This window comes from Bombina bombina, chromosome 6 (assembly GCF_027579735.1).
Source record: "Bombina bombina isolate aBomBom1 chromosome 6, aBomBom1.pri, whole genome shotgun sequence".
Classification (NCBI taxonomy): Eukaryota; Metazoa; Chordata; class Amphibia; order Anura; family Bombinatoridae; genus Bombina; species Bombina bombina.
In genome coordinates this window covers 35,163,446-35,235,534 of record NC_069504.1, presented here as the reverse complement: position 1 = coordinate 35,235,534, position 72,089 = coordinate 35,163,446, and positions in this window count along the sequence as shown.

Sequence of the window (72,089 nt, the reverse complement as noted above, 5' to 3'; positions counted from 1 at the left end):
CCCTCTACCCATTTGATCCCTGTAATGGTTTTTTATATACCAAGTATGTCCATAGCGCTGCAGAACCTGTTAGCACTCTACAAATAACTGATAATAATAATACTAATAAGATAGTAATCTAAATTTAAACAAAAAAGATGGCTAAAATCAAAGATTTAATATCAGTTAAAATGACATAAAATAGAGCATCATAAATTAAATGATTCATCAGCATGTTGAAATTAAAGGAACAATGCTTAGACAAATCAAGATCTGATAACTAAACTATCCAACCAAAAAGTTGAAACAGCAGCAACATTAGCCATAGAAATGGCAGGTTAAAAAATATGGCCAATATGTAAATATTCTTCTCTTAAGATAGGAAACAAGCTTCCTATCCAAAGGATCCCTAAAAGAAGAAATATCTTCCATAGGATAGAAGTAAATTCGGCAAGAGAAGAAATAGCCCAAACTTAAAGGGACACTGAACCCAAATTTTTTCTTTTGTGATTCAGATAGAGCATGCCATTTTAAGCAACTTTCTAATTTACTCCTATTATCAAATTTTCTTCATTCTCTTGTTATCTTTATTTGAAATGCAAGAATGTAAGTTTAGATGCCGGCCCATTTTTGGTGAACAACCTGGGTTGTTCTTGCTGATTGGTGGATAAATTCATCCACCAATAAAAAAAGTGCTGTCCAGAGTGCTGAACCCAAAAAAGCTTAGATGCCTTCTTTCTCAAATAAAGATAGCAAGAGAACGAACAAAAATTGAAAATAGGAGTAAATTAGAAAGTTGCTTAAAATTGCATGCTCTATCTGAATCACGAAAGAAAAAATTTGGGTTCAGTGTCCCTTTAAGGGACTTTACCTAAAAGCACTAATTTAGCCATAGGTAAAGGATATAGCTTTTTAAACCTAGAGAAAAGTAAAAAGAAGCACTAAACATATGATAGATAGCATCTGGAAAAAGAAAAAACTTCAAGAGTTACCTCAGAAGCTTAAAAAAACAGAATTTAAACATTTGCTATTCTTGTTATCAAGAGGACTAGATGCCTCAATACTCAAAGTAAACAATACTTCCTTAACCTCAATACTCAAAGTAAACAATACTTCCTTAACCTTAATACTCAAAGTAAACAATACTTCCTTAACCTCAATACTCAAAGTAAACAATACTTCCTTAACCTCAATACTCAAAGTAAACAATACTTCCTTAACCTCAATACTCAAAGTAAACAATACTTCCTTAACCTCAATACTCAAAGTAAACAATACTTCCTTAAAGGGACACTAAACCCAAAATCTTTCTTTCATTATTCAGATAGGGAATAGAAATTTAAACAACATTACAATTTAATTCCATAATTTATTTTGCTTCATTTTTTAAATATTTTTATTTGAAGAAAAAGCAATGCACATGGTGAGCCAATCACATGATGCTTCTATGTGCAGCAACCAATCAGCAGCTAGTGAGCATATCTAGATATGCTTTTCATCAAAGAATATCAAGAAAATAAAACAAATTAGATAATATAAGTAAATTAGAAAGATGTTTAAAATTGCATTCTCTTTCTAAATCATAAAAGAAAAAATGTGGGTGGCAAGTCCCTTTAACCTCAATACTCAAAGTAAACAATACTTCCTTAACCCCTTAACGACCGAGGACGTGCAGGGTACGTCCTCAAAAAAAAGGCAGTTAATGCCTGAGAACGTACCCTGCACGTCCTCGGTTTGGAAAGCAGCTGGAAGCGATCCTGCTCGCTTCCAGCTGCTTTCCGGTTATTGCAGTGATGCCTCGATATGGAGGCATCCTGCAATAACTTTTTTAAGCCATCCGGTGCAGAGAGAGCCACTCTGTGGCCCTCTCTGCACCGGAGATCGGTGGCTCCCTGCGTTGGTGGGTGGGAGCCGGACCGGGAGGCGGGTGGCGGCCATCGATGGCCCTGGTTATCTGCAGGGGGGGCGGGATCGTGGGCGGGGATGAGCGGGGGCGCGCACGGACGCGTGCGCGTGCACGGGAGGGCGGGGGCGGGCGCGTGCACGGGGAGGGAGCAGGTGGGAACCGCTACACTACAGAAAATATCTTAAAAAAAAGTTTGTAAATGCCTTTTTATTAAAAAAAAAAAAAAGATCAGCAAGGTGGTGGGTGTTTGTCTGTGTGTGGGGGGAAGCTACACTACAGAAAAAATCCAAATAAATATAAAAAAACCACTTTTTTTTTGCAAACTGGGTACTGGCAGACAGCTGCCAGTACCCAAGATGGCCCCCAATGAGGCAGAGGGGATGGTCAGAGAGCGGTTTTGGGGGGGATCAGGGAGGTTTGGGGCTAATGGGGGGATCCTACACCCTAGCATATGTAAATATGCTAAATTTTTTTTTTTTTTTTTTAAAAAACCCTTTTATTTTAGTACTGGCAGACTTTCTGCCAGTACTTAAGATGGCGGGGACAATTGTGGGGTGGGGGAGGGAAGGGAGCTGTTTGGGAGGGATCAGGGGGTGGGATGTGTCAGGTGGGAGGCTGATCTCTACACTAAAGCTAAAATTAACCCTGCAAGCTCCCTACAAACTCCCTAATTAACCCCTTCACTGCTAGCCATAATACACGTGTGAGGTGCAGCAGGATTTAGCGGCCTTCTAATTACCAGAAAGCAACGCCAAAGTCATATATGTCTGCTATTTCTGAACAAAGGGGATCCCAGACAAGTATTTACAACCATTTGTGCCATAATTGCACAAGCTGTTTGTAAATTATTTCAGTGAGAAACCTAAAATTGTGAAAAATTTAACTTTTTTTTCAATTTGATCGCATTTGGCGGTGAAATGGTGGCATGAAATATACCAAAATGTGCCTAGATCAATACTTGGGGTTGTCTACTATACTACACTAAAGCTAAAATTAACCCTACAAGCTCCCTAAAAGCTCCCTAATTAACCCCTTAACTGCTGGGCATAATACACTTGTGGTGCGCAGTGGCATTTAGCGGCCTTCTAATTACCAAAAAGCAACGCCAAAGCCATATATGTCTGCTATTTCTGAACAAAGGGGATCCCAGAGAAGAATTTACAACCATTTATGCCATAATTGCACAAGTTGTTTGTAAATAATTTCAGTGAGAAACCAAAAGTTTGTGAAAAAATTTGTGAAAAAGTGAACGATTTTTTGTATTTGATCGCATTTGGCGGTGAAATGGTGGTATGAAATATACCAAAATTGTCCTAGATCAATACTTTGGGATGTCTACTAAAAAAAAATATATACATGTCAAGGGATATTCAGGGATTCCTGAAAGATATTAGTGTTCTAATGTAACTAGCGCTAATTTTGGAAAAAAGTGGTTTGGAAATAGCAAAGTGCTACTTGTATTTATGGCCCTATAACTTGCAAAAAAAGCAAAGAACATGTAAACATTGGGTATTTCTAAACTCAGGACAAAATTTTGAAACTATTTAGCATGGGTGTTTTTTGGTGGTTGTAGATATGTAACAGATTTTGGGGGTCAAAGTTAGAAAAAGTGTGTTTTTTTCAATTTTTCCTCATATTTTATATTTTTTTTTATAGTAAATTATAAGATATGATGAAAATAATGGTATCTTTAGAAAGTCCATTTAGTGGCGAGAAAAACGGTATATAATATGTGTGGGTACAGTAAATGAGTAAGAAGAAAATTACAGCTAAACACAAACACCGCAAAAATGTAAAAATAGCCTTGGTCCCAAACGGACAGAAAATGGAAAAGTGCTGTGGTCATTAAGGGGTTAACCTCAATACTCAAGGTAAACAATACTTCCTTAACCTCAATACTCAAGGTAAACAATACTTCCTTAACCTCAATACTCAAGGTAAACAATACTTCCTTAACCTCAATACTCAAAGTAAACAATACTTCCTTAACCTCAATACTCAAAGTAAACAATACTTCCTTAACCTCAATACTCAAGGTAAACAATACTTCCTTAACCTCAATACTCAAAGTAAACAATACTTCCTTAATAAAGAATGAATACATTCAATTAAAAGTTTGATTTATCAAAATCAGTCTCTGAAATAGGATCCTCTGAGTCAGAGAAAACCACATCAGCAGAAATACTACAGTATGCTGTAGATCAATACACACTTCATGGGGCCTATCTATCAAGCTCTGATTGGAGCTTGACGGCCCCTGTTTCTGTGTCACAAAGACCGCTGCTCTATAACGCTGTCCGCCTGCTCTGAGCAGGCGGACAGACATCGCGGGAAATCAACCCGATCGAGTACGATCAGGTTGATTGACATATTAGAGAAGAAAATTCGCTAGGCACCTCAAACTTAAATAAAAGTAAACTTTATTGTGACAAAATTAAAACACATAGAGAGAGGGGATAAGACACCCCTATTGTTAAACAGACTGACATGTTTCGGCCCAGAGCGCCGTAATCATAGTCCTTAAAACCTTTAAAATCAAATAACTTATAAACCCAGTGCTCCAATGCTATTGGTGGGTCATTAATTGAAATTTAAAGACACAGGGGATGGAGCATGTACTGTGATACCTATACATTGATCAATTTGCATGGCATATATATATCTAAAATACTTGAAAGGAGCGCTAACTTTTAGTCCCAAATACAAGACACAAATACAACTGGAATACTATATATATATACTATGGTCAATAACTTGACATATATATCCGAAGTACCTAAAAGGAGCATTTACTTTAATCTCCACATACAATTAGATCACATGTTATAAACATCCTATTGTGTATATGTATAACTGAAAATATATATATTTTAAATAAGGGGACAATGGAGCATATAAAAATCACACATTAAAGAAACAAGAAGCCCTTTCATTCTTGGTATCCATATATAGATGTATATATATATGTATACAGACCATAAGTGTGTACCAAAGATTACAAACTTCCAAAAATCTCTTTAGTTTTGGTGTTTCAATTTAATTTTAGATTTTCAGATTAATATATAAATTGAAACCTTTATACCAGAGGTAACCAAAATCTAATTCCAATGATTAATAAAATCATACTCAGAGTTTAGGCCCAGAGGTCTTTTAGTCTGGAGCCTAAAAATCCAATACATTTCCTGTCTGGATAAGATCTTAAATTGGTCACCCCCTCTCTTCTGTGGTTGAACCTTTTCTACAATCATCCATCTCAAGGAGCGACAGTCTTTATCATGTCGCTGAACAAAATGGGACACCAAAGGTGTACTGCTCTTCCCCACCCGTATGGTGGACAGGTGTTCCCTGATCCTAGATCTAACATCCCTGGTGGTCAAACCTATGTACTGCAGTTCACAGGCTGAGCACCAGAGAAGGTAGATGCAATAAGATGATCTACAATTTAAACAGGATGTAATGTCAAAGGTTTCACTGGTTACTACCGAAGAGAAAGTGGTCCCCACTTGGACATACTCACAGGCCTTGCACTGTGAGTAGCCACACCTGTAGGTACCTCTATGTCTGAGCCAGGAAGATGATGATGCCATTGCAGAGTCTGGTTTCCTAAGCATGGATGGCGACACTGAGTTCCCAATGGTCTTATTTCTCCTATAGGAGAATCTGCAGCCATTCCTAGCAGTCACTGCAAGGGCATCATCTGCTACTAACAGACGAAAGTGGTTTCTGACTATGTCACAGATTTCACCATACTTTTTAATGATCTTTCTATTATAGCCTCTCTGTAGTAGGCGTTGTTCCAATTCATCCGCATGTTTGTTATAGCTAAGGGGCAAAGTGCAATTGCGTTTCAGCCGTACAAATTGTCCCTTAGCTACTGAATACGGCATTTGCTTTGGATGACAGCTCCTAGCATGTAGGAGACTGTTACCTGATATTGGTTTTCTGTAGACTTCTGAGTTGACTCTACCTGTTGGCCACCCCTTCAATTCCAAATCTAAGTAATGTACTGTGTTCTTACTAAACTCGAGTGTAAAACGTAAGTTCACGTCATTTGTCCTCAAATAATCCACAAAGCATTCTGCCTGTTCCTTTTCGCCCCGCCAGACAAACAGCAAGTCGTCTATATAGCGTAGGTACAACATGATGGCAGGCCTGAAGGGGTTTCCATCTGCATAGATGCTGGACCGCTCCCACCAACCCATGAACAGGTTGGCGTAGGTTGACGCAAACTTTGCACCCATAGCGGTCCCGCATCTCTGCAGATAGAACTCCCCCTCAAACTGAAAATAATTGTGTGACAGTAAAAACTGAGTCACCTCCAGTACAAAATTTCTGAAAGGCTCACTGTGCGTAGTCCCACTCTCCAGAAAATATGCCACTGCTTTTAGGCCCCAAATATGGGGTATAGAGGAGTACAGTGAGACCACATCCACAGTGAGCCATCCACAATCCGGTAACCATCTCATGTTTTCAACCTTATTCAACACCTGTTTAGAGTCCCTAGTATAACTAGGGAGGGATTTAACCAAGGGCTGTAGTATCCCATCTAGCCACTCGGAAAGATGTTCCAACATTGAGCCTATACCATTGACTATAGGTCTGCCCTATACATTCTCTAGGGTCTTGTGCACCTTCGGTAGATGGCGAAACAGTGGGATCACTGGATGTTCCACATAAAGATACTTGGATGTTTCTAAGTCAATTAGACCATCCTCCACTGCTCCATCCAGAAGGTGCACTAACTCATGTTGAAACTTATTTGTGGGATTTTGTCTAAGGTGTTCATAGTTGTCCGTGTCCTGCAACTGTCTCAGGGCTTCTCTGATGTAATCAGCCCTGTCCATTACGACCACTTTAATTTGCCAATGTTATTTGACGATATGGAGCATTTATTGATAAAAGAAAAGAAGCTCAAATGGGACATTTGGACTTTAGAGAAATATTTAGCACAAAATATGATACCAAGGGGTCTCAGAATGAGCAAATTCCCGACTTTTGAGACAGAGGATCAGGAATTTATAGAAATGTGGAACAATGTACTAAGTGACTGTTCAATAAGGTTGATGAAGCTTTTGATTACTTTTAAAACAAACCTTTTGGTCATGATTAGATCTGAGATTGATGAGGTGCAGTTACTTTTGAATAATTTTTGCAATGATGTTGACTATCCAAATTTTGACAATGTACTACAACGTACCCTTTTAGAGGTTAAGAATGAGTTAGTAGGCATTAAACACAATAAGTTCATTAGGGATAAAGCTGATTATGATAATAACAAGGTTTACATTTGGAACAAGAGTCAGAGGTCACAAGCCAGGAGATTTCAGAATCAGTCCAGAGGAGGTAGACGTGGGAGAGGCAGAAGACGTAGAGGGAACAAAACTGTGTCCTTTTCTGAAAGTGAGGCAGACTCAGGAGGTGATAGCTCCCAGTCAGAGAATGAAGGGACCTTTTCCCATGATTTAGTGGAAATGAATACCAACTATAACAGGACAGGGGGCTATAACCTCCCCCCACGAGGAAGGGGTAATAGGCCAGGCTTTGGTAGAGCATGGGCCTTACAGCACACAGTACAAACTAGGGGTAAGCAGAATCAGTACAATAGGTATCAGACATCTACTAATTATTCTAATTACTCTTATCCCTCTACACAGCAGGGTGCTGGCAACCATTCCTATGTAAATAAAAAGAGAGAAGCGCTCAACCTGGGAACGAACAATAGCATAATAGCTTGTTCTATGGCAAGTTACCACCCTAGAAGCAGCCTCTTTTTGCTCAATATGTGCCTTTCACAGAAAAGAACTTTCCTGTAGCATATCAGTCTGATCCTGACTTCACAGTACAGTCCAGCCCCGAAATACCAGGCAATCCCTCTCTGAACAAGAGAAACAGCAAAACCCCAGACGTACGTTTCGGCCTATTGTGGGCCTCGTCAGTGAGGTGCAGCCATATCCCTCTAGGCACACTGAGCAACGGGTCCACGTCTGGATTCCCGCATCACACTTAGGGAGACTTCCCCAAGTGTCATAACTTGCATAAATAAAAAGAGAGAAGCGCTCAACCTGGGAACGAACAATAGCATAATAGCTTGTTCTATGGCAAGTTACCACCCTAGAAGCAGCCTCTTTTTGCTCAATATGTGCCTTTCACAGAAAAGAACTTTCCTGTAGCATATCAGTCTGATCCTGACTTCACAGTACAGTCCAGCCCCGAAATACCAGGCAATCCCTCTCTGAACAAGAGAAACAGCAAAACCCCAGACGTACGTTTCGGCCTATTGTGGGCCTCGTCAGTGAGGTGCAGCCATATCCCTCTAGGCACACTGAGCAACGGGTCCACGTCTGGATTCCCGCATCACACTTAGGGAGACTTCCCCAAGTGTCATAACTTGCATAAATAAAAAGAGAGAAGCGCTCAACCTGGGAACGAACAATAGCATAATAGCTTGTTCTATGGCAAGTTACCACCCTAGAAGCAGCCTCTTTTTGCTCAATATGTGCCTTTCACAGAAAAGAACTTTCCTGTGGCATATCAGTCTGATCCTGACTTCACAGTACAGTCCAGCCCCGAAATACCAGGCAATCCCTCTCTGAACAAGAGAAACAGCAAAACCCCAGACGTACGTTTCGGCCTATTGTGGGCCTCGTCAGTGAGGTGCAGCCATATCCCTCTAGGCACACTGAGCAACGGGTCCACGTCTGGATTCCCGCATCACACTTAGGGAGACTTCCCCAAGTGTCATAACTTGCATAAATAAAAAGAGAGAAGCGCTCAACCTGGGAACGAACAATAGCATAATAGCTTGTTCTATGGCAAGTTACCACCCTAGAAGCAGCCTCTTTTTGCTCAATATGTGCCTTTCACAGAAAAGAACTTTCCTGTAGCATATCAGTCTGATCCTGACTTCACAGTACAGTCCAGCCCCGAAATACCAGGCAATCCCTCTCTGAACAAGAGAAACAGCAAAACCCCAGACGTACGTTTCGGCCTATTGTGGGCCTCGTCAGTGAGGTGCAGCCATATCCCTCTAGGCACACTGAGCAACGGGTCCACGTCTGGATTCCCGCATCACACTTAGGGAGACTTCCCCAAGTGTCATAACTTGCATAAATAAAAAGAGAGAAGCGCTCAACCTGGGAACGAACAATAGCATAATAGCTTGTTCTATGGCAAGTTACCACCCTAGAAGCAGCCTCTTGGCTGCTTCTTGGGTGGTAACTAGCCATAGAACAAGCTATTATGCTATTGTTCGTTTCCAGGTTGAGCGCTTCTCTCTTTTAATTTATGCAAATTATGACATTTTGGGAAGTCTCCCTAAGTGTGATGCGGGAATCCAGACGTGGACCCGTTGCTCAGTGTGCCTAGAGGGATATGGCTGCACCTCACTGACGAGGCCCACAATAGGCCGAAACGTACGTCTGGGGTTTTGCTGTTTCTCTCGTTCAGAGAAGAATTGCCTGGTATTTCGGGGCTGGACTGCACTGTGAAGTCAGGATCAGACTGATATGCTTCAGGAAAGTTTTTCTCTGTGAAAGGCACATGTTGAGCAAAAAGAGGCTGCTTCTTGGGTGGTAACTAGCCATAGAACAAGCTATTATGCTATTGTTCGTTTCCAGGTTGAGCGCTTCTCTCTTTTTATTTATGCAAATTATGACATTTTGGGAAGTCTCCCTAAGTGTGATGCGGGAATCCAGACGTGGACCCGTTGCTCAGTGTGCCTAGAGGGATATGGCTGCACCTCACTGACGAGGCCCACAATAGGCCGAAACGTACGTCTGGGGTTTTGCTGTTTCTCTCGTTCAGAGAAGAATTGCCTGGTATTTCGGGGCTGGACTGCACTGTGAAGTCAGGATCAGACTGATATGCTTCAGGAAAGTTTTTCTCTGTGAAAGGCACATGTTGAGCAAAAAGAGGCTGCTTCTTGGGTGGTAACTAGCCATAGAACAAGCTATTATGCTATTGTTCGTTTCCAGGTTGAGCGCTTCTCTCTTTTTATTTATGCAAATTTTGACATTTTGGGAAGTCTCCCTAAGTGTGATGCGGGAATCCAGACGTGGACCCGTTGCTCAGTGTGCCTAGAGGGATATGGCTGCACCTCACTGACGAGGCCCACAATAGGCCGAAACGTACGTCTGGGGTTTTGCTGATTCTCTCGTTCAGAGAAGAATTGCCTGGTATTTCGGGGCTGGACTGCACTGTGAAGTCAGGATCAGACTGATATGCTTCAGGAAAGTTTTTCTCTGTGAAAGGCACATGTTGAGCAAAAAGAGGCTGCTTCTTGGGTGGTAACTAGCCATAGAACAAGCTATTATGCTATTGTTCGTTTCCAGGTTGAGCGCTTCTCTCTTTTTATTTATGCAAATTATGACATTTTGGGAAGTCTCCCTAAGTGTGATGCGGGAATCCAGACGTGGACCCGTTGCTCAGTGTGCCTAGAGGGATATGGCTGCACCTCACTGACGAGGCCCACAATAGGCCGAAACGTACGTCTGGGGTTTTGCTGTTTCTCTCGTTCAGAGAAGAATTGCCTGGTATTTCGGGGCTGGACTGCACTGTGAAGTCAGGATCAGACTGATATGCTTCAGGAAAGTTTTTCTCTGTGAAAGGCAAATGTTGAGCAAAAAGAGGCTGCTTCTTGGGTGGTAACTAGCCATAGAACAAGCTATTATGCTATTGTTCGTTTCCAGGTTGAGCGCTTCTCTCTTTTTATTTATGCAAACCATTCCTATGTATCAACACACTATGGTACCAGCAACCGCCATCATCCATCTACACAGCAGGAGGCTAGTAATTATTCCTATCCATCCACTCAGCAGGGCACTAAAAGTGGACAGGTTAGGGATGAGGAATTGCTACAGCTGGAACAGGTTTCTCGGATAGGCCAACATCCGAGAGATGGGGGGGGGGCACGAGCACACAGATACCCCAGCAAGGAAGATATCCGCTGAGGCAGACTCATGCCCCGTCCAAATATGTACCGTCCTAAACCTGTCCAGCCACAATTTGACCACTGAGGAAAGGAAAGTGTTGTCTTATGGCCTTGGTTTTGTACCCACAGTGAACTTTAATCTGTTTAAGACTATGCTTGATCTTAACAAATTCGTTCGCAATATTACTTTGCGCAAACACTTTGGGGACACTAACCAGGACCAGACGTTAACAACACCTGGACATGGTGTCCATAATACATGGCCCAATGAGTTGGGGTTCATGGAAACATGTGACCTAATTGCCCTGGAAGAGCTGGAAGGAGAGGGGTCTACATCAATTGATGAGACAAATAAGGATATTATTAAAAGATATCGTAACCCCTCTACCTTCTACCCTATACAGAGCAGAGGTAACATCATTGAAACCTTTTATAAACGAGTGGAAAATGACTTAAGACAATTATCCTTAACCAGGATGACAGGTTTTAATAACCTAACTAAGAACGAACGCCTGGCCCTCAAGTCATTAGAACAGAATCCTAGCTTGGTGATCAAGCAGGCAGATAAGGGGGGCTCAGTGGTCGTAATGGACAGGGCTGATTACATCAGAGAAGCCCTGAGACAGTTGCAGGACACGGACATCTATGAACACCTTAGACAAAATCCCACAAATAAGTTTCAACATGAGTTAGTGCACCTTCTGGATGGAGCAGTGGAGGACGGTCTAATTGACTTAGAAACATCCAAGTATCTTTATGTGGAACATCCAGTGATCCCACTGTTTCAACATCTACCGAAGGTGCACAAGACCCTAGAGAATGTACAGGGCAGACCTATAGTCAATGGTATAGGCTCAATGTTGGAACATCTTTCCGAGTGGCTAGATGGGATACTACAGCCCTTGGTTAAATCCCTCCCTAGTTATACTAGGGACTCTAAACAGGTGTTGAATAAGGTTGAAAACATGAGATGGTTACCGGATTGTGGATGGCTCACTGTGGATGTGGTCTCACTGTACTCCTCTATACCCCATATTTGGGGCCTAAAAGCAGTGGCATATTTTCTGGAGAGTGGGACTACGCACAGTGAGCCTTTCAGAAATTTTGTACTGGAGGTGACTCAGTTTTTACTGTCACACAATTATTTTCAGTTTGAGGGGGAGTTTTATCTGCAGAGATGCGGGACCGCTATGGGTGCAAAGTTTGCGCCAACCTACGCCAACCTGTTCATGGGTTGGTGGGAGCGGTCCAGCATCTATGCAGATGGAAACCCCTTCAGGCCTGCCATCATGTTGTACCTACGCTATATAGACGACTTGCTGTTTGTCTTGTGGGGCGAAAAGGAACAGGCAGAATGCTTTGTGGATTATTTGAGGACAAATGACGTGAACTTACGTTTTACACTCGAGTTTAGTAAGAACACAGTACATTACTTAGATTTGGAATTGAAGGGGTGGCCAACAGGTAGAGTCAACTCAGAAGTCTACAGAAAACCAATATCAGGTAACAGTCTCCTACATGCTAGGAGCTGTCATCCAAAGCAAATGCCGTATTCAGTAGCTAAGGGACAATTTGTACGGCTGAAACGCAATTGCACTTTGCCCCTTAGCTATAACAAACATGCGGATGAATTGGAACAACGCCTACTACAGAGAGGCTATAATAGAAAGATCATTAAAAAGGCTAGATATGAGATCAATTCCCTATCTAGGGAACAACTTCTAAGGGATAAGTTACCCACCAGAGAGAATCAAGGGAATAAATTGACCTTTGTCACAGACTATTCGGCTCAGTATGGTGAAATCTGTGACATAGTCAGAAACCACTTTCGTCTGTTAGTAGCAGATGATGCCCTTGCAGTGACTGCTAGGAATGGCTGCAGATTCTCCTATAGGAGAAATAAGACCATTGGGAACTCAGTGTCGCCATCCATGCTTAGGAAACCAGACTCTGCAATGGCATCATCATCTTCCTGGCTCAGACATAGAGGTACCTACAGGTGTGGCTACTCACAGTGCAAGGCCTGTGAGTATGTCCAAGTGGGGACCACTTTCTCTTCGGTAGTAACCAGTGAAACCTTTGACATTACATCCTGTTTAAATTGTAGATCATCTTATTGCATCTACCTTCTCTGGTGCTCAGCCTGTGAACTGCAGTACATAGGTTTGACCACCAGGGATGTTAGATCTAGGATCAGGGAACACCTGTCCACCATACGGGTGGGGAAGAGCAGTACACCTTTGGTCTCCCATTTTGTTCAGCGACATGATAAAGACTGTCGCTCCTTGAGATTGATTATTGTAGAAAAGGTTCAACCACAGAAGAGAGGGGGTGACCAATTTAAGATCTTATCCAGACAGGAAATGTATTGGATTTTTAGGCTCCAGAATAAAAGACCTCTGGGCCTAAACTCTGAGTATGATTTTATTAATCATTGGAATTAGATTTTGGTTACCTCTGGTATAAAGGTTTCAATTTATATATTAATCTGAAAATCTAAAATTACCAAAACTAAAGAGATTTTTGGAAGTTTGTAATCTTTGGTACTTAATCATAATACACACACTTATGGTCTGTATACATATATATATACATCTATATATGGATACCAAGAATGAAAGGGCTTCTTGTTTCTTTAATGTGTGATTTTTATATGCTCCATTGTCCCCTTATTTAAAATATATATATTTTCAGATATACATATACACAATAGGATGTTTATAACATGTGATCTAATTGTATGTAGAGATTAAAGTAAATGCTCCTTTTAGGTACTTCGGATATATATGTCAAGTTATTGACCATAGTATATATATATAGTATTCCAGTTGTATATGTGTCTTGTATTTGGGACTAAAAGTTAGCGCTCCTTTCAAGTATTTTAGATATATATATGCCATGCAAATTGATCAATGTATAGGTATCACAGTACATGCTCCATCCCCTGTGTCTTTAAATTTCAATTAATGACCCACCAATAGCATTGGAGCACTGGGTTTATAAGTTATTTGATTTTAAAGGTTTTAAGGACTATGATTACGGCGCTCTGGGCCGAAACATGTCAGTCTGTTTAACAACAGGGGTGTCTTATCCCCTCTCTCTATCGGCTAGATTTGGAGTTTTGTCGGTAACGACCCGAAAATCTAACGCCGGTGTGGTATGTGGTATTGAGAGTCCACATAAAGGCTGCGTTAGGCTCCAAAAAAGGAGCGTAGAGCATATTTAACGCAGCTTCAACTCTCGATACCAGAGTTGCTTACGCAAGCGGCCAGCCTCAAAAACGTGCTTGTGCACGATTCTCCCATAGAAAACAATGGGGCTGTTTGAGCTGAAAAAACACCTGCAAAAAAGCCGCGTTCAGCTCCTAACGCAGCCCCATTGTTTGCTATGCGGAAACACTTCCTACGTCTGCACCTAACACCCTAACATGTACCCCGAGTCTAAACACCCCTAACCTTACACTTATTAACCCCTAATCTGCCACCCCCGCTATCGCTGACCCCTGCATATTATTTTTAACCCCTAATCTGCCGCTCCGTAAACCGCCGCTACTTACATTATCCTTATGTACCCCTAATCTGCTGACCCTAACACCGCCGACCCCTATATTATATTTATTAACCCCTAATCTGCCCCCCACAACGTCGCCTCCACCTGCCTACACTTATTAACCCCTAATCTGCCGAGCGGACCTGAGCGCTACTATAATAAAGTTATTAACCCCTAATCCGCCTCACTAACCCTATAATAAATAGTATTAACCCCTAATCTGCCCTCCCTAACATCGCCGACACCTAACTTCAATTATTAACCCCTAATCTGCCGACCGGAGCTCACCGCTATTCTAATAAATGTATTAACCCCTAAAGCTAAGTCTAACCCTAACACTAACACCCCCCTAAGTTAAATATAGTTTTAATCTAACGAAATTAATTAACTCCTATTTAAAGCTAAATACTTACCTGTAAAATAAATCCTAATATAGCTACAATATAAATTATAATTACATTGTAGCTATTTTAGGATTAATATTTATTTTACAGGCAACTTTGTAATTATTTTAACCAGGTACAATAGCTATTAAATAGTTAAGAACTATTTAATAGTTACCTAGTTAAAATAATTACAAAATTACCTGTAAAATAAATCCTAACCTAAGTTACAATTAAACCTAACACTATACTATCATTAAATTAATTAAATAAAATACCTACAATTACCTACAATTAAACCTAACACTACACTATCAATAAATAAATTAAATACAATTCCTACAAATAACTACAATGAAATAAACTAACTAAAGTACAAAAAATAAAAAAGAACTAAGTTACAAAAAATAAAAAAATATTTACAAACATAAGAAAAATATTACAACAATTTTAAACTAATTACACCTACTCTAAGCCCCCTAATAAAATAACAAAGCCCCCCAAAATAAAAAAATGCCCTACCCTATTCTAAATTACTAAAGTTCAAAGCTCTTTTACCTTACCAGCCCTGAACAGGGCCCTTTGCGGGGCATGCCCCAAGAAGTTCAGCTCTTTTGCCTGTAAAAAAAAACATACAATACCCCCCCAACATTACAACCCACCACCCACATACCCCTAATCTAACCCAAACCCCCATTAAATAATTAAACCTAACACTAAGCCCCTGAAGACCTTCCTACCTTATCTTCACCATACCAGGTTCACCGATTGGTCCAGAAGAGCTCCTCCGATGTCCTGATCCAAGCCCAAGCGGGAGGCTGAAGAGGTCCATGATCCGGCTGAAGTCATCATCCAAGCGGGAGCTGAAGAGGTCCATGATCCGGCTGAAGTCTTCATCTAAGCGGGGCAGAAGAGGTCTTCCATCCGATTGAAGTCTTCATCCAAGCGGGATCTTCTATTGTCATCCATCCGGAGCGGAGCGGCAGGATCCTGAAGACCTCCGACGTGGAACATCCATCCTGGCCGACGACTGAACGACGAATGACGGTTCCTTTAAATGACGTCATCCAAGATGGTGTCCCTCGAATTCCGATTGGCTGATAGGATTCTATCAGCCAATCGGAATTAAGGTAGGAATATTCTGATTGGCTGATGGAATCAGCCAATCAGAATCAAGTTCAATTCCTACCTTAATTCCGATCGGCTGATAGAATCCTATCAGCCAATCGGAATTCGAGGGACGTCATCTTGGATGACGTCCCTTAAAGGAACCGTCATTCTTCAGTTGGACGTCGCCGGAAGAAGATGGGTCCGCGGTGGAGGTCTTCAGGATGGAGCCGGTTGTCATCGGATGAAGATAGAAGATGCCGCTTGGATCAAGATGGTTGCCGGTCCGGATCGCCTCTTCTTCCCGGATAGGATGAAGACTTTGGAGCCTCTTCTGGACCTCTTCAGCCACCGGATGATGGATCGCCAGCCCCCGCTTGGGTTGGATGAAGATATTGGAGCCAGGACGGATCGGTGATACCTGGTGAGGTGAAGACAAGGTAGGATGATCTTCAGGGGCTTAGTGTTAGGTTTATTTAAGGGGGTTTGGGTTAGATTAGGGGTATGTGGGTGGTGGGTTGTAATGTTGGGGGGGGTATTGTATGTTTTTTTTTACAGGCAAAAGAGCTGAACTTCTTGGGGCATTCCCCGCAAAGGGCCCTGTTCAGGGCTGGTAAGGTAAAAGAGCTTTGAACTTTAGTAATTTAGAATAGGGTAGGGCATTTTTTATTTTGGGGGTTGTTACGGTTACCCTTAGTCTCGCTGAGAGATGGACCGCTTAGTAGCCTGGATCCCTATTGCTAAAGAGGGGAGAAGCTGCTTTCCATAGTATTCTATATGAGTCTCGCAAATATAGAATAATCTCCCTTAGCTGCAGTACAGCTAGGATACCCTTCTGCCCACAAAAACGAGTCAACACTGCGATTGAGGGTCAAACAAGAACTCAGGACTGGGATGCCCAGCCTGCTTTTTATTAAGGTTACATGCACACAGGGCACTCCCAGGGGGAGAGGGGGGGGAAGCACAAAATCCCCCATCACACATTTAGATAGAGAGCACTGTCCTTTGACAGGCCACAATAGGATTACAGTACTTAAGATAACAAGTTTACAAGTTCATCTTATCAATTAGCAGTCTGGCTCCAGAGGTGATTAGACAATAGTTTCTAAAAGCTGAAAAAAAAGAGTTAACTCTTTATGAAATGATACTTGTTACGGTTTTCTTGGAGCCCTTCTTAGGCGCTGGCTTGCTGGTTCAGGCATTGCTGCTGGGAAATAAGCTCTTCACAACAAAATAACTAATGCTTCTGTAACAGTGCTCCCTTTCTGTGGAACACTCTGGCAGACACGGTCTGACCCCTTTTCGGGGCAGACTAAGGCTGTCCAGACCGCTGGTTATGCGGGGCTGAGGTCGGTTTGTCTGGACAACCCGTCGGCGTTGCCATTCTGTTTCCCAGGTCTGTAAGTAATGGTGAAATTGAAGGGTTGCAACGATAAGCTCCAACGTAATAGCCTGCCGTTATCTCCAGAGACCCGGTTCAGCCACACCAACGGGTTATGGTCGGTGACCAGAGTGAACTCCTGACCATATAAATAGGGAGTCAATTTCTTTAATGCCAGGACAGGAGCGTTAATTAGAGCATTTTTGAGAGCCTGGAAAGCCGTTTCACAGTGGGGAGACCACAGGACCTGTCGAGGTAAGTTCTTCTTGGTCAAGTCAGTCAGGGGTTTGGCAAGTGTGCTGTAGTCTGGTACGAACCGTCTATAGTACCCTGCCGTGCCCAGGAAGGCTAGGACCTGAGTCTTAGTGATGGGGGTGGGCCAATTGGCGACAGCTTCTATTTTGGCCGGCTCTGGTCGCTGTTTTCCACACCCCACCCGGTGACCCAGGTACTGTACCTCGGCCATCCCAAAGTGGCATTTCTCTGGCTTCAGAGTCAGGCCAGCAGCCCGGATCTGATCCAGAACCATTCCCACATGAGCTAAGTGGTCCTCCCAGGACTCACTGTGGATCGCTATGTCGTCCAGGTAGGCGCAAGCAAAACTCTGGAAGCCATCCAGGAGCCTATCCACCAAGCGCTGGAATGTAGCTGGGGCATTCTTCATCCCAAACGGCATTACCCTAAACTGATATAAGCCGAATGGGGTGACGAATGCCGACTTGGGGATAGCCTCCGGGGCCAGGGGAATCTGCCAGTAACCTTTGCAGAGGTCAATAGTGGTCAGGTAATTTCCCCTGGCTATACGATCGAGTAGCTCGTCTACCCTGGGCATAGGGTAAGCGTCCGTCACAGTATTTTCATTGAGCCTCCGATAGTCTACGCAGAACCGGGTGGTCCCATCTTTCTTGGGCACCAAAACAACTGGGGAGGCCCAGGGACTATCGGAGGGCTCAATTACCCTGAGCTGGAGCATCTCATCGATCTCCTTCTTCATTCCTGTCCTAACTGCTTCGGGGATTCGGTACGGAGCCTGGCGCAAGGGAGCTTGTCCCGGAGTATCTACCTGGTGGGTGGTTAAAGTAGTGTACCCTGGCTTCGGGGAGAAGGTGAGGTGTTTGGACTGGAGGAGTTGGTTGAGCTGCTCCCTTTCAGTGGGGCTAAGTCGGTCCCCTATCTGAACCTGTGCCACTATACCTGTGGGGAGGCTCTTTTCTAATAGGTCTGGAATGGGTAAACTGTCGGGGTCTTCCTGAGGGGAACAACATACGGCCGTCACGTTCTCTGGTCGCTCAAAATATTCCTTGAGCATGTTTACATGGAATGTCTTTCTAAGATTGTTGTCGTGGCAGCTAGCTATCACATAAGTGGTGTCTCCCCTTTTCTCTACGATCTGGTAGGGACCCTGCCAGGACGCCTGCAATTTGTCTGTCTTCACCGGCTTAAGTACTAACACCTTTTGTCCTATGGTGAAGATTCTCTTTCGGGCCCCCCGATCGTACCATACTTTCTGTCTTCTCTGGGCCAACTGGAGATTAGCCCGCACGGATTTGGCTAATTGCTCCATTCGGTCCCTGAGTTCCAGCACGTATGGCACAATGGGGACACCGTCAGCCTCCATCTCTCCCTCCCAGTGCTCCCGGATCAGGTTTAGGGGTCCCCGTACCTTTCTTCCGTAGAGCAACTCGAAGGGAGAGAACCCTGTCGTTTCCTGGGGCACCTCCCGATAAGCAAATAGGAGGTGCGGCAGGAAGCGTTCCCAGTCTCGGTATTCCTGAGTGAACGTCTTGAGCATTTGCTTGAGGGTCCCATTGAACCTCTCACACAGCCCGTTCGTCTGGGGGTGGTATGGGGAGCTCAGGAGGGACTTAATTTTGCAAACCTGCCAGAGTTGTTGGGTCAATTCAGCCGTAAATTGGGTGCCTCGGTCGGATAGGATTTCTTTTGGAAATCCTACCCGGGAGAACACCTGTACTAGTGCATTCGCTACCGTATCCGCTTGTATGTTGGATAGGGCGACAGCCTCTGGGTACCTGGTAGCGTAGTCCACTACGGTAAGAATGTATTGCTTACCGGAGGGACTAGGGGTAGCCAGTGGTCCCACTAGGTCAATAGCAACCCGGCTGAAGGGTTCCTCTACAATGGGCATATTTACTAGCTGGGCTTTAGGGTGATCGCCTCGCCTTCCTACTCGTTGACACACATCGCAGGTGTTACAGTAAGTTCTAACGTCAGCGTGCACCCCTGGCCAAAAGAACGTGTGAGTAATGCGGTGTAGGGTACGGGTAACGGCTAGGTGGCCTGCTAAGGGGATGTCGTGGCCTATTTTGAGGATTTCTTGACGGTATTTGTGGGGCACTACCAGCTGTCGCCTACGCTGTCCCCTTTTCTCTGTCCAGCGGTATAGTTTCCCTTTTTCCCATAAGAATGTTTCGTTATCTGCCCCGCCCCCTCCAGTCTCTGCTCGTTCCCGGTACTTTTGTAAGGTCGGGTCAGTCTTAGACTCTGCCTCGAAAGCATCTGGGGTGTCCCAGGGTATGGGGCCTAACCTGTCAGGCAAGGTCGGGGTAGGTCTTACCTGTGTCTCCCGCACTGGTGAGAGCTCTCGCTCCGTCCGGGCTTGGGCCCGTGTAGTCACTGGGTCCGCCTCGTTGTTGCATACTGGAGCATAGGCAGAAGTCATGGGGCCCAAATCGTTGCCCAGTAGTACTTCGGCAGGTAAATTATCCATTAGGCCCACGTTCACAGCCCCCTTTCCCGCTCCCCAATCAAGATGTACTTTAGCTGTTGGAATTTTGTACACATCCCCCCCCGCCACTCTAACGGCCACAGTCTGTCCGGATCGCTTGTGCTCTGGCACCAAATGACTCTGTACCAGCGTGATAGTAGCCCCTGTGTCTCGCAATCCCTCGGTAGATCGCCCCTCGAGCCATACCCTCTGCCGATGGTGCTGGCGGTTATCTGAGGCAGCATATACAGGGTCTGCCTCGTGAAGCGGCCCCACATATCCCTCCATAGGGGCCTCTTGGTTAACACAGAGGGCCCGGGCCGGACGATAGGACCCAGAGGGGTAATTGTAATTCCTGGGTGTCTGGTGCGTATTAAGGGGGCAGCTAGCCATGAAATGCCCTGGTTGCTTGCATCGGTGGCAAGTCGGTCTGGGACGCTCAGAGCTGTTATTGGGTGGTCCTGAGTGTCGGACGGGCCCTGTGGGTACCGGGGCTCGGAATTCAGCACGAGGGGGTGCACGGTAAACCTCTCTGGGTTCGACCCGTGCTGGAGCTCGGTAGTTCATGGGTTCGTGAAGACGGGAGTCATAATGTTCATCGGCCAATTTGGCTGCTTCTTCTAAGGTAGAAGGCCGCCTGTCTCGCAGCCATTCCTTCCCTTGCTGTTCCATGCCATTATAAAAATGTTCTAAGAGAAACAATTGTAAAATTTCCTCCCCAGTCACCGCTTTACATCCGCTCAGCCAGTGATTTGCCGCTCTCCGCATTCGGTGCGCCCATTCCATATGGGTATCGTTAGGCTTCTTTTCCGTGCCCCGAAACTGTCGGCGATACGTGTCCGGAGTTACAGCGTACCGTTGCAACAGTGTCTCCTTAACTAGCTCATACTGTGTCACTTCCTCAGCACCCAGAGTACGAAAGGCTTCCAGGGCTCGCCCGGATAGTTTCCCAGACAATATCGTGGGCCACTCTCTGTTGGGAATCTGGTGCAGGGCACATTGCCTTTCGAAGTCCGCCAAATATTCATCAATCCCTGTCTCGCTCTCTAGGAAGGGTCGAAATGCCGCATAGGGTATCTTGGGCCTCCCAGCATTTTCGACAGGGATGATTACCTGCGGGGCTTCAGCATTGCGGTGTGCGTTCGCTAGGTTGAGTTCGTGGGCTCGAGTCTCTCGTATATCCTCGTCCGCCTCCGCCATCAACTGCTGTACCAATTCCATGGAGGGGTTCGGCCCGTATAATGAGAGCCTTTCCCGAACAATCCTGGTTTTTTCGTCACTAATCGTGGTCGGTGTTTCCGCCATTGTGAAGCTCTGATCCAGTTCGGTCAATTCTGCGATCAGCTCTCTCCTCGGCCGGTTGCTGGCGTACCCCCCTCTGCTTTCAAGTAAATCCTTTAGGGTTGTACGCTTCAATTTTTCGTAAGCGCTCTCCATCCGTTCTGTACCTCTCCTAGGAAATCCAGGAAAATCCCGCCGCTGCCGCCAAATGTTACGGTTACCCTTAGTCTCGCTGAGAGATGGACCGCTTAGTAGCCTGGATCCCTATTGCTAAAGAGGGGAGAAGCTGCTTTCCATAGTATTCTATATGAGTCTCGCAAATATAGAATAATCTCCCTTAGCTGCAGTACAGCTAGGATACCCTTCTGCCCACAAAAACGAGTCAACACTGCGATTGAGGGTCAAACAAGAACTCAGGACTGGGATGCCCAGCCTGCTTTTTATTAAGGTTACATGCACACAGGGCACTCCCAGGGGGAGAGGGGGGGGGAAGCACAAAATCCCCCATCACACATTTAGATAGAGAGCACTGTCCTTTGACAGGCCACAATAGGATTACAGTACTTAAGATAACAAGTTTACAAGTTCATCTTATCAATTAGCAGTCTGGCTCCAGAGGTGATTAGACAATAGTTTCTAAAAGCTGAAAAAAAAGAGTTAACTCTTTATGAAATGATACTTGTTACGGTTTTCTTGGAGCCCTTCTTAGGCGCTGGCTTGCTGGTTCAGGCATTGCTGCTGGGAAATAAGCTCTTCACAACAAAATAACTAATGCTTCTGTAACAGGGGTCTTTGTTATTTTATTAGGGGGCTTAGAGTAGGTGTAATTAGTTTAAAATTGTTGTAATATTTTTCTTATGTTTGTAAAAAAAAATTTATTTTTTGTAACTTAGTTCTTTTTTATTTTTTGTACTTTAGTTAGTTTATTTCATTGTAGTTATTTGTAGGAATTGTATTTAATTAATGTATTGATAGTGTAGTGTTAGGTTTAATTGTAGGTAATTGTAGGTATTTTATTTAATTAATTTAATGATAGTATAGTGTTAGGTTTAATTGTAACTTAGGTTAGGATTTATTTTACAGGTAATTTTGTAATTATTTTAACTAGTTCTTAACTATTTAATAGCTATTGTACCTGGTTAAAATAATTACAAAGTTGCCTGTAAAATAAATATTAATCCTAAAATAGCTACAATGTAATTATAATTTATATTGTAGCTATATTAGGATTTATTTAACAGGTAAGTATTTAGCTTTAAATAGGAATACTTTATTTAATAAGAGTTAATTAATTTCGTTAGATTAAAATTATATTTAATTTAGGGGGGTGTTAGTGTTAGGATTAGACTTAGCTTTAGGGGTTAATACATTTATTAGAATAGCGGTGAGCTCCGGTCGGCAGATTAGGGGTTAATAATTGAAGTTAGGTGTCGGCGATGTTAGGGAGGGCAGATTAGGGGTTAATACTATTTATTATAGGGTTAGTGAGGCGGATTAGGGGTTAATAACTTTATTATAGTAGCGGTGCGGTCCGCTCGGCAGATTAGGGGTTAATAAGTGTAGGCAGGTGGGGGCGACGTTGAGGGGGGCAGATTAGGGGTTAATAAATATAATATAGGGGTCGGCGGTGTTAGTGGCAGCAGATTAGGGGTACATAGCTATAATGTAGGTGGCAGCGCTTTGCAGTCGGCAGATTAGGGGTTAATTATTGTAGGTAGCTGGCGGCGACGTTGTGGGGGGCAGATTAGGGGTTAATAAATATAATATAGGGGTCGGCGGTGTTAGGGGCAGCAGATTAGGGGTACATAAGTATAACGTAGGTGGCGGTCGGCAGATTAGGGGTTAAAAAAAATTAATCAAGTGGTGGCGATGTGGGGGGATCTCGGTTTAGGGGTACATAGGTAGTTTATGGGTGTTAGTGTACTTTAGAGTACAGTAGTTAAGAGCTTTAGAAACCGGCGTTAGCCCAGAAAGCTCTTAACTACTGACTTTTTTTCTGCGGCTGGAGTTTTGTCGTTAGATGTCTAACGCTCACTTCAGACACGACTCTAAATACCGGAGTTAGAAAGATCCCATTGAAAAGATAGGATACGCAATTTACGTAAGGGGATCTGCGGTATGGAAAAGTCGCGGCTGAAAAGTGAGCGTTAGACCCTTTTTTGAGTGACTCCAAATACCGGAGGTAGCCTAAAACCAGCGTTAGGAGCCTCTAACGCTGGTTTTCACGGCTAACGCCAAACTCCAAATCTAGGCCTTAGTGTTTTAATTTTGTCACAATAAAGTTTACTTTTATTTAAGTTTGAGGTGCCTAGCGAATTTTCTTCTCTTTTTTGGACTCTCTTTTGCCACTGCTAGGCACCTAGCTGCATTGCAGACCAAGAAGATACCCGTTTGAGGCAATTTTTTACCCGAAAGCAAAGATTCCCTATACCCGGTGCAGATCACGATCTCACTTGTATACAAGACCGGAGATAGGTAGCCCCATTGGATTGCGGAGTCTGCTGTGAAAACTCCCTCCGGATCAGTTGAATTGCATCAGAGGCTCGGCTTCCTACGAGGACCAATCCGCAAGGAGGATTGAGACACGCCCAAGTCTCAGACACTTCCAGGCTGTTGGAGAAGGCGTTTGCTCCGCAAATGGTGGACGGGCTGGTGCCCGGTAAAGCACGCTCAATATCCAGACGCTCCCAGGCTGCCGGAGAAGACGCTTGTTCCGCGGATGGTGGACGGGCCGGTGCCCGGTAAAGCACGGCAGCCGGTGAGTTGTTCAAGCCTTGTGTTGGGACTGTCAAAGTTTGTTTATCGTAAGGGGCTACCTAGTTTTTGATATTGATCGTTGATATCTGTATTAGGAGCACCGGGAACAGAAAAATATATTTATGAGTACTATTTTTGGGTTATATATACTCAGGATTTCTTGCCTATATATACTGGGACTCATATAGGGCAATGCATTGGTCTGTCCTTTGAACTGCAAGGAGTTGCAAATCAATTATATTAATTAATTAATTAAAGTATACATTTTTTCATACAAAGAACATTTGCTCTTGCAGGATACAAAGTGCTACTTATGGCTACCCTGAATGTTTTATAAGTGATTTCATAGATTGAGACTCCTTTTTTTTTTTGATTTTTTTAATTTTGTTAGGGGGATTAGATTAGGTGTAATTAGTTTAAAAATCTTGTAATTAATTTATTATTTTCTGTAATTTAGTGTTTGTTTTTTTTATACTTTAGAAAATTTTATTTAATTTTATTTAATTGTAGTTAATTTAGGTAATTTATTTAATTATAGTGTAGTGTTAGGTGTAATTGTAACTTAGCTTAGGTTTTATTTTACAGGTACTTTTGTATTTATTTTAACTAGGTAGTTATTAAATAGTTAATAACTATTTAATAACTATTCTACCTAGTTAAAATAAATACAAACTTGCCTGTAAAATAAAAATAAACCTAAGATAGATACAATGTAACTATTAGATATATTGTAGCTAGCTTAGGGTTTATTTTATAGGTAAGCATTTAGTTTTAAATAGGAATAATTTAGTTAATGCTAGGAATATTTATTTAGATTTATTTAAATTATATTTAAGTTAGGGGGTGTTAGGGTTAGGGTTAGACTTAGCTTTAGGGGTTAATAAATTTAATATAGTGGCAGCGGTATAGGGGGGGCAGATTAGGGGTTAATTAATATAATAAAGTGGTGGTGGTGTAGGGGGAGCAGATTAGGGGTTAATAAATATAATGTAGGTGGCGGTGGGCTCCGGGAGCAACGGTTTAGGGGTTAAACACTTTATTTAGTTGCGGCGGGGACCGGGAGCAACGGTTTAGGGGTTAATAAGTTTATTATAGTGATGATGGGCTCAGGGAGTGGCGGTTTAGGGGTTAATAAGTATAATGTAGGTGGCGGCGGTGTAGGGGGGGCAGATTATGGGTGTTTAGACTCGGGGTAAATGTTAGGGTGTTAGGTGTAAACGTTACCATAGGAATCAATGGGATATCGGGCAGCAGCGAACATGAGCTTTCGCTGCTTTCCGACTCCCATTGATTCCTATGGCACACGCCGCCTCCAGGGCGGCGGATTGAAAACCAGGTACGCTGGGCCGGAATGGTGCCGAGCGTACCTGCTAGTTATTTGATAACTAGCAAAATTAGTCAGATTGTGCCGAACTTGCATTCGGAACATCTGTAGTGATGTAATTATCGATCTGTGTCGGACTGAGTCCGGCGGATCGTATGTTACGTCACTAAATTCTACTTTTGCCGGTCTATAGGGTTTGATAACTAAGGGGAATCAGACTCGCCACAAATACGCTGCGGAATTCAAGCGTATTTGCGGTTGACGGCTTGATAAGTAGATGCCATAGCCTTCTCTATATCTTTTGCAATATAATCCATTATATCAACAGTAATATCATGTACATTAGACTCTGAAGGTAAAACAGTAGATGTATATGTACTATAGAAACATTATCAGTATGAATAATACAATATAATAAGTGCCACATATTTGAGCTGAAGAAATAAAATCAGCTAATTAAACAATATACACACTTAGCTTTGGTAGAAATTGTGTACAGGCAGCATAGTTTCTACAATAACATCAGAGGCAGGATTAGTTTGAGACATTTTGTAAAAATGTAACAAAAAAAGAAAAAAATTATATCCAATTTCCTCAAAATAGCAGTTTCAGGAATGGGAAAAAATGCTTATATGAAAAATAAAAGCAAATATCATAGCCCTCTGTAACAAATGAAAGCAGAGAGCAAAAGAGAGAGAGACTTAATGTAACAAAATTTTTGGCGCCAAAAATGACGCCAACAAAGATGACGCAAATGCTGAGAAAAAAACTTTTGGCACCAAGGTTAACAGGAAATGACACAAATCGCGCCAAAAAATTCACGTCAACAAAGACGCAAGAAATGACGTAACTTGCGTCACAACAAATGCAAAAAAAAAATTGCACCAAGAATGACGCAATAAATAGAAACATTTTGCCCGCGAAAATTTAAAAAACAAGATCAATGTTACAACTAGCTGGAACTTCAGGTAAGAAAAAATTTACAAAATTTCTCCCAAACATAATTTTCCATGATGAAACTGTTAGACTGTAAAGGGAAATAAACATAGACTTATAGCAAATATATGCAATATATATTTAAAAACTTCAAAAATATAAAGTGCCAAACATAGCTGAGAGTGTATTAAAAAAAGTTATATACTGAACTGTAGTATGAGTGAGGTGGGAGGTGTATTTATAGGCATTCTGAGGTTTGGGAAACTTTGCCCCCTCCAGATAGGAATGTGTATCCCATACGTCACTAGCTCATGGACTCTTGCCACTTACATGAAAGAAATAGGCTGTATATGCAAAGAACTCATAATCACAAAACCCAGTATATAATGTAGTACAGGGCTTGTGCCACACTAACTTTTGGCTAAAATTGCAAAAATTGTGTATCTGTTTTAAATAATATGTATTGCCATTAATAAGAGATTTGTAAATAATAATAATATGTATAGTCAGTGTGTTTGCACATATATTAATGAGAGATTTGTAAATAATAATAATATGTATAGTCAGTGTGTTTGCACATATATTAATGAGAGATATGTAAATAATAATAATATGTATAGTCAGTGTGTTTGCACATATATTAATGAGAGATTTGTAAATAATAATAATATGTATTGCCATTAATAAGAGATTTGTAAATAATAATAATATGTATAGTCAGTGTGTTTGCACATATATTAATGAGAGATTTGTAAATAATAATAATATGTATTGCCATTAATAAGAGATTTGTAAATAATAATAATATGTATAGTCAGTGTGTTTGCACATATATTAATGAGAGATATGTAAATAATAATAATAGGTATTGCCATTAATAAGAGATTTGTAAATAATAATAATATGTATAGTCAGTGTGTTTGCACATATATTAATGAGAGATTTGTAAATAATAATAATATGTATAGTCAGTGTGTTTGCACATATATTAATGAGAGATATGTAAATAATAATAATATGTATAGTCAGTGTGTTTGCACATATATTAATGAGAGATTTGTAAATAATAATAATATGTATTGCCATTAATAAGAGATTTGTAAATAATAATAATATGTATAGTCAGTGTGTTTGCACATATATTAATGAGAGATTTGTAAATAATAATAATATGTATTGCCATTAATAAGAGATTTGTAAATAATAATAATATGTATAGTCAGTGTGTTTGCACATATATTAATGAGAGATTTGTAAATAATAATAATATGTATTGCCATTAATAAGAGATTTGTAAATAATAATAATATGTATAGCCAGTGTGTTTGCACATATATTAATGAGAGATTTGTAAATAATAATAATATGTATTGCCATTAATAAGAGATTTGTAAATAATAATAATATGTATTGCCATTAATAAGAGATTTGTAAATAATAATAATATGTATTGCCATTAATAAGAGATTTGTAAATAATAATAATATGTATAGTCAGTGTGTTTGCACATATATTAATGAGAGATATGTAAATAATAATAATAGGTATTGCCATTAATAAGAGATTTGTAAATAATAATAATATGTATAGTCAGTGTGTTTGCACATATATTAATGAGAGATATATAAATAATAATAATAGGTATTGCCATTAATAAGAGATTTGTAAATAATAATAATATGTATAGTCAGTGTGTTTGCACATATATTAATGAGAGATTTGTAAATAATAATAATATGTATTGCCATTAATAAGAGATTTGTAAATAATAATAATATGTATTGCCATCAATAAGAGATTTGTAAATAATAATAATATGTATAGCCAGTGTGTTTGTACATATATTAATGAGAGATTTAAATTGTAAATAATAATAATATGTATAGCCAGTGTGTTTGTACATATATTAATGAGAGATTTGGAAATAATAATAATATGTATTGCCATTAATAAGAGATTTGTAAATAATAATAATATGTATAGCCAGTGTGTTTGTACATATATTAATGAGAGATTTGTAAATAATAATAATATGTATTGCCATTAATAAGAGATTTGTAGATAATAATAATATGTATATCCAATGTGTTTGTACATATATTAATGAGAGATTTGTAAATAATAATAATATGTATTGCCATTAATAAGAGATTTGTAAATAATAATAATAATAATAATAATATGTATATCCAGTGTGTTTGTACATATATTAATGAGAGATTTGTAAATAATAATAATAATAATAATAATAATAATAATAATAATATGTATAGCCAGTGTGTTTGTACATATATTAATGAGAGATTTGGAAATAATAAAAATATGTACTGCAATTAATAAGAGATTTGGAAATAAGATTAAACTTTTTCAAACCCCAAAAACATGTGTATATTTGTTTTTAAACACAATGTTCTTGATACATAATAAATAAAATTTATATATTGTAGATTACACTCTTTTTATAACTGTTACTTTGCATTAATTACTGGTAAGGAAACTGCACAAAACCTTTTCACAGATGCTTTATGCACCTCCGACTGATTTTGAAAGTTATGATTTGGAGGCCTATTTATCAAGCTGTCAACCGCAAATATACTGGAATTCCGCAGAGTAATTGTGGCGAGCTTGATTTGCCTCATTTATCAAAGCCTACAGACCGGCAAAAGTTGAAATCTGTGACGTAACATGCGATCCGCCGATCTCAGTCTGACACAGATCAATGCTTACGTCATTACAGATATTCAGAATACAAATTTGGAACTATCTGACTACTTTTGCTAGTTATCAAATATCTAACAGGTACGCTCGCCACTATTCCGGCCCAGCGTACCTGGTTTTCAATCAACCACCCTGGAGGCGGCGGATGCCATAGGAATCAATGGGAGTGTGAAAGCAGCGAAAGCTCATGTTCGCTGCTGCCCGATATCCAATTGATTCCTATGGGAGAATAAAAGTTACGTTTACACCTAACACGCTAACATAATCCCCGAGTCTAAACACCCCAAATCTGCCGCCCCGACATCGCCGCAACCTACATTATACTTATTAAACGCTAATCTGTCGCCCCCTACACCGCCACCACCTACATTATACTTATTAACCCCTAATCTGTCGCCCCCTACACCGCCGCCACCTACATTATACTTATTAACCCCTAATCTGCCACCCCCTACACCGCCGCCACCTACATTATACTTATTAACCCCTAATCTGCCGCCCGCCACCGCCGCCACCTACATTATACTTATTAACCTCTAATCTGCCGCCCAAACACCGCTGCCACCTACCTACACTTATTAACCCTTATCTGCCGCCCCTACACCGCCGCCACCTACATTATACTTATTAACCCCTAATCTGCTGCCCCGACACCGCCACCACCTACATAAAAGTATTAACCCCTATCCTGCCGCTCCCGGAGCCCACTGCAACTAAATATATGTATTAACCCCTAAACCCCTGGCCTCCCACATCACTACCACTTACTAAACCTATTAACCCCTAAACCGCCAGCCCCCCACATCACCATAAACTAAATAAAGCTATTAACCCCTAAACCTAACAACCCGCTAACTTTATATTAAATATTAACTCATCCCTATCTTATAATAAATTAAAACTTACCTTTAGATTTAAATTAAACTATATTAAACTATTAATTAACCTACCCTAACTATTACACTAAAATTACAATAAACTATATTAAACTATTAATTAATCTACCCTAACTGTTATACTAAAATTACAATAAACTACAAATTAAATTAAATATATTATAATGTTAAAAACCTAACCCTACTCAAATAATTTAAATCTACTATTAACAATTACAAAGTTACAAAAAAACTAACATCTAAGTTAGACAAAATAACAAAGACTGTTACAAAAAAAAATAAACATAAGTTACACAAAATAAAAAATAAATGATCAAATATTTAAACTAATTACACCTAATCTAATAGCCCTATCAAAATAAAAAAGCCCCCCTAATATAAAAAAACCCTAGCATACAATAAACAACCAATAGCCCTTAAAAGGGCCTTTTGTGGGGCATTGCCCCAAAGAAATCAACTCTTTTCCCTATAAAAAAAATACAAACACCCCCCAACAGTAAAACCCACCACCCACACAACCAAACTCCCCAAATAAAAACCTAATCTAAAAAAATCTAAGCTCCCCATTGCCCTGAAAAGGGCATTTGGATGGGCATTGCCCTTAAAAGGGCATTTAGCTCTTTTTGTTGCCCAATCCCTAATCTAAAAATAAAACCCACCCAATAAACCCTTAAAAAAACCTAACACTAACAGTTTCTGAATACCCGACATCCATCCTCAACGAAGCGGCAGAAGTCCTCAGCGGAGCAGGCAGAATTCTTCATCCAACCGGGCAGAAGTCTTCATCCAGACGGCATCTTCTATCTTCATCCATTCGGCGCGGAGCGGCTCCATCTTCAAGACATCCGGCGCAGAGCATCCTCTTCTCTTGATGTCTTCTTCCGAATGAAGGTTCCTTTAAATGACGTCATCCAAGATGGCGTCCCTTAGATTCCAATTGGCTGATAGAATTATATCAGCCAATCAGAACTAAGGTTAAAAAAATCCTATTGGCTGTTGCAATCAGCCAATAGGATTGAGCTTTTATCCTATTGGCTGATCCGATTGAGCTTGCATTCTAATTTCTATTATCAACCGGTTTCTGCAATAGGATTACTTCCAGAAACGAACTGTATTATTTGTCTGACAACAGTAGTTCAAAGTATTACTGACTTTGTTATAGAGACATTACTTATCTGTGTGCCATCTGTTTATTATTGATTTTCGCTTTCATTCTAATATTTCTATACTTTTGTGTGCAATATTTTTTGTGAATAATTTTTATTAGACAGTGTTACTATGAGAGTGTAACTGTTCTTTGTGATGTATTTTTTAAGTGTTTTCTTCAGCTTTTTAAATTCGCAAAACAGTTAACCACAGCTCTGAGATTGTGATTATCGCGTAAATCAAGACTGCGCTAGTGAATTGCAATATCAATGCAATTGAAAGGGGGTGCAAAGACTTGCGAAAACCCTTGTGAAATTGTTTGTGCACCACTTGTAATCTAGCCCATAATCTTATGCTAAAGATAAGCACATAATTAATACTTTAGTTCAATTTGAAGGCAAAGTGATATGATATTAAAACTATTATCCTCTCACCATGTTATAACAAAATAGTACAGAAAAAATGTCTGACATTTGTACTGATATTCAGTATCATGATTCCCATGGTAAAACTTCAGTTCCGGTACATTTTGGAAACAAATTACAAGTATTTCAGATACATCTATGTAATTTCAACAGCTGAAGAGAATTATTAAGAATATAACCATAAAGCAGCCTTATAATACAATTACTTATGCATACAATTAGTTTTGTTATATTAAGTTGAATACTTTGTTAAATACATTTGGCACACAATCACATAATATTAATTTATTTCTATCTATAGCATATTATGGGGTGTTTACATTTTATTTTTCATTACTTCTATAATAAGTACTTAAGCAATAAATTAGAATCTTACCTGTGAGCAGAGCCATCCCCAGCAAGCAGATGTGTATTACAGGTTGGTCCATAACCACTAGTAACGTCATTCAGGAACAAACCCTTAAAGATAACCATAAAGATTCACATGTGCAGCAACATTTAGTGCGTCACAGCTCACAAATAGACCCTCCCAGCACCACAACACACAGGCTGCTATATATCTTGTCACTGGCACATCTCAGTCTGTCTCTGGCATATTTTAGCAACCTATTGGCACACTTTCATGTTTCTAACTTATTTTCCTAATCATGTATGATACATTTAACCTGATTCACTCTATCTTTTAAAACTCATTATGGCAGTTTATCTGTGACAAAACCCCCAAAACAAAACAAAAAACAGTTGCCTTTAGCCCAAGTATTACCAAGGCTGCAGGTCCTGAGGTTTAGAAACTAGAGCTTTTAGTTCTTTATTTTCTGTTCTTAGTAAGGTTGGCGTTAGAAATAAAGTGGAAACTTTCATAACCATAAGACATACAGTGGTTGCCCTTTTTTATCCTCTTCCCCCTAACTCATATGTTTAATCTCTTTACCCATAAATCCTATTCTAGAGTAGACCAGCCCCTCAGCATTGTGCCAGCTCTGAGGTTTGGGTAATACTTTCACAACAAACTTTCAACATTTCCATACTGGGTTTCTGAGCTTGAAATAAAATCAGAAGCTTCATTCAATATGATAAGAAAGAGGTGGGTATAATATTCTGGTATTAGTTGTTAGATGTTCATAAGTAAAAGATAAGAAAGAGGTGGGTATAATATTCTGGTATTAGTTGTTAAATGTTCATAAGTAAAAGATAAGAAAGAGGTGGGTATAATATTCTGGTATTAGTTGTTAAATGTTCATAAGTAAAAGATAAGAAAGAGGTGGGTATAATATTCTGGTATTAGTTGTTAAATGTTCATAAGTAAAAGATAAGAAAGAGGTGGGTATAAGATTTTGGTATTAGTTGTTAAATGTTCATAAGTAAAAGATATGAAAGAGGTGGGTATAATATTCTGGTATTAGTTGTTAAATGTTCATAAGTAAAAGATAAGAAAGAGGTGGGTATAAGATTTTGGTATTAGTTGTTAAATGTTCATAAGTAAAAGATAAGAAAGAGGTGGGTATAATATTCTGGTATTAGTTGTTAGATGTTAATAAGTAAAAGATAAAGCTAAGGTATTATTTGTATTATTATTTTTTTATGTTAAAATAAAAATACTATGGCTCTTGTGCTTTTTGATATCTCATTTCTTATCTCCTCCTGCAGAGTCATCATGTCAGTACTAGACAGCACATTTTTATGATGACTCGTAAATATTATTAGGTTAAAAAAAATGAGGTGCACACCTCATTATAGTACAGATAGGCACCAGATATAATTTTCTCTTTTCAAGAGTTTATTTTAAAATCCAGTTGGACACAATGCAAATGAATCTTTTGGAACGAATATTCAGAAATATTAGTTTTTTTGAAGATTCGACTGCTGATCTATTCGTTTTAAACAAATATTCGTGGACATGTTCCTTTGCTAAATTTGAAAAAGTTCACCTGTAGCGTTATATACTTACCTATAGCGCGCTGGAGAGCTGTGCTAATCCTGACAATTCTCTATAGAGCCGGGGCACACTAATAGGAGGATTAGCGTGCACGGCTCTCCAGCTCGCTATAGGTATTTTTAACCCGTAAGTTCATTTAAAGTAAATGAATGAATATAGTCAAATTTTGACAGTATTTTCTTTAAATTTTGTGGTGCATTCATTTAGATATTTGTTTTAGGAAAACAAAACAAATATTCGTGTTTTTCTAATGAATTTGCATTTGTATCTAAACAAATGCATTAATATATGAAGAAAAATACGCTACCCACCATGAAAAAATAAAAACAGTTTTAGTCACTTGGTAACACCCAACAAATCTGACACCTTTCGCAAACACAGAAAATCTTTGGGAATATTAGAAAAACAACTAATAAAGAAATAATAAATACATTAACCTCTAGAGAAAGCCACAAAATACGATTAACTATAATTCTCTGCACTTAGGAATATGTTAGTCCTTTATAATTAAATAATAATTCTAATGTTATGTCACTTACATGGAAAAACAAGATATGCTGATGGAATATTCATGTTACCACATTTCTGCATCCATCTAGAAAGCTGCAAAATTGTTTATAAAAATGCTTGTAAGTGTAACATATTTGCCTGTTTGTTTTGTTATTGTAATTAATCTCGCTGGATAAAATACAAACAGTCTTAACATTCTTACAGATGCGAAAAACTGGCTGGGGGCATCTGGGGATGTTCTCTAGAGTCATGGTCAGAATTTTCTCATCTACATCTCAGTCCAGAATGTGTAATTCATAAAGACAATGTTGTCCCTTTTCTATATAATTATCTTATTATATATACACAAAACTGATATATTAAAACACACAATACATCTTTTAATTAAGACTAATAAAATATATTAAGCATTTTTATATATCTGTGCTTAGCTAATATGTAGTGTACAACATGTACAACATACACGGATAAGTTATTATCTTTCTAGTTCTAAAATTTGATTTTTTTATTCTATTTAGTAGATTGTGATACCTTTTAATGGACCAACAAAATAAAAAAAAATATACCATAAGCTTTCAAGACCTCAAACATCTTCTCTTCAGATGTAGATAAAAAAATTCTGAAAAGGAAAGGATTATAATCTCTTGAATATATAGAGCTAGATTACAAGTAGATTGCTAATTTATCATGCGCCCACAAACGGGTAAATTCGCCCGTTTACGGACGTGCAATAAATAGCCATTACAAATGGCTGGTTATTGCTATCGCAAGCTTGTGGTAGCAATTAACGCTCAAACAATTAACCAGAGGTTAGACCTCTGGTTAATTATTTAAATGTCTCATAATTGCCCCTAAAATAACATGTGATGTCTCTTTTAAACATTGCACTAAGCAGTTTTTGGTGGCTAAAGTTGGCGGGAGTGGGGTGTTAAAAAAACACACACAAAAAAACGGTACTGGAAAGTGCCTATACATTGCAGTCTATGGGGACTGTGTGTTCCCAGTAAATATATATGTAGATGCTTATATATATATATATAGTTATATTTGCTTTGTGATTTACCCCCTTCGCTGCGCTAGTTCTCATGTAGTGTCTCACGGCATAAGAACGAGGCTCCCATTGGAGCCTATGGAAGTGCGCTCTCTTGAGTGCAATGGTTCCGTACAATATGAACACAAGGTTGCATTCGCATTGCACCTCACTTGTAATAGCAGCACACATTTGCGTACCCTGGTATTACTAAGTTGAGCGCCAATATTGCAGAAGCGATATTTTGTGCTCATTTTGTAATCTAGCCCTTAATGATTTAAAAAAGGTTTTCAGGTAATTGGGTTAACACAAAGTCAGTCCTTATCAATAGTTCCCCATGAAGGCAGGGATGGAAGTGTGAAAACTGCAGACTAGGGGCCTATTTAAGAACGTGTGAGCTGACATGATCCGATATTGCATATCATGTCCGCTGCACATCGATAAATGACTACAGCATACACTGTCGGCATTTATCATTGCACCAGCAATTCTTGTGAACTGCTTGTGCAATACAGCCCCCTGCAGATTCGCGGACAATCGGCCGCTAGCAGGCGGTGTCAATCAACCCGATCGTATTGAATTGGGTTGATTTTTGGCGATGTCTGTCCGCCGCCTCAGAGCAGGCAGACAGGTTATGGAGCAGCGGCCTTTAGACCACTGCTTAATAACTTGTGTTTCTGGTGAGCCTAAAGGCTGGCAGAAACACGGGGTGAGACCTCTGGTACCCTAGATGTCTAGGATATTTTATAGTTTCACATCTCCCCATAGTTTGTCATAGCCAGGGTCTTGATTCAAACAACTCATAATCTAGCCCTGAAAGGGGCATTAAACTGTTGTGATACAGATAGGGCATGCAATATTAAACAACTTTCCAGTTTACTTTTATCATCAAATTTGCTGTGCTCTCTTGTTATTCTTTGTGAAAAGCTAAACCTAGGTAGGCTCATATGCTAATTTCTAAGCTGTTGAAATGCCTCTTATATTGGTGCATTTTGACAGTTTTTCACAGTTAGACATTGATAGGTTATCTGTGCCATATACTGTAGATAACATTGTGCTCACTCCCGTGGAGTTATTTAAGAGTCAGCACTGATTGGCTAAAGTGCATGTCTGTCAAAAGAACTGAGATAAGCGGGCAGTCGGCAGAGGTTTAGGTACAAGGTAATTACAGAGGTGAAAAATGTATTAATATATCAGTGTCGGTTATGCAAAACTGGGGAATGGGTAATAAAGGGATTGTCTATCTTTTTTAAAATAATGCAAATTCTGGAGTAGACTGTCTCTTTAATGGGGTTTGAGTGTATTTAAATGCTTTGGGAGCCTATGTGGTATTCTAATTTCATATTGCAGAGAGGAAGGAGGATATGAAAAGAAATGTAAAAATAGGTCAGACGGTGTATGTGTGGTAACAAGAGATTTCTTGGTTGGTTAGATCTGATTATAAGAAAGACTAAACTATGTGGTATTATTTACCTGAATCTAATAACAGTTAAATTCAGTATTTTCCAAAATGTGACTATAGATGAACCTAAAATAAAATAATTAGAGAAGACAGAGAATTATTACTGGAGGGATTCAGGAGCCATCTCAGGATATGAAGACAATGTAGCAAATGCACATTTCATATTACGTTTCCAATTTGTATGTATCTATCTAAGCAGTCAATGAGAAATTAAATCATCATAAAACATTTTATATATTTTTGTATATTAGACATGTGCAACAATTTAGTTTCGTGTTCATTAGTTAAATAAATAATTTGGTTTCGACAAATTAGTTTAGTTAAGTTTAAAAAAAAATTGTTTTGGCAAATTAGTTATGTTAAGTTAAATAGTTTTTTCGGGTCAGTTCGTTATTTCGGATACATTCTTTATTCATATTCATTATTCTATTCTAAAGTTTACAATAGAATAATGCATATAAAAAAAGAATGACTCTGAAAAATCTAAAGGATACGAAAAAAGCATTTAACTTAACATAACTAATATGCCGGCGATTGCCGAAACAAAATGATCTAAAACCGCCGCACCACCCACATCGCTAACTCTAAATAAAGTGATTAACCCCTAAACCACTGTCCCCCACATCGCCAACACTACCTAAACCTATTAACCCTTAAACCGCACCCCCCACATCGCCGAACCTAAATAAACCTATTAACCCCTTAACTACCGTTCCCGACATCGGCAACACTAGCTAAACCTATTAACCCCTAAACCGCAGTTCCCCGACATCGCCGACACTAACTAAACCTATTAACGCCTAAACCACCGTTCCCAAACATTGTCAACACTAACTAAACCTATTAATGCCTAACCCGTAGTTTCCCGACTTCGCCAACACTAATGAAAACACTAAATAAACCTATTAACCCCTAAACCACCATTCCCAAACATTGCCAACACTAACTAAACCTATTAACCCCTAAACCACAGTTCGCTGACACTAACTAAACCTATTATCCCCTAAACCGCCGTACACCCACATCGCCAACACTAAAACACTAAATAAACCCAATAACCTCTAAACCGCCATACACCCACATTGCCAACACTAACTAAACCTATTAACCCCTAAACCGCCACCCCCACATCGCAACAACCTAAATTAAACTATATTACCCCTAAACCTAACACCCTCTAACATTAACATAATTAAAATAGACCTAAATAAAAATTACAATTATTAACTAACTACCTATTTAAAAATAAATACAAACTTACCTGTGAAACAAAAATAAAACCTAAGCTAGCTACAATATAACTATTTTATTCCTATTCTAATACGCCATTTAAAAAAAAAAAAAAAACCCAAAATAAAAAACCCTAATCTATAATAAACTACCAATAGCCCAGCTAGGCCTTTTGTAGGGCATTGCTCTAAAGTTAACAGCTCTTTCGCTAAAATATTACAACAAACACCCCTAACATTACAAACCCCCACCCCTCAAACCCACAAAATAAAAACGTCCTAACTAAAAAAAACTAATCTACCCATTGCCCTGAAAAGGGAATTTGCATGGGCATTGCCCTTAAAAGGGCATTCAGCTCTTTTACAAGCCCATTAAAACCCTAAACTAAAAAAAAACACCCCAAAAAAACAAAAAAAATACCTAACACTAACACAGTTCCTGAAGTCCGGCGAAAGATCTTCATCCGATCGGCGAAGCATCTTCATCCAGGCGGCTCCATCTTCATCCATCGCAGGACCGGCATCTTCTTCATCCCTGCGGAGGCGGAGCGGTCAGTGGATGCGTGGAGGCAGAGGTCCAGACGGAGTTCCATCGGTCCGACGTGGAGGTCCTCTTCAGCAGCACACTGAGGATTCAATGCAAGGTACACCTTTTATATTGGGGTACCGTTGCATTCCTACTGGCTGAAAAATTCAAATCAGCCAATAGGAATGAGCAGCTCTCATTCATATTGGCTGATTCAAATCACCTATCAAAACTATATTTTTTTTTTTAGTAGACAACCCAAAGTATTGATCTAGGTCCATTTTGGTATATTTCATGCCACTATTTCACAGCCAAATGCGATCATATAAAAAAAAATGTTAACTTTTTCACAATTTTAGGTTTCTCACTGAAATTATTTACAAACAGCTTGTGCAATTATGGCACAAATGGTTGTAAATGCTTCTCTGGGATCACCTTTGTTCAGAAATAGCAGACATATATGACTTTGGTGTTGCTTTTGGATAATTAGAAGGCCGCTAAATGCCGCTGCGCACCACACTTGTATTATGAAGGGGTTATTTAGGTAGCTTGTAGGGTTAATTTTAGCTTTAGTGTAGAAATCAACCTCCCACCTTACACATACCACCCCCTGATCCCTCCCTGACCACCCTCAAACAGTCCGATTCCCTCCCCCACCTTACAATTGTCACCGCCATCTTAAGTACTGGCAAAAAGTCTGCAAGTATGAAAATAAGTCTTTTTTTTAATTTATATATTTTTTAAATATACTTGCTGCAGTGTAGGTTCCCCCCTAACCCCCGAACTTCCCTGATCCCCCCAAAAAAGCCCTCTAACCCTCCCCCTCTACCTATTTGCCACCATCTTAGGTACTGGCAGCTGTCTGCCAGTACCAAGTTTGCTGCAAATGTGGCTATTTAAAAAAAAAATATATATATATAACACCATTTTTTCTGTAATGCAGCTGCCCCCCCTCAATACCCTACCACCCTCACCCTCCCAGATCCCTTTATGGCGACAATCCCACTGTGGATCCCCCTCATTGCCCCTACCTCCCTCCTTTCCTCTCAGTGACGCCATCTTATTTATTTATTTTTTTATTATTGTAGCATGGCTGAGTGTTCCTTTCCACTCCCGCCCTCTTCCTGCCTCCTCCAGCGATGTGCCGCCCACCCGCCTCCCTCATGGCGCTTCCACCCACCAAATCTATTTTTGCAGTGCCCCTCTCGTGGGGCATGCAGAAATAGCACAATCTCGCTATTCTGAGCGAGATCGCGGCAAAGAGAAGTCTAGGGTACGTCGCTGGTCCTTAAGGGCATAACGACCAGCATCATACAGGGTATGACGCTGGTCGTTAAGCGTTTAAGGGCTATTGGTAGTTTATTATAGATCAGAGTTTTTTATTTTGGGGGTGTTTTTTTTTTTCAAACAGGGTATTAGAATAGGAATAATTTTTATTGTTTTGGATAATTTCGGTTTATCGGGTTAATATAGTTTAATTTAGGTTGTTGTGATGTGGGGGGCAGTGGTTTAGGGGTTAATAGGTTTAGTAAGTGTCGGGGAACTGTGGTTTAGGGGTTAATAGGTTTAGTTAGTGTTGCTGATGTTTGGGAACGGCGGTTTAGGGGTTAATAGGTTTATTTAGTGTCAGCGATGTCAGGGAACTGAGGTTTAGGGGTTAATAGTTTTTTTTTAGTGTTGACGATGTCGGGGAAAGTTGGTTTAGGGGTCAATAGGTTTATTTAGTGTCAGCGATGTGAGGGTTGGTGGTTTAGGGGTTAATAGGTTTAGTTAGGGTCCACGATGTCAGGCAACTGCAGTTTAGGGGTTAATAGGTTTAGTTAGTGTCGGCAATGTTGGGGAACTGCGGTTTAGGGGTTAATAGGTTTAGTTAGTGATTTAGTTAGGGTCGGCGATGTCAAGCAACTGGGGTTAAGGGGTTAATAGGTTTAGTTAGTGTCGGCGATGTCGGGGAACGGTAGTTATGGGGTTAATAGCTTTATTAAGTGATTTAGTTAGTGTCGGTGATGTCAGGGATCTGTGGATTAGATTAGAAAAATTAAAAATTCCAAATATGAATAAAGAATTGATCCAAAAATTCGGAAACTGATTTATTTATTTTTGGAATTTTTCGGGATTTTAGTTATGGTGCCGATTCGGAAATTCTGATTCATTTGAATCTCCGAATCGGCCAAAATTTGTCTGAAAATTAAATTCGGCCAATACGAATTTCACGTGTCTATTGTATATTATATATTGTATGTCCTGAATTTTAGCTGCACGGACCTACTGTTAATAGTGAACATTTATGCTGTAAGTAGATTTCTTTTTTAATCAATCTTGTTTTTCTCACACTAAATATACTTACATAAAGACATAGTATACATATACCAACCGTATGTAACATATCATACAACACATATTTATCTTTTTTTTTGTTTGTTTTGTCATTGTTTTCCCTGACACAAATATCCACAGTCAAGTAATACACAGGTTCTTTGTTGAGATTTTGTTTATTGATCACGTACCAAGTTGATCAACATGGGAGAATTATGCCGACAGCAAATTCTGAAGCTGGGCAGTCCAGCATTCAGTTTTAACAGAGTACAACAGGTTAGGTAATCATCATGTATCCACCAGTAATATTCTACTTAAAGATCCCTTCATCTGGTTGCTGGGCAAAATACCTATTCTAATACTTCTGTTTTCCTATACTTGTTACATTTTACAAGAATGAGGAACAATTTAACAAGTTAGTTTCCATTTGAACCACCTGTCAGCAAAATAGCATACCCTCTGTTTTACCTAGCCTAGTATCCTGTGCACTGGCCTAGTGCACAGAAAACCATTCATGTGACTTCACTAATTTTGGACAGGGAGAGAAATAGAGCAATTAACTGTTTGTTATCCTACAGATAGTTGCCTGGCCCAGTGTTACATGCAGATAGGTAACATACTCACATGACAAGAGTTTTCAAACAAGATAGAAGACAGGATAATTAAGCATAAGCAAAAATATCCACTGTGGCCTATCTGACTGAAAAAGCCCCCTTAAAAATAACCAGCTACCTCCATTATTTTACAGTCCCTCCTCTGATACTTATGTGAGCTCACACAAAAGTATCACAGATCAGTAACTCGTATGGCATTTAAGCGACTGAATTCCATCAGTTCCACCATTTCTTTCTCTGTACGTCCACAGCTCATATCCTCATAGCTGGTAGACTGTGCGCCAGGGGCAACATACAGGGTGCTGTAGGTGGTATCTGGAGGGCCTGTGTCTTCTTTGAGGATCCTTGCCTGGTTGGAGGTAGTCAAGGCACACAGCTTCTGCAACAAGAACTTGAAACATGACACTACAAGGAAAATAATCACAATGAGTATGACACACAATATTAGGCCATGCAAGATCTTGGTACCAAGTTCACCCAACCATTCTCCCAGCCCAAAAGACTAGTCAAACCCTTGAGGGACTTCTCTCAGCCTCTGTTGTACCTCTCTTATGTTGTCAATATGTTCAGCTATGAGTGCAGAATTATTAGCAATGAAAACACAGCAAGAATCCAACCCCCCTTAGCAGCTAGTATGTAGTCTAAAGCCATCCTATTTAGTAAGACAACCATCCTGATTTTGTACCTGCTCCTGGGGGAGCAGTTCTATGGCAGTTGTTGTTTCATTAAGTTCTTCATCTAACAAATCTACTAACAAGTCTAGCTTATACATCAGAAGTACAGCCCCATATGCAGGTAGAAATCCTGCCCCCACCTACTGACTTTTAGAGGATTTTACAGTTAGATGATTACCAGCATAGTAGTATTCTTCATGAGTGTGTCCCCCTATACCCCTACGGAAGTGGATGTGACCTTTAGGCAGCTGTTTGGAGGGATAGAACCCCAGGACAATATTCCCTAGGTAACAAGAACCCCACCACATGATGGGCAACCACCTGTATCCCCCCTGGCCGCATATCCAATATGTACCCCTAGAAGGTAATAGTGGTATAGTTTTACTGCTGTGATACAACCGGAGTCCATAGAACCAATTTTTAAATTGTGGTAGCAAAGCAGTGAAACTATGCACAGAGCGGTGTCCACCACAACTATTAGAATTGTTACCATATTGTTGGACAAACGACCAGGAAATAGCAGCATAGTCAGTAGTAATGTTTATGGCAGACCCTGAACAGTCAGAATATCCCACATGCATTCCCTCAGTGTGGTTAGGGTTACTCCGTACACACACCAGTCCTTGGTTAGAGGCATTAACTATCGGCTAGATTACGAGTTTTGCGTTATAGCTGCTCGGTAATGACTTGTACGTTATTTCCATTGCGTATCTTTTTATAACGTAGGTATTACAAGTCTGAAAACAACCTCATAACGCGTCGCGGTAACATGACTACCGCGTTTATTTAATAAGCGTAATTACGGGTGCGTTAAACATTCTCCCATAGAGATCAATGCTAAATGAACAAAGCATGGATTTGTCATCTAACACTCGATCTCGTGAGAAATACACACTGCTCTGTCATATTAAGTATATCACATAATGCACAACAAAAACACAGATAAAATGTACAAACAACAATCGCTCATGCAAAATAGCACATACGCATTACACATTCACAATCGGAAACAAAACATAATGCACAGCATTTACACTAATGAGGAATACATAAATACGTTCAGATCTTGCAACACGGAACAAAACAACAGGAAAAAAGAATTGCACACTGATACACAAACGAAACATTCGCCTTAAAGATTACGGAACATTAGTACAAATAAACATTTACACCACTTGACAAAAACGAGACCATCACAAATCACCATTTACAGTTACAGATACTACTTTTGGACAATGTTATGCAAAACGATCACTATGACATCATCGCATTATACATATTACACAAATACATACATTTATTAGATAAACACATTTACATGCAAACACATTCAATACATACATACACTTATCGCTAACACTCCATACACTCCATACCCCATTCCCTTTCATACTACACTCCATACCCCATTCCCTTTAAGCCCATACCCCATTCCCTTTAAACCCATACCCCATTCCCTTTAAGCCCATAGCTTTTTGTTTTATTAAACTTATTGTTTACATATCCTCAATTTTGTCTTTTTACACATATACGTTTGTCTGTTTAATACCCCTTACCCTCTTTTATTTATATCCCATTCACAGTTTCAGCACTTGTTTTACATTTAGTTCATTATTTTGACCCCCTTTCATTTGGGCACCTTCACATTTTGTTTGATTATGTCGGGAGAGGGGGATAGGGAGCCGATTAGCCTGGAGCTATTAGAGCACATTAGGCAGGAGGCTAGGGCTGAGTTCAGGGATGAGCTCGTAGAGGAGGTTAGGTAGGAGTTTAGTCAGGAGAGAGGGAGGGGGAGAGGAAGGGGGAGAGGAACGGGACAGGAAGGGGGAGAGGAAGGGGCGGGTGGACCCAGCCACATTGTTGAAGATGAACAAGTGGCTGGGCCCAGTGGTGTGCAGCGCAGACAGGGAGCTTCACAGTCCGGGGAACAGAGGCTCACATTGCAGGGGAAACCCAGGCAGAGGGAGGAGAGATATACCATGGATCAGAAGGAGGCCCTTATAGAGTCTTATATGGAGAGGGCTAGGAGGCTGCAGGCACAGAAGGCCACCCCTAAGGATAAGAGGAAGCTGTGGATGGAGATCAGGGATGCCGTTAATGCAGTGGGGGTCTATAACAGTGAAGTCTATCCAGCATCGTTACCGGGACTGCAGAGCGGAACTGAAAAGGAAGCTCACAAGGGAGAGGGAATGTCTAACAGGGACCAGTAGAGGTCCGGAAATAATCTTTGAGTTTTCCCGCTGGGAGGAAATGCTGCGTCCCAACATCTCCAAGGTGGCCATAGTCGATATCGGAGGAGTTGATTCCAGGAACCTGCCCCTCTCATCTGCCGGTAAGCTCATTTACTAATCTCTTTACATCCACCTCATAACCCATTCACACAAAAAAAATTAGTTAAGGATATGACTAACGCAATGTAAACGCATTCACAATTACCTTGCGAAAGTTGCATTTCAAGAAAAGCCATCACATTAGTATCTAGTCTACAGATTAGGTGTGCATTTAAACTGATTTAAGACAAACGCAAAAAGACATTCAGATTGACCATAAAGATATCAATAACACGGGTTTGCAAATGCTGAAATTGTATTGATTGCTTTTGCTTACAATAGAATAACGAATAAACTTTCAAATACAACATTTACATCTTTATTTGGAACTGTGCTAATATCTCAATTTCTTTATTTTTCAAATATACAGAGTCTGAGGCCAGGAGGAGGCAGCACAGCACCCACAGGCTTCTCCTTCACCCAGGCATGAGAGTGGTGCAGATAACTCACCACCTTGGGGAGACATGGTGAAAGACATCCCTGTACAATCATTCCCTGAAGAAGCCACCACTGCAGAAGAAGCCCCCGCTGCAGAAGAGATCCCTGCAGCAGCCGCTCGTGCACCAGCAGCCCGCCGTGCACCAGCAGCCCGCCGTGCAGCAGCTTCTTAGGAGAAAATACCCCCAGAGATAGCAGAGGTGCAGATCTTGACTGATTTCCTCGAGGAGTTGCGTGCCTCCCGGAGGGAACAGGCAGAAAGCAGAGTTTACCTGACAGGAGTACTGAATGATATTCGCGAAGGCCAAAGAGAGATTTTGAATACTCTTAAGGATATGTTGCAGGTCCTCCGGGAGGCGCAAAACGCACCATCTGCTCCTGCCCCATCTGCCCCTGCCCCATCTGCTACTGCACCATCTGCTCCTGGACCATCTGCTCCTGGGCCATCTGCTCCTGCTCCATCTGCTCCTGGGCCACCTGCTCCTGCTCCATCTGCTCCTGGGCCATCTGCTCCTGCCCCATCTGCTCCTGCCCCATCTGCTCCTGGGCCATCTGCTCCTGGGCCATCTGCTCCTGGGCCATCTGCTCCTGGGCCATCTTCTCCTGGGCCTCCTCCATCTTCTCCTCTGCCTCAATCTCCTCCTTAACCACTCACAGTACTCCTCCTCCCCCTCTTCCCCAAACATCTCCTATGAGAACTTGTCAGAGGGGGCAGTTGCCTCCCCCAGAGCCTCAGTCTCGTCTCGTGGGAAGAGGGGAAGGAAGAGGAAGTCATTTTTTATATCATTTTATTTATTTGATGTGTAAAGGATAGGTATGTGATGATGTGGTTTTCTTACACTTGTGGAGCACACTCTGTATTTAATAGGCTTCTATGGGACCGGGTCCATGGAGGCAGATTGTTTGCAGAGTGTGTTTTACAAGTATGTGGAGACCACACCATCACATGCTGTCCTTGTTGATTACATTGGTTGGTTTTTGCGATGTGATGTCCAAACTGTTCTCCTAATCTCAAACAAAATGACCATTTGAATTATACATGATGGCATATCAATGTTTCGATGCCAACAACACATCTTAAAGGGACATTCATAACATGAATTATTGTTGGTTACAAAGAAAAAACTTTGTTATGCATTATCAAGTTTTGAATAACAAAACTTATAGAAATACATGTTTTACTTCTGTGATTAACCTTTTATCTATGCCTCAGCAAAATGACCCCTTATTTCAGTTCTTTTGACAGACCTGCATTTCAGCCAATCAGTGATCAATCCACGGTAACTATACTGCATGAGCTCAATGTTTTCTATATGAAACACAATAACTAATGCCCTCTAGTGGTCAAAATGCATTCAGATTAGATGCACTCTTTAAGGTCTAAGAAATGAGCAGATGAACCTCCTAGGTTTAGCTCTCAACTAAGAACACCAAGAGAACAAAGATACATTTGGGATAAAAGTTTAAGAGAATTTAGAAAATAATTTAATTTTTTTTAATATTTAAATAATTAATGTTTTGATTAACTTGACTGTCCCTTTAAACAATAACATATGTAGATAGATTTTCTCTTGAATAGTTAAATTCCTGATTCAATGTTGGACACAACTGCATTATAATCTTTATCCAAGCCAGTCATTAATTGCCCAAATTATTATTCTATCATTTCTCTAAACATTCAGGGATGTAGACTTTCACAAACTGCAGAATAAGAGGCCTATTTATCAAGCTGTCAACCGCAAATACGCCGGAATTCCTCAGCACAATTGTGGCGAGCCTGATTCGCCCTATTTATCAAAGCCTACAGACCGGCAAAAGTTGAAATTTGTGACGTAACATATGATACGCCAGTATCAGTCCGACACAGATCGATGCTTAGATCATTACAGATGTTCCAAATACAAATTCGGCACTATCTGACTACTTTTGCTAGTTATCAAAGTTCTAACAGGTACGCTCACCACTATTCCGTCCCAGCGTACCTGCTTTTCAATCCGCCACCCTGGAGGCGGCAGATGCCATAGGAATCAATGGGAGTCTGAAAGCAGCGAAAGCTTATGTTCGCTGCTGCCCGATACCCCATTGATTTCTATGGTAGAATAAAAGTTACATTTACACCTAACACCCTAACATAAGCCCCGAGTTTAAACACCCCTAATCTGCCGCCCCGACATCGCAGCCACCTACATAATGTTATTAACCCCTATACCGCTGCTCCCGGACATCACCGCAACTAAATAAAGTTATTAACCCCTATACCGCCGCTCCCGGAGCCCTACGCAACTAAATAAATGTATTAACCCCTAAACCGCCAGCCCCTCACATCGCCATAAACTAAATTAAGCTATTAACCTCTAAACCTAACAGCCCGCTAACATTATATTAAATATTAACTCATCCCTATCTTATAATAAATTTAAACTTACCTTTAGAATTAAATTCAACTATATTAAATTATTAATTAAACTACCCTAACTATCGGCTAGATTACGAGTCTTGCGTTAGCCTTAAAAAGCAGCGTTAAGGGGTCCTAACGCTACATTTAACGCCTGCTGGTATTACGAGTCAGGGAGGAAAAGGTCTACCGCTCACTTTTTTTCCGCGATTTTAGCATACCGCAAATCCCCTTACGTCAATTGCGTATCCTATCTTTTTAATGGGATTTGCCTAATGCCGGTATTACGATCGCCTTAAAAAGTGAGCGGTAGACCCCCTCCTGTCCAGACTCTTACCGCATATAAAAGTCAGTAGTTAAGAGTTGTATGGGCTAACACCGTAACATAAAGCTCTTAACTAAAGTGCTACAAAGTACACTAACACCCATAAACTACCTATTAACCCCTAAACTGAGCCCCCCTACATCGCAAACACTATAATAAAATTATTTAACCCCTAATCTGCCGATCGGACATCACCGCCAATTTAATAAATTTATTAACCTCTAAACCGCCACACTCCCGCCTAGTTATTTTTATTAACCCCTAATCTGCCGTCCCTAACATCGCCGACACCTACCTACATTTATTAACCCCTAATCTGCTGACCCCAATGTCGCCGCTACTATATTAAATTTATTAACCCCTAAACCTAAGTCTAACCCTAACCCTAACACCCCCTACTTAAATATAATTTAAATAAAACAAAATAAATGTACTACTATTAAATAAATGAATCCTATTTAAATAGACTGACCATATTGACGCTTTAAAAAGGGACACATATGAAAAATACATATGTCAGGGTTCTTATAACAGAACATTATTCAAAGCATTTCTTTAAACAGCCCTGACATATGTATTTTTCATATGTGTCCCTTTTAAAGCGGCAATATGGTCAGCCTATATTGAAAGCTAAATACTTACCTATAAAATAAACCCTAAGCTAGCTACAATATAACTAATAGTTGTAGCTAGCTAAGGATTTATATTTATTTTACAGGCAACATTGTATTTATTTTAACTAGGTACAATAGTTATTAAATAGTTATTAACTATTTAATAACTTCCTAGTTAAAATAAGTACAAATTTACCTGTAAAATAAATCCTAACCTAAATTACAATTACACCTAACACTACACTATAACTAAACTAATTACCTAAACTACCTATAATTAATTACAATTAAATACTAAATTACAAAAAAAACAAACACTAAATTACAGAAAATAAAAAAAAGAATTAGAAGAATTTTAAACTAATTACACCTAATCTAATCCCCCTAATAAAATAAAAAAGCCCCCCAAAATAATAAAATTCCCTACCTTATACTAAATTACAAATAGCCCTTAAAAGGACCTTTTGCAGGGTATTGCCCCAAAGTAATCAGCTCTTTCACCTGTAAAAAAAAATACAATACCCCCCAACATTAAAACCCACCACCCACACACCCAACCCTACTCTAAAACCCACCCAATCCCCCTTAAAAAAACCTAACACTAACCCCCTGAAGATCACCCTACCTTGAGACGTCTTCACCCAGCCGGGCACAAGTGGACCTCCAGAGGGGCAGAAGTCTTCATCCGATCTGGGTAGAAGAGGTCCTCCAAGCGGCAGAAGTCTTCATCCAGGCGGCATCTACTATCTTCATCCTTCCGGAGCGGAGCGGGTCCATCTTCAAGACATCCGACGTGGAGCATCCTCTTCATCCGACAGCCGACAACTGAATGACTGGTCCTATAAGTGACGCCATCGAAGATGGCGTCCCTTGAATTCCGATTGGCTGATAGAATCCTATCAGCCAATCGGAATTAAGGTAGGAAAAATCCTATTGGCTGATGCAATCAGCCAATAGGATTGACCTTGCATTCTATTGGCTGATTGGAACAGCCAATAGAATGCAAGCTCAATCCTATTGGCTGATTGGATCAGCCAATCGGATTGAACTTCAATCCTATTGGCTGATTGCATCAGGCAATAGGATTTTTCCTACCTTAATTCCGATTGGCTGATAGGAATCTATCAGCCAATCGAAATTCAAGGGACACCATCTTGGATGACGTCATTTAAAGGACAAGTCATTCAGTCGTCGGCCGTCGGATGAAGAGGATGCTCCGCGTCGGATGTCTTGAAGATGGACCCGCTCCTGAAGGATAAAGATAGAAGATGCCGCCTGGATGAAGCCTTCTGCCGGTCTGGATGTCCTCTTCTGGTCGGATAGGATGAAGACTTCGGACCCTCTGGAGGACAACTTGTGTCCGACTGGGTGAAGACGGCTCAAAGTAGGGTGATCTTCAAGGGGTTAGTATTAGTTTTTTTAAAGGGGGGATTGGGTGGGTTTTAGAGTAGGGTTGGGTGTGTGGGTGGTGGGTTTTAATGTTGATGGGTATTGTATTTTTTTTTTATAGGTGAATGAGCTGATTACTTTGGGGCAGTGCCCCGCAAAAGGCCCTTTTAAGGGCTATTTGTAATTTAGTATAGGGTAGGGAATTGTATTATTTTGGGGGGCATTTTTATTTTATTTGGGGGATTAGATTAGGTGTAATTAGCTTAAAATTCTTGTAATTCTTTTTTTTCTACTGTAATTTAGTGGGGGGTTTTCTTCGTAATTTAGTTTATTACATTTAATTGTAATTAATTGTAGGTATTTTAGGTAATTAGTTTAATGATAGTGTAGTGTTAGGTGTAATTGTAACTTAGGTCAGGGTTTATTTTACAGGTAATTTTGTACTTATTTTAGCTAGGTAGTTATTAAATAGTTAAAATAAATACAAAGTTGCCTGTAAAATAAATATAAATCCTAAACTAGCTACAATGTAACTATTAGTTATATTGTAGCTAGCTAAGGGTTTATTTTATCTGTAAGTATTTAGTTTTAAATAGGATTAATTTATTTAATTATGTTAAATTTATTTCGTTTAATTTAAATTATATTTAAGTTAGGGGGTTTTAGGGTTAGGGTTAGACTTAGGTTTAGGGGTTAAAAACTTTATTATAGTGGCGGCGATGTTGGCGGCGGCAGATTAGGGGTTAATAAATTTAATATAGTTGCAGCGACGTTGGGGGGGCAGATTAGGGGTTAATAAATATAATGTAGGTGTCGGCGATGTTGGGGGCAGTAGATTAGGGGTTCATAAGTATAATGTAGGTGGCGGCGGTGTCCGGAGCAGCAGATTAGGGGTTAATAATATAATGCAGGTGTCGGGGATATCAGGGGCGGCAGATTAGGGGTGTTTAGACTCGGGGTTCATGTTAGGGTGTTAGGTGTAGACATAAATTTATTTTCCCCATAGGAATCATGGGGCTGCGTTAGGAGCTTTACACTGCTTTTTTGCAGGTGTAAGGTTTTTTTTCAGCCAGCTCAGCCCCATTGTTTCCTATGGGGAAATCGTGCACAAGCACGTTTTGCCAGCTTACCGCTACCGCAAGCAATGCTGGTATTGAGGTGAGATGTGGAGCTAAATTTTGCTCAAAGCTCACTTTTCTGAGGCTAACGCCGGCTTGCAGAAAACTCATAATACCAGCGTTGTCTTAAGTGAGCGGTAAGAAAAAAAGGAGCGTTAGCACCGCACAGTCTTACCGACAAAAACTCGTAATCTGGCCGTATTATACTAAAATTATATTAAACTATATTAAACTATTAATTAACCTACACTAACTGTTATACTATAATTACATTAAACTATATTAAACTAATAATTAATCTACCCTAACTATTATACTAAAATTACATAAACTAAATTACATATTTAAACACCTAACCCTACTCAAATTATTTAAATCTACTATTAAATATTACTAAGTTACAAAAAACTAGCAAGTAAGTTACAAAAAATAAAAAACACTTAGTTACAAAAAAATAAAAACACTGTTAAACAAAATAAAAAATAAACTATCAAATATTTAAACTAATTACACCTAATCTAAGAGCCCTATGAAAATAAAAAAGCCCCCCAAAATAAAAAACCCATAGCCTACAATAAACTACCAATGGCCCTAAAAATGGCCTTTTGTGGGGCATTGCCCCAAAGAAATCAGCTCTTTTACCTGTAAATAAAAATACAAACAACCCCCCAAACAGTAAAACCACCACCCACACAACCAACCCCCCAAATAAAAACCTATCTAAAAAACCTAAGCTCCCCATTGCCCTGAAAAAGGCATTTGTATGGGCATTGCCCTTAAAAGGGCATTTAGCTTTTTTTCAGCCCAAACACCTAATCTAAAATTAAAACCCACCCAATAAACACTTAAAAAAACCTAACACTAAGCCCCGAAGACCACTTACAGGAAGACCACTTACAGTTTTTGAAGACCCGACATCCATCCTCAACAAAGCGGCAGAAGTCCTCAGCGAAGCCGGCAGAAGTCTTCATCCAAGCGGGCCGAAGTCTTCATCCAACCAGGCAGAAGTCTTAATACAGATGGCATCTTCTATCTTCATCCATCCGGCGCGGAGCGGCTCCATCTTCAAGACATCCGGCACGGAGCATCCTCTTCTGACGACGTCTTCTGAACAATGAAGTTTCCCTTTAAATGACGTCATCCAAGATGGCGTCCCTTACATTCTGATTGGCTGATAGAATTCTATCAGCCAATAGGAATTAAGGTTGAGAAAAGGGGATAGGATTGAGCTTTTATCCTATTGACTGATCCAATCAGCCAATAGGATTGAGCTTGCATTCTATTGGCTATTCCAATCAGCCAATATTTTTTTTATTTTGGGGGGTTGGTTGTGTGGGTGGTGGGTTTTACTTTTGGGGAGTATTTGTATTTTTATTTACAGGTAAAAGAGCTGATTTCATTGGGGCAATGCCCCGCAAAAGGCCCTTTTTTATTTTGGGGGGGCTTTTTTATTTTCATAGGGCTCTTAGATTATTTGTAATTAGATTAAATATTTTATAGTTTATTTTTTATTTTTTGTAACTTAGTGTTTTTTATTTTTTGTAGCTTAGTTGTTAGTTTTTTGTAACTTAGTTGTTAGGTTTTTGTAACTTATTAATATTTAATAGTAGATTTAAATAATTTGAGTAGGGTTAGGTTTTTAAATATGTAATATAGTTTATGTAATTTTAGTATAATAGTAAGGGTAGATTTATTATTAGTTTAATATAGTTTAATGTAATTCTAAAGGTAAGTTTAAATGTATTATAAGATAGGGATGAGTTAATATTTAATATAAAGTTAGCGGGTTGTTAGGTTTAGGGGTTAATAGCTTAATTTAGTTTATAGTGATGTGGGGGGCTGGCTGTTTAGGGGTTAATAGGTTTAGTAAGTGGTAGTGATGTGGGAGGCCAGAGGTTTAGGGGTTAATACATTTATTTAGTTGCGGTGGGCTCCAGGAGCGACGGGATAGGGGTTAATAACTTTATTAGAGTTGCGGTGGGCTCCGGGAGCAGTGGGTTAGGGGTTAATAACTTTATTTAGTTGCTGCGGGGTCCGGGAGTGGTGGGATAGGGGCTAATAACTTTATGTAGTTGCGGCGGGGTCCGGGAGCGGCGGGATAGGGTTAATAACTTTATTTAGTTGCGGAGGGGTCCGGGAGCGGCGGGATGGGGTTAAACATTTTAGGATAGTGGCGGTGTTTAGTGACAGGGTATAAATAAAGTTGGGAACAGCAGCGAGATCGATGACTGTTAGTTAACAACAGTCCACTGCTCATCGCCCCATACTTGGTGCGCAGCTTTTTGACAGCTTTTTTGATAAAAAAGGAAAGCGTATTCAGGTCCACGGCTGCGATGTTAGGTGAGCGTATTGGTCCTGGCGAATGCAGCACAGTTGACGGCTTGATAAGTAGGCCTCTATTCCTTGTGCATAACATTTAGCATACAGTGCTTATCACTGTAAGTGCTGTTCTCTTGGCAGCTGACTATTTATTTATATTTTTTTGCTTTTGTTAAGGTTTGTGAAAATTTAAAGAAAATGTTTATTGCTTATTACTTATAAGAATTAACATTTTTAGCCAATTAGAATGAACAAAACGGAAACATTCTGAATTAATGATGAATAAATGGTAGCCTAAAAGACAAATGTTTTACATACATTTAAATAATATTTTTTTAGAATGTCAAAACTTACATGACTGATTCTTTAAAAAAAAAATAGATTGAAATATACTCCATAGAAACATGATGGGGCAAAACCCGGAATGGAAGAGGAAGGAATGGCCATAAAATTAGTCAAATTATTTATAAAAAAACAGTAGTAAGTTTGAAAAGTTAAAATTCTAAAAAATGTAAATAATATTTTTATTAACCCCTTCATAGACAATGACCCACAAATCCACATTCAAGTGGCTGTTTTGGTAAAAAAAAAGCCAATTGTGAAAAAAGGCCTAGAACAACCACTTTTCAAGTAGCCACACCAACAAATTCTTACTTTCTAAAAGGATAGGTGTAAGAGAGACAATGAGCCACACACCTGCTACAGAATCAACATATAGTGGCTGTTCAATTCAAAAAAGTGTTTTTAGCAAAAAAAGGCTCAGAACGCCCACCTACCAAATAGTATCAACAACCAAATTCACCAGTTCCATAGTAGGAGAGAGACAATGAGAAATAGATCTGCTACAGAATCTGAATTGAAGTGCTCATTCCAGCAAAAAGAGTGTTTTGCTAAATAAAAGCCCATAATGCCCACTTCCCAAGCAAACCAAATTCACTTGTTCCATAAGGTTACACAGGAAATAGACAATAATCCACACACCCTCCACTGAATCTACATTCAGGTGGCTGTTCTTGTCACAAAATGTTTGGAGCTAAAAGAGCCCAGAAAACCTACTTCCCAAGTAGTCATACTAACTAAATTCACCTGTTTCACAAGGCTAGGTGGGAGAGAGACAATGAGCCACAGCCTGCCACCAAATGCACATCCAAATGGCAGTTCTGGTCCAAAACATGTTTTGTTGAAAACAGGTCTAGAAAGTCCACTTCCCAAGTAGATACACCAACCAAATAATCCCATTCTTCAAGACTACGTGGGGAAAGTGGCAATGAGCCACACACTGGGCACAGAATCCACTTCCAAGTGACAGTTCCGGGGCTTTTTTTTCCCGGAGTGGCTCTTGGGAAGTGGATTTAGTGGCGGGGGTGTACAGGGCCGGATTTTCATCTCAGGTGCATGTAGGTACAAAAACCTGAAGAGCCCCAAAACCCCCCCCCCCAAAAAAAATGAAAAAAACAGAGGAATTTTTTTTTATTATCATTTAGGACAACTAAAAATACATATTAGATGTAAAGCATTAAAGCTTAAGGCAATTACATTTTCCCTTTTATGGAGATACACAAATACACACACCAATTGCAATATTTGTTGTAATGGAAGCTACACCAAAAATCAATATTCACTTAACTCAAATGGCCATACAATTAACACCGACAAAAATGGACGGAGCATACACCTATGAAACGTATTGCAGATATCTCTGGTAATTTCTTTTGAGTATTTATTGACAGAGGCTCCACAGGACTTCTTCAGCCTCTTGGGGTAAAATTTTGTACACCTCAGTCACCCCCCTTTATGGCCCCTTGGACAAATAATTCTGCATCAGATAGATCAATTTGCAAATAAAACACACTGACTTACAGTTAAGTTTACTGTTACTCACTCCTATAAGAATTTCCAGCCAGAGTGTATGCAAACACAACAGCTTGTCTGACCCCTCAAACACAGCCTCACTAATTGTGTTTTATTCCTTGTATGTGTCACAGGGAGTCAATGATATTCCTTGTTTAGAACTATATTACAATTCAAAGGCAGAAAATATGCAGCAAAGTGCAAAATTCATAGCTGGATCTGTTCATCTATTTTTCACGCTCTAATATATTTGTATATGTGTTAGAGTAGGAATTTGATTAAACTGTGTGTGTACATATATATATATATATATATATATATATATTTATATATATATATATATATATATATATATACAGTATATATATTAAATATATATATATATATATATATATATGTGTGTGTGTGTGTGTGTATATTATTCACTGCCTTCATTACATTTTTCCTGTAATACATTTATCATTAAAACAAATATTTAACTTGTATTTTTAAATGTTCTTGTGTATGATGTTGTATCTGAATTTAAAAAATCTAAAGAAAAACCTATTTAAAGGGACATAAAATGTGACAGTTTGCTAGGGCATTTTATTATTGCACTAGTGCTTGCACAGAAGTGTGTTAGCCTCTTGCAAAAGAGTTAAACACATAGTGGCCGAATTATCATAAGACATCGCTGAATGCGGAGAGCAATACACTCTCCGTATTCAGCATTGCATTTTTAGTATATTTAGCTAGTCATTAGCGCCCCCTTTTTTGATTAGTTTATATTATTCAGTACGGGATTAGAGTGGCTTTGCCTACACAACTGAAAGGGGGGGGGGGATTCTGATATAAACATTGCATCTAGAGTAAAATTACAACTGATCTGATAAGGTCCAATGCTGCCCTGCTGGGAAGGGGCAAAACACATCATAAAAACAAGTTGGGATAGAGACAAAGGGGCCGATTTATTAAGCAGCAGATGCTGCTTATTCCATGCAAGCCTTCTGGTTCGCCGGAAAAAGGAGTTAACTCATTCGCCACCTCTGAGGTGGTGGACTGCAATCATCCCAATCCGATTGACACCCTTCCCTTAACGGTCGATTGGCTGCGAAATTGCAGGGGGCAGCATTGCACCAGCAGTTCACAAGAACTGCTGCTGCAATGATAAATGCCGAAAGCGTATGCTGTCGGCATTTATCGATGTGCGGCGGGCATGATACTCTACATCATATCATGTCTGCTCGCACATTGATAAATATGCCCCTAAAACTCATTATCTGCTGGAGCATGTCTAGAATCAATTGAGCTGCTGTGAACTCAGTTGAAATACAATGCCTGTGTTTCTGATGCTAAACACTAATAATGGGGGTGGATCAGACTGCTCCAGACAGCATGACTATGTAACTAATTTTGCTTATTTTTGAAAATTATTTTAAAATACTTGCCAGCAATTTGTAAACAATTTTGTTATGCAAACTATTTTACTTAATTAGCTCTTCTAGGATATGCACAGATCTAATGTTTTACGGCAGTTTAAGTAGGCTCCAAGCGGATCATCTGCAGGTTGTTTATTACGGCAGAACTGTTAATAGAAGATTTGTATGTTAGTGTATCAAATTGTAAGTGATCACTGAAAGGGATACAGAGCATGGTGTTGATATGTGAGAAATGCACCAGCAGTTCCAGTGAACTGCTGGTGCAATACCGCCCCCTGCAGATTTGTGGCCAATCGGCCGCTAGCAGGGAGTATCAATCAACCCAATCGTATTCGATTGGGTTGATTTCTGGTGATGTCTGTCCGCCGCCTCAGAGCAGGCGGACAGGTTACGGAGCTTGATAAATATGCCCCCATGTCTGTTGTTTCCTACAATAAACTTTACACACACACACACATATATATTATTATTATTATACTTTATTTATGAAGCGCCAACATATTCCGCAGCGCTGTCCATCTATATATATATTATTATTATTATTTATATCAGTTATTTGTAGAGCGCTAATATACATACACACATATTTATATTCCCAGTCAAACACCTTGTGATTTACCATATCACTTTAAAACACTTTTTATACATTTCTTTCAATAATAAACATATACATGCAATGAGTTCGTTTTTCACATATTTTTTATGTACTAATTATTGCAGTGATGTGCGGTGACTTCAGAGGCTTGTGAGGCAGTGTCTAGGAATCGGATACGCCTTCATTCTTTAGATATCCTTTGTTGAAAAGCATATCTAAATATGCTCAATAGCTAATGAGCATATTTAGATATGATTTTCAACAAAGGATATCAAAAGAATGAAGAAAATCAGATATCCTTTGTTGAAATTCATATCTAAATATGCTCAGTAGCTACAGAGCATATTTAGATATGCTTTTCAAAGGATATAAAAAGAATGAAGAAAACCAGATATCCTTTGTTGAAAAGCATATCTACTTTACTTTGAAAACCCAGAACATACATACATAATGTATGTCCCCTTAAGGATATCAGTTCTTTTATAATCAAGACTAAACAATATGCAGATTTAATAGTTTATTGCAGGGCCATGCTGAATTCTTTTGTAGGACAATATGAAAAGGATAGGAATTGATTGTAAAATGTGAATATTATATGTATGAACAATGTATTATGCAGTATTTTTACTGTTGTTCTGCACCTACATGTCTTGTCTGAAAGACAGGCCTGCAATAGGAATTTAACACATTAGCTACCAGGATATTTAGAAACAATGCATTGTTGCCCTCTTTAAATAGTAAAAGGAAATATTAAACATAGTTTGCCATATTAAAGGGATATACTAGTGCAAAAATGAAATGCTCTAGAATGTTTTATTATTAAACTAATACTTGCCTTGAAACAGCTAGCTAAGGTCCTAAAGAAGCTATGACCAGAAAATGGTTGGTGCATGTAGGCTACCTGCATATGCCACTTATGACTGGTTAAACGTCCATGTCCTGTTTAAAAGCAGCATTGCACTGCGGCTCAGAAAGAGGACTTGGTGAGGTTAAACACATAGTTAGGGGCCAGCAATAGTGCAGGAATCAATGATGCCTTATAATATTTTATTTATGTTCTGGTATGGTTCTGTAATTACAAATATATTGCCAAACATTGTTGAAACGGGCCTTGTTTGTTGTAAGATGAGAAAAGATGCGGCTTTTGATACAAACGCTTCCAATCAATACTTCAGCATCCTGGTTAGGTTTTGCAATAATTTAGACCGAGATAGATTCCTGAAGTTTGTAAACTATTTCCCTCGGTTATTACCCGCCTGTGCAGCTGAGCAAAGAGATAACCACCTTCATTTCCTCTTATCTGTAATGATGTAATACATCCCAGCGCTGGGTCGAGATGATTGGGGAATAATGGGATTGTGAGAACTGCAGAGATGACAAAACAATACAACAGCCTCCTGTCTCTTGTACCGTGAACTGCATTCCTCCAACACGGCAAGATATGAAAATAAGCACTAATTCGGCATTGGAATTAAGTTAGCAGTTTTTAGTCCACCAGCTGTTTCTATCAATAAAATACAACTTGTATAAACAGCATCATCAACACAAAGCACGTAGCTTTCTGGACGCCAGTCTGTTAATTTCTGCTGTTTTACAATTAAGTGTAATGACTTAATTAACCAGTTATTTTTAGATCATACGGTAGAAGAAAGACTGATTGCACAGCATTCAGGGTAGAGACCTCTAACAGTGTCTATGCGCCAGTGCATATCAGCAAGAGCTCAATTTGTCCACTTCAGTGAATATTACAACAAATAAAGAGCTTACCTTCTGCAGAAGCTGTAAACCTGAGTACTTTGCAGCTATGGATTTAATTTCACCTCCAAATGCAGAGGCCCAGAGCTTTACCCTGCAAAACACGAGAAATAGAAGGAAATATAATACACCAGCATCATTCTGCTGCAACGACTGTGGAATAAAGCAGCTGAAGATTTTGTTATTTTTTTTAACAGCTCAGTTACCAAAAACTAACAGCACAGCAAAAGGACCAACAGTGAAGCTATTTGCAAGTAAAACCCAAATATAAAGATAGCACCTCTGGACAAGGTAAGGCCTCTGTTTTTATAAATACAGTGAATTTTTATACCCTTTATTTTTGTAGCACAGCATTATTATTATTTTTGCCATTTCCAGTGCTGCTTTAACTGTTTACTTTAGTACTACCTACATACCCTACAATAATATCTGAGCGGATTGTGTTGTCATTTTGTGTTACTAGTTTCCAAATAGAAATTACAACACGACTAAACTGATGTCTGCAAAGGCAGAAAGCGTTGTATGGAATATAGGATAGCGCAGGTAAATGACACCACAACACTGCGTTGACTGCCTGCATACACCTGACCTGTCACCCTCACCACCTCCGAGTCCTGAGTCCTGACCAGCCACTAGAGCAGTCAACAGTCAAGCAAGCTAGCAATTTCACTGCTGCATTGAGCTCAGTCAGCCCTCAGCTCACGGTGAGCTGAGGGCTGACTGAGCTCAATGCAGCAGTGAAATTGCTAGCTTGCTTGACTGTTGACTGCTCTAGCTGCTCACCTACCTGGCTAGTAGCTACGCTCCGACTGGGCTCCTAGTCCTCCTGACGACGTCCAACTCCGGCTGACACCTGACTGTCACGACTGACTCCTGCTCCACGACTCCACAACCGAACACAGTCCACTGAGCTCCGACTCCTCCTGACCCGACCGTCACCGACTCACTCCACACAACTGGGCTGGCCTAGGTCACGACTCACGCTGAGAGGGAGAACTGAAGCAGCACGTCCAACGTCTTCAATCTCCAATCTCTGCTCTGACGCCCGTGACACTGCACACATCAACACCTGACCACCAATGCGGCTGCGCAACTATTTCCCGCCCGGCAACTCAGCCTAGAGACTCAGACATACTGATGCCTGATTGGCTGAGCGGCCGGGCAGGCAGGGCTCAGGGCTCCCGAGGCTAGCCTCCGGTGGGAGCAGTTATGGGCTGCAATAGAGACTGCTGCATTAGTATTATTCCCCACTGGGTGGCAGTCTCTAAAGCAGCCCATAACATAACAGACTATTACATTCATATTGCGCAATGGAAGGACAGCTGGCCTCTACCTTTCTTGCGCAATATGAATGTAGTAAACTTAATTACGTTTTTTGTTAAAAAACAATAAAATTGCAATAACAAGCATAATTTGGTGGAGGGGTGGGGGGGTAGGGGGGGGTCACCTTTTCATATGTGAAAAAAAAATTAAGAAAAAAAAAAGCTTTTATTTTTTTTTATTTTTTTATATTAAAAAATAGATGTAATTCCCACATTGGCCAGGGGAGGCGCTGCCTCACCTGCCTCTAATGAATGCACGTCACTGAATTATTGGATGATTTATTTGAATTAGTTGCTGAATGAATTGTTTGAAATATTATTTATAGGTTGGAGAATTAAGTAGCAAGTAGCAAGTAGTAAATAGTTTTATTAACATTTAATTCTATTTTATATGTATTGTAAATCGACTCTGTATGGTAAAGGAGTCTCATATATATTTTTTAAGCCAACATATGAAGCACACATGCACTAATTTTTATACATTATGGGTTTGCACTAATTCAGCAACATAATGGACACAACGAGGCCAATTTTTACGTTGTAGCGTATCATGTCCTCCGCACATCGATAAATGCCGACAGCATACACTGTCGGCATTTATCATTACACAAGCAGTTCTTGTGAACTGCTTGTGCAATGCCGCCCTCTGCAGAGCTAGCGGGGGGTGTCAATCAGCCCGATCGTATATGATCGGGCAGATTGATGTCCCCAGCCTCAGAGTAGACGGACAATTTATGGAGCAACGCTCTTAAGACTGCTGCTTCATAACTGCTGTTTACGGCGAGCCTGAAGGCTCGTGCGGAAACAGGGCTTGATAAAAACAGGGCTTGATAATTCGGCTTCATAAAATTCAACTCACAAAGGGTGATGATAAAGTACAAAACGAGACTTTTCAAGATGTTTGGCAGTATTCCAAGACTATTTGCAATAATTCTATTATCTTGCACCTCTGCAATACATTTTGAAACAGTTGCATATGTTATTTTAGATTCATTAAACCAATATTTACCACCAATGTACAGGGCAGGGCATTTACATATGTACTTAATAGACAGAAACGTGATATCTTGTACAGCTACCAAGATCTGCAGGAAGAGCAGGAAAATTGAAATCATGACTGAAACATCAAGAAATGGCAATTAGCAATATCTTTGTTCATATTTTGTACTCAAAATTTTGGGATTGTAAAGTACAGTATTCTTGTCTTAAGGAACAGGATTTCTATCAGCAATTGTGTCTTTGTTATCAGGATTTAAGTATTTGCCCTTCAGTCTTGTTTGTTTAAAACCAGTCCTGTTTGTTTTGTACAGTGAAAGAGGTTTGAAAATCTCGGTTTGTACAGTGAGGCTAAGGTTAGGAAATCCTGATCTGTACACTGAGGGGCCGATTTACTAATGTCTGGCGGACATGATACGCTGTAGTGTATCATGTTCACCAGACATCGCTGAATGCCGACAGCATATGCTGTCAGCATTTAGCAAAGCGCAAGCAGTTCTAGTGAACTACTTGTGCAATGCCGCCCCCTGCAGATTTGCGGCCAATCGGCTGCTAGCAGGGGGTGTCAATCAACCCTATCGTGGATCCACTTAAGGAGCAGCGGTCTTAAGACCTCTGCTTCTTAACTGCTGTTTCTGGCGAGCCTGAAGGCTCACACTGAAACAGGAGGATTAGAGGCCATTCAGCCTTTGATAATAACCCCTGAGAGAGGTTTGAAAATTGAAGTCTATAAAGTGAGAGTGAGGTTTTGAAATCTCGGTTTCTACAGTGAGAGTGAGGTTTTGAAATCTCAGTCTTAACAGTGAGAGTGAGATCTGAAAATCGCAGTCTCTACAGTGAGAGTGAGATCTGAAAATCGCAGTCTCTACAGTGAGAGTGAGGTCTGAAAATCGCAGTCTCTACAGTGAGAGTGAGATCTGAAAATCACAGTCTCTACAGTGAGAGTGAGATCTGAAAATCACAGTCTCTACAGTGAGAGTGAGGTCTGAAAATCGCAGTCTCTACAGTGAGATCTGAAAATCGCAGTCTCTACAGTGAGAGTGAGGTTTGGAAATCACAAGTTTCTGTACAGTGAGAGTGAAATTTGTAAATCTTGGTTTGCACAGTGAGAACAAGGTTTGGAAATAGTGGCCTGTACAGTGAGAGTAAGGTCTGAAAATCGCAGTCTGTACAGTGAGAGTGAGGTTTGGAAATGTCGTTCCTTACAGTAAAAGGGAGGTTTTGTGTTCTTTAAAGTGAGAGTGAAAATCACAGTCTCCACAGTAAGAACAAGGTTTATAAATAGCGGCCTGTACAGTGAGAGTGAGGTTTATAAATAGCGGCCTGTACAGTGAGAGTGAGGTTTATAAATAGCGGCCTGTACAGTGAGAGTGAGATTTGTAAATCACGGTCTGTACAGTGAGAGTGAGATTTGTAAATCACGGTCTGTACAGTGAGAGTGAGATTTGTAAATCACGGTCTGTACAGTGAGAGTGAGATTTGTAAATCACGGTCTGTACAGTGAGAGTGAGATTTGTAAATCACAGTCTGTACAGTGAGAGTGAGATTTGTAAATAGCGGCCTGTACAGTGAGAGTGAGATTTGTAAATCACAGTCTGTACAGTGAGAGTGAGATTTGTAAATCACAGTCTGTACAGTGAGAGTGAGATTTGTAAATCACGGTCTGTACAGTGAGAGTGAGATTTGTAAATCACAGTCTGTACAGTGAGAGTGAGATTTGTAAATCACAGTCTGTACAGTGAGAGTGAGATTTGTAAATCACAGTCTGTACTGTGAGAGTGAGATTTGTAAATCACGGTCTGTACAGTGAGAGTGAGATTTGTAAATCACGGTCTGTACAGTGAGAGTGAGATTTGTAAATCACAGTCTGTACAGTGAGAGTGAGGTTTGTAAATCACGGTCTGTACAGTAAGAGTGAGTTTAGGAAATCTCAGTCTGTACAGTGAGAGTGGGGTTTGTAAATCACAGTCTGTACAGTAAAAGTGAGGTTTAGAAATTGCAGTCTGTACAGTGAGAGTGAGGTTTGTAAATCACGGTCTGTACAGTGAGAGTGAGGTTTGTAAATCACAGTCTGTACAGTGAGAGTGAGGTTTGTAAATCACAGTCTGTACAGTGAGAGCGAGGTTTGTAAATCACAGTCTGTACAGTGAAAGTGAGGTTTGTAAATCACAGTCTGTACAGTGAGAGTGAGGTTTGTAAATCACAGTCTGTACAGTGAGAGTGAGGTTTGTAAATCACGGTCTGTACAGTGAGAGTGAGGTCTGTAAATCACAGTCTGTACAGTGAGAGTGAGGTTTGTAAATCACGGTCTGTACAGTGAGAGTGAGGTTTCTAAATCTTGGCCTGTACAGTAAGCGTGAGTTTAGGAAATCACGGTCTGTACAGTGAGAGTGAGGTTTCTAAATCTTGGCCTGTACAGTAAGCGTGAGTTTAGGAAATCTCGGTCTGTACAGTAAAAGTGAGGTTTGTAAATCACAGTCTGTACAGTGAGAGTGAGGTTTGTAAATCACAGTCTGTACAGTGAGAGTGAGGTTTAGAAATCTTGGTCTGTACAGTGAGAGTGAGGTTTGTAAATCACAGTCTGTACAGTGAGAGTGAGGTTTCTAAATCTTGGTCTGTACAGTAAGAGTGAGGTTTGGAATTTCATTCTGTACAGTAAAAGTGAGGTTTAGAAGTCACAGTCTGTACAGTGAGAGTGAGGTTTGTAAATCACAGTCTGTACAGTGAGAGTGAGGTTTGTAAATCACAGTCTGTACAGTGAGAGTGAGGTTTGTAAATCACAGTCTGTACAGTGAGAGTGAGGTTTGTAAATCACGGTCTGTACAGTGAGAGTGAGGTTTGTAAATCACAGTCTGTACAGTGAGAGTGAGGTTTGTAAATCACAGTCTGTACAGTGAGAGTGAGGTTTGGAAATTGAGGTCTGTACAGTCAGAGTGAGGTTTGTGAATTGAGATATGCTTAGTGAGTTCTGTAACTTTGTACTATCACTTAGTGGTTTTAGATTATGAGTGGAGCACATCAGGCTGTGCTCATATTACAAGCTGAAAGTAAAAAGTTTGCGCAAGATTGAAACCCGATGCATGCTAAAAGATAGACTTCATAAAGTCACAATTGCATTATTGTATTCCACCATAGACTTCAATGGAGCATGCATAGATATGTAGGTAAAGGTATATTTCTATATATATATATATTTACTATAAAAAGTACATGACCCTGTGGGGTCAATTTATTATTGTGCAGACGGACATGATAAGATGTAGTGTATCATGTCCTCCGCACATCAATAAATGCCGACAGCATACGCTGTCTGCATTTATCATTGCAACAGCAGTTCTTGTGAACTGTTGGTGCAATACCGCCCCCTGCAGATTTGGCAGCTAGCAGGGGGGGGTCAATCAACCCGATCGTATTCAATCGGGCTGATTGCTGTCCGCAACCTCAGAGGTGGCAGACGAGTTAAGGAGCAGCGGTCTTATGACTGCTGCTTCTTAACTTCCGCTTCAGGCAAAACTGAATCGGAGTGGGTCGGAAGCAGCATCCGCTGCTTCATAACTCGACCCCTTTAATTAAAGAACATTTGAATGTTAAATATATACAGTACACTGTAAAACACATAAATACTTAAATACATCTGTACATCTGTATCTATATATATTGGCCAAGATTACATATGCGGCGTCGACCACAAAAGCCGGCGACGCCAGTTTTTAGTCCTGTATTGGTATCACATATATATGGTGCCGCATATAAATGCGGCGCATATATTTCACCCGTTGCCCGCTAATTTTACTTCCATAAACTAACATATTCAGCCCAAGGACTTATGCAGCGAAAATGGAGAAATTTTACTCCATTTTCACCTCGTCACACATAGGCAGGCACAGCAAGCCTTGCGCTGAGTATGTGAGCATGGTAACTGCTTGAAAGTATTAACGAACACCTAACGCATGCGCAATATCTATCTACCTGTCAACCGCCAACCCCCACCGTAATAACTAATAAAGTATATTAACCCCTAATCCGCCAACCCCCCACAATGCTATATACCTAATAAAGTGATTAACCCCTAAACCGCCATCACCCCACATTGCAATATACCTTAATAAACTATTAAACCCTATCGCCATTTACCCACATCACAAAGTACCTATTAAAACTATTAACCCCTAAACATCCCCCACCAACGCTATAAACGTAATTAACCTATTAAATTCTAAACCGTCAACCCCCCACAATGCAAATCACTAATTTAATTACTAAGCCCCCTTACCTAACACCCCCTAAATTAACCCCAAATTACATAAAATAATAAAATACTAAATTACAATTAAAATAAAAAATCCTAACAGTACTTAAAAAAAAACCTAAAATTAAATTAAAATAAATTAATCTAAAATTACAAAAAAATAAAAAAGTCTAACATTACAGAAAATAATAAACCAAATTATTAAAAATTTAAAAAATGAAACCTAATCCCTATGAAAATAAAAAGCCCCTCAAAATAAAAACACCCCCTAATCTAATACTTAACTACCAATAGTCCTTAAAAGGGCTTTTTGTAGGGCATTGCCCTAAGTTAAAAACAGCTCTTTTAACTATAAAAATTACTAATTTCCCCCAACAATAAACCCCACAAAATAAAAACTCCCCCTATTCTAAACTACCACTAGCCCTTAAAAGGGCCTGTTGTAGGGCATTGCCCTAAGTTAAACAGCTTTCTCCCTAACAGTAAAACCCCCCACCCAACACCCCCCCAAAGTAAACAAAATCCAACACTAAAAACCCTAAACTACCCATTGCCCCTAAAGGGGCATTTGCATGGGCATTGCCCTTAAAAGGGCATTTAGCTCTTTTGCAAAGGCCCATTAAATCCCTAATCTAAAAAATTAAAAATTAAAAAAAAAGCCTAAGTTTAACCCCAGATTCTTTGAGCTACTGAAATCCTATTGGCTAATTCAAATCAGCCAATAGGATTTGAATAGTTCCCATCCTATTGGCTGATTTGAATTTTTCAGCCAATAGGAATGCAAGGTACGCCATATTTAAACGTGTACCTTGCATCCAATAGTCAGTGTACGGCAGTGATCGTACGAAGAGGATCCTCCACGCTCCATGGCTCCGCAGATGTCGGTCTTCAGTTCCGTGGTCACCTCCGCTACGCGCCGGATTAGACCTGGATGAAGATCGAAGAGGTTGCTGCGATGGAAGAAGATGTTGCCGCTTGGAAGAATACTTCACCGCCAGACTTCAGGAACGGTAAGAACCTATCTGGGGGTTAGACTTAGGCCTTTTTTTTAATGGGCCTTTGAAAAAGAGCTGAATTCCCTTTAAATGGCAATGCACATAAAAATGTCCCTTTAGGGGCAATGGGTAGTTTAGGTTTTTTAGTGTTAGTTTTTTTATTTTGGGGGGTTTGGTGGGTGGGGGGTTTTACTGTAAGGAGGGACTTAGTATTTTTTTATAGCAAAAAAGCTGTTTAACTCAGGGAAATGCCCTACAAAATGCAATTTTAAGGGCTATTGGTAGTTTAGATTAGGGATGTTTCTATTTTGGGGGGTTTGGTGGGTGGTGGGGTTTTACTGTTAGTATTAGTATTTTTTTATAGGTAAAAGAGCTCTTTAACTTAGGGCAATGCCCTACAAAAAGCCCTTTTAAGGGCAATTGGTAGTTTAGTATTAGATTAAGGGGTGTTTTTATTTGGGGGGGACTTTTATTTTCATAGGGATTAGGTTTAATTGGTTTTATTTTTGATAATTTGGTTTATTATTTTCTGTAATGTTAGACTTTTTTATTTTTTGTAATTGTAGATATTTTTATTTTAATTTAATCTTAATTATTTTTTGTAATGTTAGTATTTTTTATTTTAATTGTATGTTAGGATTTTATATAAGTGAGGATAATTTAGGGGGTGTTAGGTTATAGGGTTTAGTAATGAAATTAGTTATTTGCGTTGTGGGGGTTGGCGGTTTTGGAGTTAGTAGATTATTTAGGTTTATTGCAATGTGGGGGTTTGGCGGTTTAGGAGTTAATATATTAATTATGTTTATTGCGATGTGGGGGTTTAGCAGTTTAGGGATTAATACATTAATTAGTTACTTTGCGATGTGGGGTTATGGTGGTTACAGGGGTTTTGACGTGTCGGGTTTATTTTTGGGTGGCGGGTTAGACTTTTACGGGAGATTTAATATTTTTTCTTTTTTTCTTAGGTGCCATCAGTTTCACTGGCGACTCCAGAAATATGTATTTACGCACATTTCTGGACATCACTAGTTTATCTGACTTACGGCACTTTATGAACTGCCGGCGGGGTTTATGTGATTCCCCGATGTGCGAGGTTAAATTAAGTGCGACAGCAGTTACTCTGAAGCCTGCACCTCATATGTAATCTCGTCCATGATGTATATTTCTATATTTCTAAAGGAGAATGTTAATACCAATTTTCACGTCTGTAACATCTTCGGTTTTTGAGATATAGGTATCCTCATAAATTAACCCCCCCCCCCTTTAAGTGGGATTTTTGCACTTTTCCGGTTACCGCTGGCGCAAAGTTTTTTTTCAACTTGTAATACCTGTGGAACCCAACAAACGCAAAGAGCCTAACGCTAGCAATGTTTTTGCGAACGAAAAATAATGTTAACGCTGACCTTAGACTTTAAATATATTACAACATTTAAAATAGTTCAATATTTTACACGTTTAACATGTATATGTCTTCAGAGATCTATTAAAAGTATATTTTTGTAAATTTAATTATGTGTGTGCTGAATAAAAATATAATTTAATAACTTCAACAAAACGTTTTGTATATTTCATAAGATTACTTATTTCATGATGTTTTGTAATAAACATATGCATGTGATTAGTGTAATTTTACTTATGTACAAAAAAGATTATAAATAGACATGTGCATGGCGAAAAAAATCGGTTCGGTTCGGATCGATTCTGATTTTTTCGAATTTGGTTCGGAGCGATTCGAATTCGGAAAAATTTGAATCAATTCGGTTCGGATTTGTTTCGGATTCATTCGGATTCGAATAAATTTGTTTCGGATTTGTTTCGGATTCATTCGGATTCGAATAAATTCGGCTGGATTCGGTTCGGTTCGGAAATTCGGAATTTCGGTAAGTGTTAGGTGGGATTAGACTAGTATTATGTACTGTACATTAGGTATAACCCATAGCAAAGTGATATAACGATCCAAATCTACCGAATAAATCTGAATAAATCCGAAGTAATTCGGTATTTATTCGGTAGATTCGGCACTATTTTAATTCGGAGATTCGGTTCGATCCGACTCTCCGAATTTGCCGAATTTGCCGAATCGAACCGAACCGAATCGCACATGTCTAACTATAAAAAAAAACATTTATATTAATAAAAAGTTATATCTTTAAAAAGGATTCAACTTCTGGCCACTAGGAGGCAAAGATACTCAACACACCAAGAGCATTAATTCCCTTCCACCTTTCTAGTATTCAAGTCTTTTCTTTGTCTCCACAGGAGAAGGTGATTAAATGAGGTGCTCCAGATTCTTCATTAACAGGGGTTCTCAGACCTAATTGAGGTCCATTTATCCACTCACAAAACCAGAAGAAATAAGAGTATGGATTACTGGATAGTGACACAACAACTTTTCTTTCTGGGAGTTAGTGACAAGCCTGCCACAGGTATCACAGGTCCCTGAGCCTCCTCCTTTTGGGTTGTTGTTGTACTCCTTTGTGATATCCTCTTCTGTTGCTTGCACAACACTGGATGGGCTCTCTATTGGAAGCATTATCTCTGCAGCTGATTAGGCCCAGTAAAGTAGGAGTGGGTGCACATCAGGTAAGTACCTCATACAATCAGAATCAAGTTCAATCCTATTGGCTGATCCAATCAGCCAATCAGATTGTGCTCGCATTCTATTGGCTGATCGGAACAGCCAATAGAATGCGAGCTCAATCTGATTGGCTGATTGGATCAGCCAATCGGATTGAACTTGATTCTGATTGGCTGATTCCATCAGCCAATCAGAATATTCCTACCTTAATTCCGATTGGCTGATAGAATCCTATCAGCCAATCGGAATTCAAGGGACGCCATCTTGGATGACGTCCCTTAAAGGAACCGTCATTCGTCGGGAGACAACGGTAGAAGAGGATGGATCCGCGTCGCCTGCTTCAAGATGGACCCGCTCCGCACCGGATGCAAGAAGATCGAAGATGCCGCTTGGAGAAGATGTTTGCCGGTCCGTATGTCCTCTTCTTGCCGGATAGGAGGAAGACTTTGGAGCCTCTTCTGGACCTCTTCAGCCACCGGATGATGGATCGCCAACCCCCGCTTGGGTTGGATGAAGATTTTGGAGCCAGGACGGATCGGTGATACCTGGATGGTGAAGACAAGGTAGGAAGATCTTCAGGGGCTTAGTGTTAGGTTTATTTAAGGGGGGTTTGGGTTAGATTAGGGGTATGTGGGTGGTGGGTTGTAATGTTGGGGGGGGGTATTGTATGTTTTTTTTTACAGGCAAAAGAGCTGATTTTCTTGGGGCATGCCCCGGAAAGGGCCCTGTTCAGGGCTGGTAAGGTAAAGGAGCTTTTAAATTTATTAATTTAGAATAGGGTAGGGCATTTTGTTATTTTGGGGGTCTTTGTTATTTTATTAGGGGGCTTAGAGTAGGTGTAATTAGTTTAAAATTGTTGTAATATTTTTCTTATGTTTGTAAATATTTTTTTATTTTTTGTAACTTAGTTATTTTTTATTTTTTGTACTTTAGTTAGTTTATGTAATTGTAGTTATTTGTAGCAATTGTATTTAATTTATTTATTGATAGTGTAGTGTTAGGTTAATTGTAGGTAATTGTAGGTATTTTATTTAATTAATTTATTGATAGGGTAGTGTTAGGTTTAATTATAACTTAGGTTAGGATTTATTTTACAGGTAAATTTGTTATTATTTTAACTAGGTAACTATTAAATAGTTCTTAACTATTTAATAGCTATTGTACCTGGTTAAAATAATTACAAAGTTGCCTGTAAAATAAATATTAATCCTAAAATAGCTATAATATAATTATAATTTATATTGTAGCTATATTAGGATTTATTTTACAGGTAAGTATTTAGCTTTAAATAGGAATAATTTATTTAATAAGAGTTAATTAATTTCGTTAGATTAAAATTATATTTAATTTAGGGGGGTGTTAGTGTTAGGGTTAGACTTAGCTTTAGGGGTTAATACATTTATTAGAATAGCGGTGAGCTCCGGTCGTCAGATTAGGGGTTAATAATTGAAGTTAGGTGTCGGTGATGTTAGGGAGGGCAGATTAGGGGTTAATACTATTTATGATAGGGTTAGTGAGGCGGGTTAGGGGTTAATAACTTTATTATAGTAGCGGTGCGGTCCGCTCGGCAGATTAGGGGTTAATAAGTGTAGGCAGGTGTCGGCGACGTTGAGGGGGGCAGATTAGGGGTTAATAAATATAATATAGGGGTCGGCGGTGTTAGGGGCAGCAGATTAGGGGTACATAAGGATAACGTAGGTGGCGGCGCTTTGCGGTCGGCAGATTAGGGGTTATTTATTGTAAGTAGCTGGCGGCGACGTTGTGGGGGGCAGATTAGGGGTTAATAAATGTAATATAGGGGTCGGCGGGGTTAGGGGCAGCAGATTAGGGGTACATAAGTATAACGTAGGTGGCGGTCGGCAGATTAGGGGTTAAAAAATTTTAATCGAGTGGCGGCGATGTGGGGGGACCTCGGTTTAGGGGTACATAGGTAGTTTATGGGTGTTAGTGTACTTTAGAGCACAGTAGTTAAGAGCTTTATAAACTGGCGTTAGCCCAGAAAGCTCTTAACTACTGACTTTTTTCAGGCGGCTGGAGTTTTGTCGTTAGAGCTCTAACGCTCACTTCAGAAACGACTCTAAATACCAGCGTTAGAAAGATCCCATTGAAAAGATAGGATACGCAATTGACGTAAGGGGATCTGCGGTATGGAAAAGTCGCGGCTGAAAAGTGAGCGTTAGACCCTTTAATCACTGACTCCAAATACCGGCGGTAGCCTAAAACCAGCGTTAGGAGCCTCTAACGCTGGTTTTCACGGCTAACGCCAAACTCTAAATCTAGCCGTTAAAGAGGAAGGCAGCAATAATGGGATAAAAATGTTTATTCAGCACACTGAGCGCTCTGTCTGCTGAATAAACATTTTTTTTTTAATATATAAAACAAGCTTTATTGATATTGATAAGAGATAACAACATGCATCAGGTGACATTTTTGCAAAAGGTTAGAGTTACAATCTGTGATATAAACAAAAAATGTCGGCATTTACATTTGATGATCATCATACCAAGATTTATAACTAGCACATATGTCTGTCAGTTATACAGCTAAACAGTTGTCCATCAGTACAAGTGATTATGAGCTTGTTTTAGCGAGGACATATCCTCACGAGTTTTAAATAGTAATAATATTCTCAGAAACCAAACACCAGGGGCTTAAATATCATTTGAACCTGATTGCCCAGCTTGCCTGAGTCATACAGCTGGGCTTCAACCTGTCACCTGGAGTTTCAGCCCTTACCGGGCTTTGACTGTCAAGACAGAACTTTGCAGTAAGACAGAGAGAAAGGTGAGAGCAGATTTGGAGAGGAGGGGGAAAAGGGAAGCGAAATGGGAAGAAGAGAAAAGAAAAAAAAAAAAAAAAAAAAAGGAAGAAGGGAAATTGGGATGGGAGGGGGGTCTCTGGACTGAGGGTTCTAACACCCATTGCAAGGTGTTCTGGGAGTTGTCTGGTTATATTCCCATGCCCTCCCAGGTTAGTAGCATCATTTCGTGCGTAGCTAATTTGCCAGTTTTCAAATAGTGGTACCTTTCGAGGTTAAGAAGATCCGCTACCCTGGATCTCCATTCCTGGATGTCAGGGGCCTGCGCTTTCTTCCAAAATTTCGGGATAAGCCCTTTAGCTCCATTAAGCATTAGCATGAAGAGCAGATATTTGTCTTCCCCTATTATTTTGGGTAGCTCGTGATAGATGAGGTAAGTTGATTTTGGAGGTATTATTATTTTAAGGATTCTGCTCATCTCTCCCAGCACCCCCTCCCAAAAAGGTTTTATGATAGGGCAGTTCCACCAAATGTGCAACAGAGTTCCATTCTCTCCACAGCCCCTCCTGCACTCCCCCTTTGTTTGCGGGTATATTCTCTGGAGCCTACTAGGAGTCAGGTACCATCTACTTAGAAATTTGTAATGTGTCTCTTGTAGTCTCATTGAGACTGACGCCTTTTTCGCTTTTCTAAATATTTTAATCCAGTCCTTCATACCTATCTCCAGACCGAGTTCCGTTTTCCATGCGTGTGCATAGGATGGGAGTATTGTGTCCCCCTTGGTGAGCAGAAGCTTATATATCTTTGAAATTAGATGGGTTGGTACCTGTGGTGCCGTGCAGAGCGTTTCAAAGAGCGTTCTACTTCTATGCATTTCTGATTTGTGTTTGTGCATGGTGTAGTAG